This window comes from Neopelma chrysocephalum, unplaced genomic scaffold (assembly GCF_003984885.1).
Source record: "Neopelma chrysocephalum unplaced genomic scaffold, ASM398488v2 Primary Assembly neopelma1_138, whole genome shotgun sequence".
NCBI lineage: Eukaryota > Metazoa > Chordata > Aves > Passeriformes > Pipridae > Neopelma > Neopelma chrysocephalum.
Genome location: NW_020897800.1, coordinates 204,159 through 269,920, shown reverse-complemented (window position 1 = coordinate 269,920; position 65,762 = coordinate 204,159). Strand labels below are relative to the sequence as shown.

General features: G+C 52.0%; 6 protein-coding genes across 30 annotated transcripts in view; 5 read left to right on the top strand and 1 right to left on the bottom strand.

Moving 5' to 3' along the window:
• Window positions 1-5,926: 5,926 nt before the first annotated feature.
• Window positions 5,927-34,121, top strand: KMT2A (lysine methyltransferase 2A). Its single transcript, XM_027699618.1, has 34 exons — window positions 5,927-8,476; window positions 9,758-9,935; window positions 10,306-10,540; window positions 11,247-11,311; window positions 11,824-12,195; window positions 12,812-12,885; window positions 13,526-13,654; window positions 14,511-14,624; window positions 15,780-15,926; window positions 16,174-16,269; window positions 17,075-17,195; window positions 17,956-18,069; window positions 18,419-18,603; window positions 19,179-19,352; window positions 20,173-20,283; window positions 20,522-20,595; window positions 21,102-21,292; window positions 21,635-21,741; window positions 21,885-22,022; window positions 22,530-22,688; window positions 22,976-23,093; window positions 23,178-23,256; window positions 23,508-23,668; window positions 24,310-24,495; window positions 25,133-29,444; window positions 29,734-29,814; window positions 30,334-30,398; window positions 30,780-30,950; window positions 31,475-31,549; window positions 31,805-31,979; window positions 32,373-32,480; window positions 32,876-32,959; window positions 33,350-33,479; window positions 33,846-34,121. The coding sequence occupies exons 1-34, from the start codon at window positions 5,927-5,929 to the stop codon at window positions 34,119-34,121; spliced, it is 11,355 nt and encodes a 3,784-aa protein (XP_027555419.1).
• Window positions 34,122-38,278: 4,157 nt separating this feature from the next.
• On the top strand, window positions 38,279-39,422 carry TTC36 (tetratricopeptide repeat domain 36). Its single transcript, XM_027699646.1, has 3 exons — window positions 38,279-38,450; window positions 38,699-38,887; window positions 38,959-39,422. The coding sequence occupies exons 1-3, from the start codon at window positions 38,339-38,341 to the stop codon at window positions 39,225-39,227; spliced, it is 570 nt and encodes a 189-aa protein (XP_027555447.1). The 5' UTR covers window positions 38,279-38,338; the 3' UTR covers window positions 39,228-39,422.
• Window positions 39,423-39,511: 89 nt separating this feature from the next.
• Window positions 39,512-44,291, top strand: TMEM25 (transmembrane protein 25). Of its 22 annotated transcripts, none has more exons than XR_003536838.1 (7): window positions 39,512-39,788; window positions 40,079-40,363; window positions 40,599-40,889; window positions 40,964-41,248; window positions 41,350-41,436; window positions 41,513-41,643; window positions 44,202-44,291. XR_003536838.1 is itself a non-coding variant. In XM_027699629.1 (7 exons), the coding sequence occupies exons 1-7, from the start codon at window positions 39,539-39,541 to the stop codon at window positions 44,230-44,232; spliced, it is 1,326 nt and encodes a 441-aa protein (XP_027555430.1). In that variant the 5' UTR covers window positions 39,512-39,538; the 3' UTR covers window positions 44,233-44,291. The 22 variants fall into 22 exon arrangements, 20 of the variants coding, with proteins under 20 accessions (XP_027555430.1, XP_027555432.1, XP_027555428.1 ...); XR_003536839.1 differs by lacking the exon at window positions 44,202-44,291 and adding an exon at window positions 42,213-42,319; XM_027699629.1 differs by having other exon boundaries at window positions 41,547-41,643.
• On the bottom strand, window positions 42,165-46,030 carry IFT46 (intraflagellar transport 46). Of its 4 annotated transcripts, XR_003536842.1 has the most exons (12): window positions 45,951-46,007; window positions 45,669-45,842; window positions 45,453-45,592; window positions 44,860-44,934; window positions 44,668-44,761; window positions 44,238-44,366; window positions 43,717-43,838; window positions 43,569-43,635; window positions 43,265-43,325; window positions 42,943-43,028; window positions 42,453-42,602; window positions 42,165-42,331 (listed from the first exon to the last, which is right to left on the bottom strand). XR_003536842.1 is itself a non-coding variant. In XM_027699643.1 (11 exons), exons 1-11 carry the CDS (start codon window positions 45,990-45,992, stop codon window positions 42,507-42,509), a joined length of 1,086 nt encoding a protein of 361 aa, XP_027555444.1. In that variant the 5' UTR covers window positions 45,993-46,007; the 3' UTR covers window positions 42,268-42,506. The 4 variants fall into 4 exon arrangements, 3 of the variants coding, with proteins under 3 accessions (XP_027555444.1, XP_027555445.1, XP_027555446.1); XM_027699643.1 differs by having other exon boundaries at window positions 42,268-42,602; XM_027699644.1 differs by having other exon boundaries at window positions 42,268-42,602; window positions 43,717-43,835.
• Window positions 46,031-46,116: 86 nt separating this feature from the next.
• ARCN1 (archain 1) lies at window positions 46,117-54,402 on the top strand. Its single transcript, XM_027699622.1, has 10 exons — window positions 46,117-46,183; window positions 47,181-47,444; window positions 48,082-48,261; window positions 48,520-48,725; window positions 49,133-49,294; window positions 49,933-50,098; window positions 51,337-51,484; window positions 51,782-51,890; window positions 52,039-52,243; window positions 52,801-54,402. The coding sequence occupies exons 1-10, from the start codon at window positions 46,181-46,183 to the stop codon at window positions 52,888-52,890; spliced, it is 1,533 nt and encodes a 510-aa protein (XP_027555423.1). The 5' UTR covers window positions 46,117-46,180; the 3' UTR covers window positions 52,891-54,402.
• Window positions 54,403-57,292: 2,890 nt separating this feature from the next.
• The window catches only part of PHLDB1 (pleckstrin homology like domain family B member 1), an 18,731-nt gene continuing 10,261 nt past the window's right edge, over window positions 57,293-65,762 (top strand). Inside the window, exons 1-9 of the mRNA XM_027699619.1 lie at window positions 57,293-57,760; window positions 58,939-59,040; window positions 59,474-59,597; window positions 59,673-59,843; window positions 61,738-61,863; window positions 63,280-64,364; window positions 65,138-65,380; window positions 65,453-65,590; window positions 65,717-65,762. The exon at window positions 65,717-65,762 is cut by the window's right edge and continues 92 nt beyond it. Coding sequence (XP_027555420.1) covers window positions 57,674-57,760; window positions 58,939-59,040; window positions 59,474-59,597; window positions 59,673-59,843; window positions 61,738-61,863; window positions 63,280-64,364; window positions 65,138-65,380; window positions 65,453-65,590; window positions 65,717-65,762 — 2,122 coding nt within the window. The 5' untranslated portion in view covers window positions 57,293-57,673. The remainder of the gene's footprint in view (window positions 57,761-58,938; window positions 59,041-59,473; window positions 59,598-59,672; window positions 59,844-61,737; window positions 61,864-63,279; window positions 64,365-65,137; window positions 65,381-65,452; window positions 65,591-65,716) is intronic.

Genomic DNA, 65,762 nt, shown 5'->3' with positions numbered 1-65,762 from the left:
GTGCTGTAGGAATAAGGAAAACTGGGTTGTGTTTTCTTGATTCATTATGTCAATATTTGGTATAAAAGAAGCATAAACGTAGTTGTTAAATATCTAGTCTTCCTGTCAGTTCAGAGCTTCCTGCGCATCCCTGAAGTAAAATTTGCATTGGCTGAAAGTTGCAGGTGCCCAAGGTTTGCAGTGGGATGTGGTGGTGATGGTGGTGCCTCTCCTGGCACTACTGTAATTATACGTGGGCACCATCTTCTCCCAGCTGTGGATGTTTGCCCATGGCTGACTTGTTTGCAAAGGGCACTAGACCCATGTGCTGGGTGGAAGGAGCAGCTTCCATGCTGCCACCACAGTCACACCTGAGCTGGAAGTACGAATAATTTCTTTCCTCCATGGGCATTAAAATTCTGTTTGTCTCAGAATTTCCTCTCCTAGTGTTATGTTGATCAGTTGCTGTAAAACTGCCGGAGTGTTTAATGTGTGAGGTGGAGGTGTAGAGCCCTACCTGTCACTGGTACCATGGTCACTGTACGTGCACATGGTGAGGGAGATGCAGACCTGAGAGACAGAGGCTCCTTCATGCATTGTCCCCTTCCTGAAGACTCTAGTGCTCCTTTGTCAGATGTGTGTAAATAAAGCGTGTTTTAAGCATCCTGGTGATGTTCCCATTTGTGTGGGTTGGTCAGCGTTGTGCAGTGTTCCAAACCCTCAGAGGGCCAGTTTGGGGAAGTTTGTTAGGAATTTGGGAAGCTGTTTTGGAGTGGAAGGTGGTGTGGCTGGTCCCACTGGTGGGAGTGATGGGCAGGTAGGGCAGCTTCAGAGCAGCAGCAATGCACTGACCAGTTTGTTCCAGGGGCTTTTCCACATTGCATTTCCTTCTCCTGGAAAGCTCCCGGGACAGACTCGCAACAGTGTTTCACTGCCTGCTTTCTGTTGGCATAGGAGCCTGAACTGCAGGTTTTACCAGCATCTCGTTGGAGGAAACAAGGGAAGAGACTGGGTAACTCCTTGGGTCAGTGGTTCTTCACTTCTCAGGGATAGCACAGAATTCCCAGAGAGAGGTTTACTGTTCCCCCGGAGCTGAGCTGAAGCATAGTTTCACTTAAATAATATTTCTTTAGGAAATATATTTCTTTAGGAGCGAAAGATGAGTTTGCTACTACAAAAGACTTTTTTTAATGCATCAGTACAGCAGCTCTAGGCTTTTCTCTCGCCATCTTCAAGCTGAATCTTTCTAGGTAATGGTTTGACTGACCCTCTTCCTTGAAAGCTTGTTGTGACCAGTGTGAGAGTGTTTCAGGTGCTCTAATAAGCATTCCTCTGTGTTCAGAGGAGCATAATTCAGAATTTCTCATCCAGGATGGAACTGGGACTCTATGGAAAATAAGGACCAGTTGTGTTGTTAGTGGGCTGCTGGTGTAAGTTAGTGTGGTCTCCTGCTTGCAGCTTGACTAGAGAGTGAGACTGGCTGTACTGTTACTTCCTAACACTGAATATTCTCATTTTCCTTCTAGCAAGCTGGCAAGACAGATCTGTACACTCAGTAATACTGTCAGAACAGGTGCTCTCTGAGCCTCAGCCCTGTAAAGAGCAACATGCACTTTCAAATTCTAAAATTAGGTGTCGTCCAAGGGGCTCCAGAAGCTGCAGTCCTAATCACAGTTGTATTGCTGTGCGTGATTCCCGAGGGTATAGCTGCAGCATTGTAGTTTGGGGGTTGTCATGTGGGGGTGACCCAGCCAGGAGTTTTCCTGTGCTCTCAGGATGTGGTCTGTAGGTTGTTGCTGCTCTGAGGGGAAGCCCCAGCCAAGTCTGGGCATCACTCTTGGTCTGAGCTTTTGTTGAATTAAACAATGAAAGGATGAGTGGACCCTCATCTGAGTCCATGCATAATGGTCACCCCGGGTGCTCTGCTGCTTATTATTGAAGTTGCATCACAAGCTGTGGCTTGGGAAGCATCTCCCTGAACTCCCAGGTGACTCCACTCCTCTCCCAACACCAGCACAGAGTGCACTCAGTGTTTGTCTCTAATTGCCAACTTCCAAGGGTGTTTACTCTGCTGAAAGCAGAGGAGTCTGGTAGATACTGTGCTGTAGTTACTAAGCAGGCATCTGAATGAGCTTCTAAAAATAGCTTATCCCTTTACAAGAAGGTGAGGTGCTGCCTAATTGGGGCCAAACCCAGGGTGAGGAATGGGAAGAGAAGTGTAGGTCAGGTGAATCTATTGTACAATTAAATTAACCTTTTGAGGTGCTGATTGGAGCAGCTGCATTGCTGGCTTAATGCTGGTGACAGTCCTGTCCCACTTCACAGATCCGTAGTACTCTGTGTTATGCTGTTATTTCTCAGACAGAGGTCGGAACTTCAGTCAGTACCTGTAGAGTAGTTTCTCATTTGAAGGTGGATTTTCCTCCAAGATCTTTACTTGGAAATTCTTTGAAAAGTAATTTTGCTCAAAAGTGTTGTGATAGACATTTGCTTGCAACTTCTCTGTTCTTTAGTAGCTGGGGAAAAACCTTTCTTCATCTGCTCACAACTCTGAGGTTGAACCCAGGTGGGATAGTGTAATGTTTGAGTCAGAGATGTACATGTAAGCTTTGCTGCCCAGAGAGATTGTCCTGTCCATGCCTGGTTAGGCTTCATGTGTTGCACGAGGCACACCTTCCCATGTCCTTGTATATATAATCATTTGTTGTACTGGGTTATCCTTTTTCAGGTAAATGAGGTCATGTTCAAAATCATTATGTTTTTTAATCACTCTCCATCTGTCATGCTTTATAGTCACTTCTAAAAAAATAGAGGGAAGCTGTTCCTGCCTTGTTTGCCTCAAAGCTGCATTTTGACATGCGATGGCCAACTGGATGGGTTAGCTTGGCAAACACATAGTGGTACTTAGTGGCTTTCTTGATCTCTGACAGGTCACAAGGCTGCCTTCTCAGGTAGTGACAGTGACTGCTTAGAGGTCATCTATACACTCATGAATGTCACTGAACAAGATAACACAAGTGATGTTTTGGTCATGCTACTTGTGGTTGTAAAAGTGATTGTTGTAAAAGCCAAAGTGATTGTTTTGTGGAGGGAGCCTTTTTGCTGTAGACAATTCTGGTGGCTGCTTGATAGGCCATGGGGAGAAAATTATCATCCCCAGACTATCAGGCCAAAGCCAGAATTAATGTATCCCATTGGAAAAGTAAGGTAACAGGGCTCGGTTTGAAAATAATGCCAGTTCTATTCTATGGATTATGACAGAAAATTGTCAAAAATGTGGCAAGTACTGATTTAGAAGCCACAGATAAAATAAATAATGACTGTAGGACCCAGAATAACAAGATGAAGAAAAGATCCATGGCAGCCACAGGAACTTGGAGGCCGGTGCAAGTCAGGAAATTGCACGGGGTGAGCGGCTGCTCCCTTTGCGTTTCCAAACCCGACTGTTCTTAGAGTGCTTGTTATTTCTCTGCGTGCCTTCTCAGCGTTCAGAGCGTTCAGCCCGCACCTGTCTCCGCTGGCAGCCTCTCCCTTGGTCGGGGCTGGGACCCTTTCCCCGGCTGCCCACGCAGCAGCAGCAGCAGCGCAGCAGTGTTTACATCCTGCAGCGAGCCCACGTGCTCGGAGCGGCGGGCAGGGTGATCCGCAGTGTGGGGAGCGGGCAGCCCTGCTCCCGCAGCTGCTCTCGCTCCGCTTGCCTTGCTGCAGGATGGAAGCTGGGAAGCGGTAGCTTCTCCCTTTCGGGAAATGCCCTTCAGGGGTTCTGCGTGATGCCGGGTGCCTCAGGCAGAAGCGATGCCTTTTGGCATAATTTTATTTCTTCTATGTTGCTGTATCATTGCTTTTTCCGGTTTCCTTGGCATCACTGCTGCAAGTGCAGAGAGCAGATAGGCAGCAGGGATGTGAGGAGGGGCAGGGCCACCCCCTCCTTCAGCAGCGTGTGCGGGTGATGGCTTACAGTGATTAACTGCAGCCCGAGGGGGTACGTGTTGGATTTGACTGGCCAGAGCAGTTATCTGCATTGAGAACCTGGATGGTTGCCTGGTCAGAACACTTAGTGTATTTGAATTGTTTATACTGGACCTCATCAGACAGAAACCAGGCAGAACATTTTGAGAAATAGTTTGATCTGAAGCCTTGCTGCTCTTCATCACATCACAGCTCTCCTATAGACACAGGTGTGGGTCTCAGTGTGCGTGGTTCAATTTCTTTAAAACCAGACTGTGGTTTCAGTAGCTCAGATGCTCTTTATTGATCTATCCTGGAAGTAGATGAAGTAGAAATTCCATGTAAAAAACAGGAGGCAGAACATGAGGGAACAATGTTACTTCTTTGCACAGTTCACCTTCACCCTTCACAGTGTTGCCCCTTTTCACTTCCAGGATACTGTTCTCACAGCGCCTGCCCTTCTCAAAGCTCAGCATGTGGCCACATCACACAGTGCTCTGAAGGGAAGAGCCAACATAAATACTTGAGGTGAAAATAGGAAAGGTGTAACGACATAAAAAAAAAAAAGTGTCACTACACATTTGGGTGGCAGATGAAAGGGATTGACCTTTAAGAGACTCCCTGATGCACCTGCCCTGTGTAGGGAGGCTTTAACCTCATACCTCTGTCAGAGGGAAGAGCTTCACAGCATAAGTCGTGTTTTCATCTCTCCTAAAGAACAAATCTGAAGTGAAGTAAAAAGAGAGGATATACATGAGTTAGCAGGAAGTTGAGCTATGTTTGTACTAGAATAATAAACACGGAAACACTTCTTTTGCTGAAGTATGTCTTTAGGGTGGTTTGAATAATAGCTTACAAGAGCAGAGCTTTGTGGTTTGATAGGAGCAGCAGATTTTATGCATTAAGGTTTTTTTCTATGTATATTTGTCCTTTGTTTCACCATAACTCTTTTTGACTGTTCCATAGCTGTAAACTGTAGCTGCTGTGTATGTGTATATAAAAGTTGTTTTTCCTTTTTTAGCAATTGTTTGTTAGAAGAACAAATGCCAGTGTCTTCTTTGGGGAAGGAAAATCCTCTAGAATCCTTTTGTGCTTTGATCACAGGGAAGTTCTTTGTAATGTTATCATCCATGTCCTCAAACTTCCATCCGCTTTCTCTTTGCAGGATGAACAGTTTTTAGGTTTTGGTTCAGATGAAGAAGTCAAAGTACGAAGTCCCACCAGGTCCCCCACAGGTAAGTTCAAGTTGCAGGATTGGGTGTTGACTTTCTGTTTTCCTTTGTGATGGCTTTGCTGAGCTTCTTCTGTTTGTTCCATCAAATCTCATTCACCATAAAAGCCACCCCAGTCTTTGGATTCAGTTAGTGTTGGACTCTGTATGTCTGATCTGTAAAGGAACAGGGAAACTTTGAGAAAAAGAGTTACACTGATGAAACCAGTATTTGAAACCTCATGTCAGAGGTTTGACTGGTACTAGAAAAGAAGGATTTTTTTTTTTCAACCAACTGTGATCTGCTTAAAAAAAATCTTTTAATGTGTTTAAAAGGTGACCTGTGCCCTTGAGAATTATTGCCCCTGCCCAACACGAGGTTGGTACTGGGTTTGTGCCATTGCATATCTAGTTGTTGGGAAAAGGCAAGCTTGCATTTTTAAAAATGTTATCTCCATGATATCTTATGTGGGAGAAGAGGTTTGTTGGGAGGGTACTCTCTACATGTAGTGATAAAATGGTATTTCTGTTTGTTGATTATCTGAAATGTTTTGGCAACTTGTGCAGGCAGTGTGACTGATACTGAGTAAATACTTGTGTGACCTGGGTAATGCTGATCCCACACTCAGAGAAATTAATATGTACTCTGCATTCTCTACTTCCCTCTCAGTTAAATCTAGTCCACGGAAACCTCGTGGGAGGCCCCGGAGCAGTTCTGACCGAAGTTCAGCTGTACTGTCAGACTCTTCGTCAGTGTGTTCCCCTTCGAGCAAGTCTGAAACCACATCCATGGAGAAAGTAAAGAAGAAGGAGTCGAAGAGTGGGGAAAAAAGACGAGGAAGACCTCCAACACTTACAAGTGTGAAGTTCAAATTATCGCAAGAAAAGGACACATCAGACATTCAGAAGGGCAGCAAAGAAGAAAAAGAGAGTCTGAAAAAAATCAAAAGGTCACCATCCACTACATTTCAGCAAGCAGCTAAAATCAAGAAATTAAGAACTAGTAAGCTCTCCCCACTGAAATCTAAATTCAAGCCTGGGGCAAAACTTCAGATTGGGAGGAAGAGCGTTCAGATCGTGCGCAGGAGAGGCAGGCCGCCGTCCTCTGAACGGTTAAAGACTTCCTCAACTTTAGTCATAAACTCACAGCTGGAGAAGCCTCAGAGGATTCGCAAAGAAAAGGATGGCATGCCGCCTCTCACGAAGGAAGAGAAGACCGCTGTCAGACAGAGCCCGCGCAGGATTAAACCCGTTAGGATTATACCTTCCACCAAAAGGACAGATGCCACAATTGCTAAGCAACTCTTGCAGAGGGCTAAAAAAGGAGCACAAAAAAAGATTGAGAAAGAAGCAGCCAAACTGCAGGGCAGGAAGGGGAGAACCCAGCTCAAAAATATCCGACAGTTCATCATGCCAGTTGTGAGTGCGATCTCTTCACGGATTATCAAAACACCCAAACGGTTTATTGAGGATGAAGACTACGATCCTCCTATTAAAATATCCAGACTAGAATCCACACCAAACAGCAGGTTCAGCGCTACATCTTGTGGCTCCAGTGAAAAGTCCAGTGCTGCTTCTCAGCATTCGTCTCAGATGTCTTCGGACTCCTCACGGTCCAGCAGCCCCAGCGTGGATACATCTACGGACTCCCAGGCTTCCGAGGAGATGCAGACACTTTCTGAGGAGCGAAGCAATACTCCAGAAGTTCACACTCCACTGCCTGTTTCTCAGTCCCCTGAAAATGATAACAGTGATAGGCGAAACAGAAGATTTTCGATAACAGAAAGAAGTTTTGGCCAGAGGACTGCAAAAAAGCTGTCGGCCTTACCAAGTGTGCCGCAGCAGCAATCCTCCTCCTCTCCTCCTCCCCCTTTGCTCACTCCCCCGCCACCACTGCAGCCTGCTTCCAGCATCTCGGACCATACCCCTTGGCTAATGCCTCCAACCATACCACTGGCCTCGCCCTTTCTTCCCGCTTCTGCTGCGCCCATGCAAGAGAAACGAAAGTCGATTCTGCGAGAGCCGACGTTTAGGTGGACCTCCCTGAAACATTCCAGGTCAGAGCCACAGTACTTCTCATCAGCAAAATATGCCAAAGAGGGTCTTATTCGTAAACCAATATTTGATAACTTCAGACCCCCGCCGCTGACTCCGGAGGACGTTGGCTTTGCATCTGGCTTCTCAACACCGGGTGCCACAGCTCCCACACGTCTGTTTTCGCTTCACTCTGGAGCCAGGTTTGACATGCACAAGAGAAGTCCTCTGCTGCGAGCACCCCGGTTCACACCGAGCGAGGCCCACTCCCGGATCTTCGAGTCAGTAACTCTGCCCTCATCGGTCGGTCGCGCCGCTACAGGGACCTCTGCTGCGGGTGTGTCCTCTCGGAGGCGGAAGAGGAAAGCGTTCAGCCCCATCCGATCAGAACCCAGATCTCCTTCACACTCCATGAGGACAAGGAGCGGGAGGCTTAGTACCTCTGACCTGACAACTCTCACCCCACAGTCTTCTGTCTCTTCCTCATTAACTAGCATTTCAGTTAGTTCTCTCGCCACTAGTGCCTTAAATTCAACTTTTACTTTTCCCTCTCATTCCCTATCGCAGTCTGGGGAATCAGCAGAAAGAAGCCAGAGACCGAGGAAGCAGACGGGCGCTCCAGCAGAGCCTTTCTCATCCAGTAGCCCTACTCCTCTCTTCCCTTGGTTCGCATCGAGTCCCCAGACAGAGAGAGGCAGAAACAAGGACAGGGCAGCAGAGGAACTCTCCAAAGATAAAGATGCTGACAAAAGCCTGGAGAAGGACAAGAGCAGAGAGAAAGACAGAGAGAGGGAAAAGGAGAACAAACGGGAGTCAAGGAAAGAGAAAAGGAGAAAAGGGTCAGAAATTCAGAGTAGCTCTGCTTTGTTTCCTGTAGGTAAAATGCCCAAAGAAAAAGTTGTCAGCGAAGATGTTGCGGCGTCATCGTCTGCCAAAAAAACTGCTGGGCGGAAGAAGTCCACAGCAGTAGATCCCGCGGCAGACGTTTCCACTGCTGCTCTGGCAGATACGGCAGCTGTCAAAACCAAAACATCCAAGAAAGGTAGAGGGGGCTTAGACAAATCAGACCTGGACGTGAGCCCCACTGTGCCATCTTTGGAGAAGGAAAAAGCTCTGCGTCTTTCTGCTCCTTCGTCAAGCACTGTTAAACATTCCGCTTCCTCCATCAGCTCCATGTTGGCTCAAGCAGACAAACTGCCAATGACTGACAAGAGGGTGGCCAGTCTTCTGAAAAAGGCAAAAGCCCAGCTGTACAAGATTGAGAAGAGCAAGTCCCTCAAACAAGCGGATCAGCCAAAAGCACAGGTATTCCTTTTTCCAAGTTGAATTTTTTGCTAGAGTGCCTCTTACTTTGAACTTGCTCTGAAAGTCACAAGTAGCTTTTGTATCCTGAGTGAGAAGAATTAATGTGCCAAGCAAAGCAGCTGTTAGTGCAACAGATGGCAAATGATCAGAAAACAAGGAGCCCTGGGCAGAAGCTGAGGGGAAGAGGGAGCTGCTGTGTAGTGAGCTCAGGGGGGAGCTGCATGTGTTTTAGAGACCAGTATGGCATAGCTGCTTATTGGGTTTCTCTGAATAAATCTAAGCAAAGTGATCGTCTAGAGTAGTACTGTCTCTGAAAAGTGCAGTTCCAGCAAAATGCAATGTCTCTCTCGGCCTTGACGTTTCTTGTGGACCCTCCTTGAGTGTAAGGCTGGCTTCTGAAGAGCAAGTTGTTCCTTAGTCTCTCTTGTTTTTTACCTTTGCACAGTGATCTGTCACTTATGAGAGGGAAGAAAATCCATTGGGATTTCACCTCTGATTTGGGGGACTGCTTCCTACCATTTTCCTCTTTTCCCTCTCCCCCACACCAAACCCACCCTTTTCTGCAGTCCTCTTTACCTACCAGAAAGGGAGGTGAGATACACTTTCAGGGAATACTTTTTATTTAAACTTTTACTTTTCCTAACATCATTAGTGTTGAAAATCACTAGCACTTATTTCAAATAGAAAATTCTCTAACTGGTGTCTCCAAAATGAAGATGCTTCTGTATGTCTGGCCTGGTGTAGCAGAAGCCCAGGCCCTCACAGTTGCTTGTTTGGGGTAGTTCTTTTGGTGGGAGATATTCCAGAATCTTTTGATCGAAACATGGAAAATGGCACTAAAATGCTGCATTTGTTTAGCACCTGGTAAACACAAGCCCCTCATCTGAAACGCCAGCATCTGCAAAGCTCTCAAACAGCCTTATTTACTTCTGCCTTCTGCTGGATCAGTCAGCACTGAGTGCTGGTCCAAATCCAGTGGGCTCTGATATTTGTGATGTCAGTGCCTTGATAACATGGCTTCATGAGCAAGTTGGTTTTCCAGTAGTGGACAGAAACTTACCTTGTAACTCCAACTGAGTAAAACCTCTTGTTCTCTTGCATTTATCCTCCCTTGGATAGCTGAAGGCTTAGAAGGCCGAATCTTTGTTTTTATCACGATTCTTACAAAGTGCAAGCTAAGATATAGTTTATCTCTGCTTAGAAGTTTCCATTACATGTTTCTCAGCCTCGTTTTGGTACCTTTCTTAGGAATACTGTCTGTTCTCATGTTCTGAAATCTAGGGGCAAGAGAGTGATTCATCAGAAACATCAGTCCGAGGACCACGAATAAAACATGTTTGCAGGAGAGCAGCTGTTGCGCTGGGCCGCAAGCGAGCAGTGTTTCCTGATGACATGCCCACTCTGAGTGCCTTACCGTGGGAAGAGAGGGAGAAGATACTGTCTTCCATGGGGAACGATGGTGAGTTGGGATTTCTAGTTTTTGTCTGGGTTTGTACAAAGTCAGCTTCTGTTGACTGCTTACAATGAGGACTTCAAGTGATTAACAAGGGAAAATGTATTAGAGGTCCGGACTCTCTGTTACGGTGCCCCTCAAACAGGGTTAATCCTTTCAGCCACTGGGAATTGTGTCAAATACATGTGTTCTGCACCAAACTTGTGTTCTGCAGAGGGGTGTGTGTGCGTGCACACATGTACACATCTGTGTATGCACACACTGACATGCACTCACGTGGTTCTGCACATGAACTTAGACTTCTTGGACTAAATTAGACACTCCTGAAACATTCTTTAACATTGGCAAATTCACATTATAAATGTTCTCTTGATAGATAAGTCATCGATAGCTGGCTCAGAAGAGGCTGAACCTCTTGCTCCACCTATAAAGCCCATTAAGCCGGTTACCAGAAACAAGGCACAGCAAGAACCTCCGGTGAAGAAGGGCCGGCGCTCCAGGCGCTGTGGGCAGTGTTCGGGCTGTCAAGTTCCAGAGGACTGTGGTGTCTGCACTAACTGTCTGGACAAACCCAAGTTTGGTGGGCGCAATATAAAGAAGCAGTGCTGCAAGTAAGTGAGAAACTGTGCCTGCACTGACTGGGATAAGTGTACTCTCACTCTGGGCCAGGAACAGCACATAAATATTTTTCCCTTATTTTCCAAATTGCATTCATGAAGAGGTTGTGTTTTGTAGATGATTCTTATCTGGCTTATATACAAAGATGTCTCTAGGTGTCATTAAGCAATACCACTCTCTTTGATTTCTCCTGTCATTTTTTGTGCATATCCCTTAGATTGAACCTTTTTTAAATTGCTCCATTAAATTGATTTTACCAGGCTAGATAATCTGTCTGAAAGAGCAGCTGCTAAAGCAACACCAGTAGGTTGTTGTGGTATGAGAGCTGTTTATAAAGCCTTGCTGTGAGAATTGCTGTGTGAGAGTACTCTGCAGGCTGGAAGAAGTCTTGCTCTCAGCAGCTGGGTTTCAGAGCCACAGGCCTTGCTACAAGAACAGACGCAGAAACAAAGCCTGGCCCAACATACATAAGGCATTACATGCTAAGTATAAGACAAATAGGGAATAAAGTTGAATAAAGTTAACAAAAGTCTTGGTCTCCTAAACCGGTCACACTCCAAGAGTACCTGATTTTGTCTGAACAAAAGTAGTGCTTCTATTGATAATTTTATTTTCAGTTCTTCATGTTGAGTATTTATAGACTGCCCTCTTAATGTCTGCATCTTTCTTCTGATTTCATGACATGTTCTTTATTTTTAGAATGAGGAAATGTCAAAATCTACAGTGGATGCCTTCAAAAGCTTATCTCCAGAAGCAAGCTAAAGGTAGGCTAAAGCACAAGAGAGAAGTTTTCATTTCATAGGTTTTGCTCTCTGTGCTGTTGTTGTGGCTACACTGAGCTTATAAAGGTTATTTTACAGGGAGCCACCCTGCCTGCACTGATGGCAGGTGAAAGGGGCAGGAGAGATGTGGGTGCTGACAGCATTTGTACTCCCCTGTGTCTCTCAGCACTGGACTGGTAGTTTTGCTTCCTTCCTTTTGATTCGTTTTTCTTCCTTTTCCTTCCTCACAAAGTCTGCTTGCAGCTCTGAATCTGTGCTACTGCGGGAGGGTGTTGCTTACTGCTGTCTCAGAATAGGGGTCCAAGGTATAAGAACACAGATTGAAGCACAAGCCAAGTGCATTAGTTTATTTTTTGAGTACAGTTTTTTCTTTCATATGACAGAATGATGAAGTTCTGAATCAAAGTGTCTGTATTGTTGTTTCAAAAAAGCAGCAAATGATTTGAAGTCACACCGTTTTGTCTCTTTGCTTTATCTGTGCTTCTTCTTCCTAGCTGCAAAAAAGAAAGAGAAGAAATCTAAGACAAATGAGAAGAAAGAAAGCCATTCTGGAAAAAATCAGTTGGACTCTGGACAGAAACAAGCTCCTCAAGCTGTCGCACCAAGAGAAGACAGTGCTGGGAAGAAGAGTGGTGAGCCTGCCCGTAAACCTGTTGAGGAAAAGCATGAGGATGGGAATTCCTCCGTTCCCATGTCAGAGCCCAAACCGGTTCCTACATCTGGTACCAGAAAGACTGGCAAGCAGACATCCCAGCAAGTCCAGCCCCCTCCTTCTCAGCCACCGAGCTCAGGACCTTTGAAAAAAGAAGCACCTAAACTTAGCACTTCTGAGCCCAAGAAAAAGCAGACTCCCCAACCAGAAATAGGTAAATGGGACTGTTTATCCTCAATATGTTTGAGTCATGTTAAGTAACAATATTAATACCAGTAAAAACTGTTGGATTTTAAATATGATAAATGCTTTGTGGTGTGGTGAAAGTACAGCAGATTATTTTGAAAATTTTGCCTAGAACTGGCTTCTATTTTGTTGAACCACAGAGTATGTTGGGGCAGGGAGAAAGATGGCCATCCTGGTTGGGTCTGAGTCATGTAGCTGGGGCAGTCTGGAAGTATGTTTTCAATATTGTTAAGCCTGTCAACTTCCCAGTCTGACTGTGAAACCAGGAGGATGTAATCTTTTAACACAGAAGCATAGTCCACTATTGGCTGTAGTTCAGAGCAGCATGAACAGTGACCAGGCAGGCAGCTCTGGGACTTCTGTGGCTTTGCACCCACAGTGCTCCAGATTGTTAGCAGAGCAAGCTCTGCTAGTCATGCCTCCAGGAGACAGCTCATAGTTGGTGAGGTGCAGCCACAGAAGAGGGTGGAAAAGTTCTAGTCTAAAACTCATTGCATGTTACCCAGCTGATTTTTTTCCCTTTTCTTCTCTACAGGTGGCTGTTAGTTACTTGAAATACTCATAATTTTTCCCCCCCTTCCTAGGCACAGAACAAAGCAAACAGAAAAAAATTGCTCCCCGTCCAACTTTCCCTGTGAAACAGAAACCAAAAGAAAAGGTGAATACTGTTTTTTGTACAGTCAGTAAAATTTCCAGCACCTGGAACTTCTCTCTGTCTAGAAAGTAGAACCATCTTGCGTAACCCTTTGCAGATATTTTTTTATATTTGGTTCTTAAAGATGTTAGGTTTTTCCTTGTTGGCTGTATGTGGATACCAGAAAAACCTGGTCTATGCCTAAGAGTCGGCTTAGGTGTTATTTTGATCTCAAAGACTTGTGCGTTGGGGGGTGGAGGCTAGTTTTTCCATAAAAAATGGAACTACCTTTGTCTCAGAAACAGCTCCATCGTGGAAAAAATATAATTGTCTTATTTCAATATGAGGGAGAAGTGCATAGGGCCTGATTACACCCAGAGTTGCCCCACTGCAGCAAAAGACCAACCCACGCTCTGGTGGGAGAGAACAACATGATGGTAGAGGAAAGTGCATGTAATTACATGGAATTACAACTGTAATTGCATGTGGAATGCTCTTAGGGAATGGTTTGCGGAGTGGTCACTTCCCTGCAGCTTCGACACAGTCATTAATTCTGTGCTGGTTTGGGGGTTTGTCTGTGAATTATCTGCAGCATCGGATATAACTGCTGGGTAAGTTCTCATGTCCGGGGTTGAGATTAATGCAGGCTCCTTTGCTTGACCAGGAAAAGCCCCCTCCTCTAAGCAAGCCAGAGAGCAGCACGCTGAACTTGCTCAGCACTCTGACTAACGGCAGCAGTTCCAAGCAAAAGCCGCCTACAGATGGAGTCCACAGAATCCGAGTGGATTTCAAGGTAGAGGACAAAATGTTTTAAGTATTTGAACATTCCATGGCTCTAGACACTGCAACTAGAGTCCCCTGAGAGTGCTGGCAGTAACTGCTGAGTTTGTGTGTCTGGTACCTTTCCGAGGGAACTGCAAATAGGAGCCTCATGAAAAGTCACTTGGTTGATTTTGAGAAGCTTGTTATGCCTTTTTTTTCCTTATAATTAGAGTTCTGGATGAAGAGACACTTAAAGCTTTAAAACCTTAACTGTCAATGTGTGAGGATGAGCAAGAATTTGAGGTTTATGAAGAATTATTCCATTAAGATGGAACTTTAAATCCTTACCACAACTTGAGCCAACAAGATTTGGGGAAAATGTTAGTAACTTGTAATTCACAATATTTGGGGTCTATTTGGGGTTTTAAAATGATAAATCATGTACTTTTTTGAACAACACTGTTGAAATAATAATAAAAATTAATATTTTCCTAATAATTTTTTAGTCCATCTCTAAGTGTTGATACTGGAGACTATAGTGAGATCTCATAAATGTTTTATACAAATATGGAGCTTAAATAAAGTACAATTCTTCTGAAATTTCACTTTTAGTAATAATTGTGCAATTGTGAAAAGCGTTGTCTTGTTCCTCAGGTTTGCTTTCCCTAGGAGGAAGGCTCTAGCAGGCACTGAGCGCTCTCGGCAGGAGCAGCGCCGAGGTGTGACTCCCAAAATACGCTGTAAAGTAGAGGTAGACGTTGAAATTATTTCAGTTTGAGACTTCTTAATCACAGGCCCAGAACGTAAAAAACAGCAATCGTATGAGCACTTTGTACTGATGTTATATGCCTTGTTCTGCATGGTGATGTGTCCTTTTGTACTTTCAGGAGGACTGTGAAGTGGAGAATGTTTGGGAGATGGGTGGGTTAGGCATCGTCACCTCGGTACCTATTACTCCCAGGGTGGTGTGTTTTCTCTGTGCCAGCAGTGGACATGTGGAGGTAAAGCATTGCGTTCTGCTGTTGATGACTTAGTTACAGCACCGTGTTGTTACAAAAATAAATAAAAATTATAATGACTGTAATTCAGAAGAAATTAAAATAATACATGTAAATCTGTCCTTGCTAGAATTTGTCCCAAGATACTCAAGTGCAAGATATTTAAAATCAGTTTAGAAACTTCTTCAGTGCTTCCTTTGGAGGTGCATTAAGTGTGAAGAATAGCATATTTGAGAGCATCCATGTCTCTGAATTTTGGAACTCACATCTAATGTAGTGCAGAAGCTTTGCTCTCTTTTAACTGGAAATAAGAAAGGCTGCCCTATGGTGCGAAAGGGCTTTAGGCAGCAATGACTTTCCCAGGTGTGTCTGTACCTGCAAAGAGCTGCAAACTGTTACAGAAACGTGACTGGAAAGCTTCTGGTGCTGCTTGAGGAGCTGGATTGAGATGTGTTAAAATGCATTTCCAGGTGTAGATAGGTGCCTTCTGAGCATCTTCAGACCAGCTGACCTGGGAAAGTGATAACTAGGAAAGTCTGGGTTCTGGTGAGTGGACAGTACTAGGGAAAAGGGGGTTAAGTTCTGGATGTGGACATCAGTGTGCTTGAGGTCATGAAGGCCCAGTGGGGCATGGAGCCATCCCCTTTTCAGTCAGGGTGCTCCAGGCAACAAACAATTTCTGTGTCCCCTGTGAGCCTACGGTGTTCATGCCCTGAGAGTGATTGTTTTTCCAGTATGACCAGCCTTGTAGGGGATACAAAGAATTTAGAAGAGCTTTCTAACCTGGGCTGAACGGAGGAAGATACTTTTTGTTCTGCATGTCCCTACTTGCTGCACTAAGTGTGTCTTGTGGTGCAGTTGGCTTGTGTTACAGGGAGGGAACAAGGGAGGGAGGTCCTGAAGAACCCTGCAAGGCTTTGTCGATGCTCAGAGCACTTAGTTAGCAGGTACCAGACTCCCGGTGGCTGCGAGGTGTCCAGTCTGTATTTGGGTTTATCTGAAATACGCGCTCAGTTTCCCTCCTAAAATATGACAGTAGAAATGCTTGTTCTGTCAGTTATAAAGCAGAAGTCAAAGTAGTTTGGAGCACAAGGGGGTTTGTTTGGGAGCTTCAAGCAGCTTCTGCATTGCTAAAACCTGCTTCTCCCTCCCTTGCAGTTTGTGTATTGCCAGGTCTGCTGTGAGCCCTTCCACAAGTTCTGCCTGGAGGAGAGCGAGCGGCCCCAGGAGGACCAGCTGGAGAACTGGTGCTGCCGTCGCTGCAAGTTCTGCCACGTGTGTGGGAGACAGCACCAGGCCACCAAGGTACCCCAGAACTGCTGGGAGACCCAGCAACACCCCCACTGGTCCCAGAGCTCCTCTTGCTCCAGAACTTGGCGAGGAGAGCTGAGGGGCAGCGTCTGCACACTGGGGAGGAGACCTCTTGAGTTGCTCCAATGCAGTTTCTTTCTCGTGCCCAAAATGGGGGATTCAATAAAGAATTAAAATGTCCAGGATTTTGCATACCTTTGCAGGGTCTCTGTTCCAATGCTTTTTCCCCTTATTCTTGTAGCAATTGCTGGAGTGTAACAAGTGCCGAAACAGCTATCACCCTGAGTGCCTGGGCCCAAACTACCCAACCAAACCCACCAAGAAAAAGAAAGTTTGGGTGAGGCGTTTTAATTTCTTTTTTGGAAAATTCATTTATTGGCTGACCATAACGCACCAGAGCTCTGCAGAGCTCTGATGCAGTTGCTCAACTTTTCAAGCCAAGGTGCCTGTTGCATCGGAAGGTACATTTGGAAACAGATAATGAGGTGACTGGTTGATAAGATGTTCTGAATAAGTGGGGTTTTTAAAGACGTTACACCGTTACACCTTTTTTTAGTTGTAGTAAGTCTTCTGATCCTAGTAAGTCTTTTGATCATAGTCCCATAAAGTGGAAGAAGCTCTTTAGAATGGAAGCATTTACCTTGTTAACAAACCTGTTGATATTGGTGTCGAGAGACAATTTGGATTAATGTCCTAATTTGCATCTTTCAAGCTTTTGTTCTAAACAAGTGCCGATAGTGTATTTCCTACTAGGAGTTTGTAGGTGTTTTCTACTACGATATATAAAGTTTGTAAACTTTTAAAAGAAGACTTTGTATTTTAGGTCAGAAGAAATGCCACAACTACATATGCTGTTTTATGTGAGGGAAAGGTGATATTTTCTTCAATGCAAATATGAAGGACAGAAAAACTATACTGCAATTTGGTTTAATGTTTTTTCTTGTTGCATTATTACCATCTTACCATAAAAGGAGTGAGCTCTGTTCTTTTTGGTGAAAGTTTCAGCATTTGAAACTCCTTGTTCTGTTGGATGAGTTCTCAGTGCTCGTTAAATAAAATCATGAAATGTGTTGTTTGCACAGAAAGCACAGGAACTGCTGGATAAAAGCACATAACTCTTGCCAAATGCATTCTTTTTGCAGATATGTACCAAATGTGTTCGCTGCAAGAGCTGTGGATCAACAACACCAGGCAAAGGGTGGGATGCACAGTGGTCTCATGACTTCTCCCTGTGTCACGATTGTGCCAAACTCTTTGCTAAAGGTACATAAAGTTGTGACTCTTTACAGCAGGAGCTTCCTCAGCTGCTTAGTTTTGAATCAGTCAGTGTCAGTGTGAGTGAGCAGAGGGCCAACAGGACAGCTGAGCTTGGCACAGTCCAGGCAGCAGTGCAGGCTGGTTAAGGTCAAGCCTGAAAGAGCATGTAACAGTTCCTGTCAAAGCCAGGATCTTAGAGCATGCAGTGGCTCACCAAAGTCACCACTGCTTTATTGTCAGAGTTTGGGGCTTTCAGCATGTAAACTCTGTGCCATATAAAGGAATTATTACACACCTGTTAGCCAAGGATTTCAAGTAGCAGTTGAGGAAAAGACATTTTAAAGTATTCTGGACTTAAAAGCAACAAAATTTCTATTGTGAAGTGGATGTTTCCTGTGTTAGCTGCTGTACATGATACCTTTGAACCTCAAAGGGGCATTCTTGGGAAAAATCCCAGGATAGAAAATCTTAACTGTCCCACATAATTTCTTGCCTATGTGTCATCTTTTTCCTTTCATTTTGCTCTTGCATATAATATTTTGTTAGTCTTACCACGCCCAAAAAATGAGCGCCCAGCCATGGGATTCTAGAGTAGGCAGTGGTCTTTCAAAGTTATTTTTTGTAGCCTCCTGACAGTAGATGGGACTGAGCTGGCAGCTTACTGGGAAGGGTGTTCAGAGCTGCTTGGTGCACCAGGAAGTAACCACCCAGCCTTTAAGATGTGTGTGGAGTCCAAACTCCTGATGAAATCTGATTATGTTTGCAGGAAATTTTTGTCCTCTCTGTGACAAATGCTACGATGACGATGACTATGAGAGTAAGATGATGCAGTGTGGGAAATGCGACCGCTGGGTCCACTCCAAATGTGAAAACCTTTCTGGTAAGGAAATCCTCATCCCATCAGCACTAAAGAACACAGGGCAGTGATTAGACCAAAGCAATCCAATCCTGGACCTTTCTACTAGAGTGTTACTTTAACACCCTCACTTGTTGTGACCTACCTGAAAAATACCTGTCAAGTGGTGACAGGTAAACCAGTGCTAATACCAATGACATCCTGAAAGCACAGGACTTGTTTCAAAGGCAGTGTCACTCAGTTAGCTGCACAAGGGGCTTTTGTTACCTGAAAAGTGTTTCAGTTAGAAAGTAAGTGCAGGGCAGGGGCTTTTCCCTGTATCCATGTTCAGTGAAGTACTTCAGATGGTTATCTCATCTTGTTTTGTCTGCAGATGAAATGTATGAGATACTGTCCAACTTGCCTGAGAGTGTGGCTTACACCTGCATTAACTGCACAGACCAGCATCCTGCAGAGTGGCGTCTGGCACTGGAAAAGGAGCTGCAGGTTTCCCTGAAGCAGGTTTTAACAGCCCTGTTGAATTCCAGAACTACCAGCCACCTGCTGCGGTATCGACAGGTAAGCTGGAGCTTCTGTCCTCTTAGTGTTAGTCCAGCTTGTAACGTGCCTGGCATTCACTTGAGCTGTGGTATTGCTGTGCTTCTTCTTGCAGAAGTGTCTGCATCATATTTGGAACAACACGTGCTGTGATTTATTTATATTTTTTCTTTTGTTCATTCCTATGGAAGCAAAGAAGTGGGTATCTATGATGCAACTCAGGAAGCTGAAAAAATGTAGGGTAAAGTTCTTCAAGGAATGGAAGTATTTTGCTCTGTGATGGTGAAGGTGCTTTTCTGACAGAAGAACAGGATCTTAGTCTCAAAATATGCATTCAGAAATAAGACTTCTGAACAATGGGTTTGATTCTTATAGCTGATGGCTCTGCCCTGCTGTGCACCTTACAGGTCATAGCAGGAAGCTGCTTAAGAGCTTTTCATTTTTCCTACATTTTGGACAGAAATTCAGAACTCGGGTCCCCTTTCATTCACATTAGCGAGAATCTCTGGGCTAATAAATGTGCTTGGGAGTGTATCATGAGGAGCAGCTACATTTCAATAGTCAACATCCCCCTGTCTCATTGCTGGTGTTCACAGGCAGCAAAACCACCTGATTTAAATCCTGAAACAGAAGAGAGCATCCCATCCAGAAGCTCTCCTGAGGGTCCCGATCCTCCTGTCCTAACAGAAGTCAGTAAACAGGAGGAGCAGCAACCTCTGGATCTGGAAGGAGTGAAAAGAAAAATGGATCAAGGAAGTTACATATCTGTGGTATGTCAGAGTTTTCATGTTCCACTCTATTATGCTATAGACTCTGTGAATTGCTTTATGACCTGTGATGTTTATAACTCAGCAGGCTTAAGCCTTTTGTTCAGGAACACGGAAGCAGGTTATCGTGCTGCTAAAAATAATTCTGGCTGGCACTGGTGTTGGTGTTGGCCCAGAGACAAGTAATTGATGCTGTTGTAGGGCTCTCCATAACCAGCAGTGATACTTGGTTAGACCCCATTTGCTCTTAGTCAGACGTTTAAGTAGATGGAAACAGGACAGATCATCCTTCATGTGGAAATTTTGACTAAAGGCCTGGCCCAAGAGCTCTGCTGCTGTGGGTTAGCTGAAAAGGAAGGAATTCATGGGTGAGGGGGTGACCTATTCAAGGGTCAGTTACAGAAAATGCTAATGTTGAACAAATCAGTTCTCTTTGCAGAGACCAGCCTTTTACTTTTTTTCCCCTACAGAATCTGTAATCTTTGAGGAACACTGTATATTGCAAAGTGCTTGACAAATGCTGATTGTGCCAGATTTTGACCAAATCCTTCTGAGGTAGCTAGTTCAGTGGATGTAATACCGGTCAGAAGTCAGCTCCTTGTAGAAGGAAGAAGTGAACAGTTGTGGGTGTAGCAGCTCTGCCAGCCAGTTTGCAAATGTAGAAGGCTGCTTGATTCTTCACAGCCAAATTCTCTTTCTGCTTTTAAGTCATGCTCTTGTCCAATCTGATAGTCGTCTTGATGCTCACTTGATACCCTAAAAGATTACTGGATGGTGTAGCTGTGCAGAAGACAACCCTGTTAATGTGTTGGGTTTCTTACAGTTGGATTTTAGTGATGACATTGTGAAGATAATTCAAGCAGCCATTAATTCCGATGGCGGGCAGCCGGAGGTGAAGAAAGCCAACAGCATGGTCAAGTCCTTCTTTATTCGGGTGAGATGGGCTACAGTTATTTTGAAATCTGCTTGGTATCCTTGTTGCTGTTGGAGTCCAAAGGGCCATCACATTTGCCCTTGCTTGGGTCTTTCCAGGAATAAAATAATACATTGTCAGAGTTGTTGATGTTAATGAAATGTTACTAGTTGTGCATTTACAGTAGATCTTGGCTGAATGTCTTTGAATTTTTGGGTATGTTGTCTAACTTTTCTAATGGGTTGTTGTTTTCCTTTAGCAAATGGAGCGTGTTTTTCCATGGTTCAGTGTAAAAAAGTCCAGATTTTGGGAGCCAAATAAAGTAACAAGCAAGTAAGTAACTGTTCTATATCCGACTGTGACACCCTGCTGTTTGCCAGCTGTCCAAGCAAAACGTATTGAGAGAGCCTGTTTGTGGGGTTGGGATTTCTGTTTTTCTTTTTTTTTTTCCCTGGGAAGTTACACATTAATCCCATTCCCAAGTTTTGTACACGCTTCCTTGTTCTAAAGCAGAACACTTTTTAGAACTATTTACAACTATTTAGAACTAGGTATTACTGTGTGTTGACTTGTCAGTCCTGTCCTTCCTTCTCTCTCTTCCTTCTCACACCCCCATTTGGGGTGGCTCTCCTGCACCTGTTACCCTCCAAAGAAACAGACACTCACATCACAAACCTTAAAATGTGAGCAGTCACAGCCTTTGTGGGGACCATGTGTAGACTGTAGGTAATTAAATGAGTTGTTAGAGGGGGGGGATGTCAGGTAGGCCCTGGTAGCCAGGGCACAAGGTCCTGTTGTGCAGCCGGGTGTGGCACTGACTCCTTGCTCCCTCTCAGCAGTGGTATGTTGCCAAACGCGGTGCTGCCCCCGTCGCTCGACCATAATTATGCTCAGTGGCAGGAGCGTGAGGAGAACAACCGCACTGAACAGCCCCCTCTGATGAAGAAAATCATTCCAGCTCCAAAACCCAAAGGGCCTGGAGAGCCGGATTCACCAACTCCTCTGCATCCTCCTACACCTCCCATCTCTGGTAAGAAAACCGATGGCAGCACTGCCAATCCCAAACCTGAAGCACTTTGGTCCAAAGCTCCTCATAGGAGGGTGGTATTAGTTCTGAATGCAACTGTCTTGAGACCTCTGTGACCTGAAATCATTCAGAGGCTGTTACATACAAGGTGTTTCTGAGCTAAGCTTGGACACAGGAATACTTTTGCCCCTGAATGAGGGCTATGTGGAGGCTGATGTGTGCTTTGCTTTCCAAGCTGGCTATTGAAAACTCTTTTGCCCTGTTCACTTACTGACAATCTCTCCAGATGAATTTTTGCCTTCCTGAATTTCAAGAATGAACAGTGTTCTCTCTTTTAACTCTAAGGTTCTGACAGAAGCAGAGAGGATAGTCCTGAACTGAACCCACCTCCAGATGTAGAAGACAACAGGCAGTGCGCGTTGTGCCTGAAATACGGTGACGACAGTGCCAATGTGAGTATGTGCCATGTGCCCATTTCCACAGGAGCCCATTTAAGCAGTGCTGTAGGTTTAGTACTGTGGATAGGCGGGATGGGTTTTGTGCATGGTTGTGTCTCATAGAAATTTGAAAAAAAACATTTCCTTCCATTCTTTAGGATGCCGGACGTCTGCTCTATATCGGCCAAAACGAATGGACACATGTGAACTGTGCTTTGTGGTCAGCAGAAGTGTTTGAAGACGATGATGGTTCTCTGAAAAACGTGCACATGGCTGTGATCCGGGGAAAGCAGCTGGTGAGTACAAGCAAAGAACGTTTTGTTAAACTTCACACTGATTTAGAATCACAGAACCAAGACAGGAGCCCAGCTAAAAGATGCCTTGTGTGTGTGTTTGTTCTGCTCTGTCCTTTCTTGCAGTATTTTTTTAACACTATAACAGAACTGAATGAAGGTATTTGAAAAGTTATTTTATCATTGCTCAGTTCAGAAATATTGTGGAGATAAAGTGAAGCTTGCAAATGTGAGAGTTGGATATGGAGCTGAAGCAGGAAAGTCTGAGGCCTGGAGGAACCGGTCCACAAATGCAAAAGTTCTTCTGTGTGAGGGATCCTTCTTCCTCTTACCTCCTCCTCCATGTCTCACTTTTGCATGTGAGTCACTGTAGTGAAATGGAACGACAATGAAGTGGGAGATCAGGCATCAGTCTAAACTTCTGTCTGTGCCAAAAAACAACTGACAACAGTAATGGTGGTCTTGTTTTAGAAGAGATTAAATTTTAACTTTTTTTTTTTGCTTTTGCAGAGATGTGAGTTCTGCCAGAAGTCAGGCGCCACAGTAGGCTGCTGCCTCACTTCCTGTACCAGTAACTATCATTTCATGTGCTCACGAGCCAAGAACTGTGTCTTTCTGGATGATAAGAAAGTTTACTGCCAGAGGCATCGTGACTTGATCAAAGGAGAGGTGAGATTCTTCTGTCCCGGTCTGCCTCACACTCTGAAGGTGGGGTTAGCCTGTAACTATGAGCACTTTTTAGAAGTTCATGTTGAGTGTGTTCCCCACTAGCGAGGGCTGGACTGCAGTGCTCTTTGAAAGATGTCATTGGTACAACTGGCCTGGGGCAGTTTGGCAAGTGGTGCTGTGGGGCAGTTCAAAAGCCAAAAGACCAAACTGAGGATTGAGTAGGACAGGCTGCATAGTGTACATGTGGTGGTTCCTTTAACAAGTAGTTTTGTGGTTTCTTGTTCCAGGTGGTTCCGGAGAATGGGTTTGAAGTTCTTAGGAGAGTTTTTGTGGACTTTGAAGGGATCAGTTTGAGAAGAAAATTTCTTAGTGGCTTGGAACCAGAGAACATCCACATGATGATTGGTATGATCTAGTCTCTGGATACTTGATCTGCCTTTGGTGCTGGAATGTGGTTCACAGAACTGTTCTGTTCCTCTCTTTGCTCAGGTTCAATGACAATAGACTGTTTAGGAATTCTGAATGACCTCTCAGACTGTGAAGATAAGTTGTTTCCCATCGGCTATCAGTGAGTATAAACTGTTTCATGATTTGATGTCTTTCAGTATATTTCATGCCAAACCAGAACTGAAATAACATATGGGAAAATTGACTGTAGCTTTTCTACACTGTTGAGGAATCTCTGATTAAGCTGGGTGTGCAGCATGTTGTGCCAGGAGGCCTTTGGCCCATGTAGTTTTGAGAAACTGAAAATTTGAAACAGGAATGAGGCTTACTCAACTGTTGATTAAATTACTTTATGTTTGAATTATCTTCCAGGTGCTCCAGGGTGTACTGGAGCACAACAGATGCCAGGAAGCGCTGTGTGTATACCTGCAAGATCATGGAGTGCCGGCCTCCAGTCATAGAACCTGACATTAACAGCACTGTAGAGCACGATGATAACAGAACAATTGCCCATAGCCCAGTTTCCCTTACAGGTAATCTTTTAAGGACTTTATAGAAGTATGTTCTCTGTGTGGTTTTGCCACAGTGCATCTCAAACAGATTTGGACTAGAATCCACTTCAGGCTTCCAAATTGTGTTACAGCATCTTAAGACTTTAAGGTCCTGAGTGTACTGCTAACTTTGAAAACTTCAGCTGAAGGAACAGTGCTGCAGGGATGGTTTCTAGTCTACAACTTATAGAATTTTCTAGTGATCTAAAACTTCAAACTGTACTTGAAGTGTCAGTGTTGGTCTGTAATATGGGGGTTCAATACAATGTTGAATAGTCATATTGTGCTGCTTAAGTATTTCCAAATTGTTTTCATGTATCCCAGGGTAAAGCAGTGAAAGATTTTTAACATTTATAGTTGTCATTGTCAACATAGAATCCTAAACTCTATAAATACATAGTGGAATTTGATGTGTAAGCTGAGCATTAATGTATTGCTACAAGTATTTGAAAATGTTCTTATGAGAAGAAACCAGGTATTATCTGATGGCAGATCTTTGTGTTCATCTCACAAACACCCTGATTCTCAAAGTGGAACCCGATAGCAGTATATACTTTATCAGGTCATAGGTTTTAGAGTTCACTGATGGCTTATACTGTTGTTTCTCTTTTGTACGACAACAGAAACTCTACCGAAAGACAGCCAAAATACACCTGAAATTGTAAACCCACCATCACCAGATCGTCCCTTGCATTCTCAGACCTCTAGTTCCTGTTACTATCCAGTGGTCTCAAAGGGCCCCAGGATCAGAGCGCCAAGTTATCCATCCACACAGAGGTCTCCTGGCTCTAGGCCATTGCCCTCTGCAGGTATTTCTAGTGCTGTTGACTTTGATTGAGATTTGTTTTGAAAATATTTTTGTTTAGTTCATGCCTTTTTTTTGGCTTCCTTCAGAATGGGGTGTTACGTTCTGTTTCTAGCGAAAGGAGTGAAATGGCAATAGGCTTGAGGAGAGGAAAGTTCTGACAATATGCAGTAGAAATGGCTTGTTGAGAAATGTACAACTGACACAAACATTCCCCTGGGATAAAGAAGGCAGCATTTGGGCAATATAGTAGTAGTGATCCAGAAGAGCTGTGATAAAAATTAGGGACTTAACATCTCAGTCGGTACTTTTCTAGAGAGAGTCAGAAATTTGGTATTGTAATTCAGTTGCTGTTTCTATATGAATGACTCATGTTTTGTTTCAAACTGATGTTGAAAATTCCCATCTAAAGTTGAGGTACCAAACCCTGAGATGCAAACTTTTCAGCTCCACGTGGGGAATCCTGGTTGACAATATCAGATTTTTAACACTTATCTCAAGTATCATCATTATGTTGGTGTTATTTGGCTGAAAGGTTTTGTTAGGTTTTAATTTCTTGTGTTTTATAGGAAGGAATAGGGTGTGCATTGATTATGAAGGTTTCAGGTTATCTGACAGTCTTTCTTGCCTTCTTTTCTCAGGAAGTCCTACCCCAGTGACCCATGAAATAGTGACAGTAGGAGATCCTTTGCTGTCCTCAGGACTTAAGAGCATTGGTTCTCGGAGGCACAGCACCTCTTCTTTGTCACAGCAGCAATCAAAACTCCGAATGGTTTCCCCTGCACGAGCTGGGAACACTTACTCCAGGCATGGTGTGTCTTCAGTGTCCAGCATGGGGCCCTCTTCAGAACATGAACTGCCTGTCAAAAGTACCGACCGCTTTGTGGGGTCGGTGAACGCGGGTCCTCCCAGCGCTCCAGTTCAAAGTTGCTCTACCAGTTCAGGCTCCCAGAAAACAGCGCCTACAACTGGAAGTAAAACTTACCAGCTGGATGCATCTCCATCTACAGAAGGGAAACATTCCAGCAGTTCAGATTTGATAGCCAAAGGTGCGCCTTCTAAGGGAGAGAAAATGAAAGCGGTGACCTCAAAGGACCCAGATTATTCAGCTCATACTTTTGTCCCTGGAGGAAGCTCCAAAATGTCCACTCAACCAACCAGTTCATCAGGCACAGAAGTGAATGTTAAAATAGGAACCTTTCAAGAGTGTTCAGGATCATTTTCTTCCAAAGAAGCAATAGCCTTTCCACCTTTGCATCAGAGAGGCCCAAGGAAAGACAGAGATCAGCATGTGGAACCTGTACAGCCAGAGAAAACAACTGTGGCTGATGAGACGGATGCAAAGACCTTGAAGTCTGCTGGAGTAAACAGCAGATCTCCTGCAGCAAGTGAGCAAGTAGTTTCTGCCCCCAGAGAGAGGCGTCAGAAGGGCAAAAAGTTAATGAAAGACAATTTTAAAGAGAAACATTCTCTGAAATCTCTTACAGAGTCAAGTCAAGCAGTAGGCAGTGATGAAGGAAACCTGAAATCAGAATTTGGCCATCAGGGCTTGGCAACTGAACAAATTAGCCAGAGGTTATGTAATAATATTCCTGCTGAAAAAGCTGGTGAGAAGTCTCCACCTTCACAAGGGCCATCTAAAGGGTCATCAGTGCAGGTTGAAGCAGCCCCTAAGGAATCGCAGGCACCCAGAAAACGCACCGTTAAAGTCACTCTGACTCCTCTCAAGATGGAAAGTGAAAACCAGTCTAAAAATGCACAGCAGGAAAGTGATGCCGAAACTCAGTCTGCTGGGGCAGACCTGGCTGCTCTGGCTGAGCCCTCCTTGGCTTCAGAAAGCCCAGAAGAGAACCCTGTAGTTCAGGGAAGTCCAAATGAAGCGCCAGCACAGGAATCTCAAAATAACACATATGAAAATTTGCCCATTCAAGATAACAACTTGATGCTCCAGGATGGTGCTAAAGCTCAAGAAGAAGGCTCATACAAGCGGAGGTATCCACGGAGAAGTGCTCGGGCCAGATCCAATATGTTCTTTGGACTGACTCCTCTGTACGGTGTGAGGTCCTATGGAGAGGAAGACATTCCCTTCTACAGTAACTCAACTGGCAAGAAACGAGGGAAGCGTTCTGCAGAAGGACAAGTGGATGGTGCAGATGACTTGAGCACATCAGATGAAGATGACTTATACTACTATAATTTCACAAGGACGGTGGTTTCCTCGAACACGGAGGAGAGGATTGCATCCCATAGTTTATTCAGGGAGGAGGAGCAGTGTGATCTTCCAAAAATCTCACAGCTAGACGGTGTGGATGATGGAACTGAAAGTGATACAAGTGTCACAGCGACAACCAGAAAAGTCAGCCAGGTAACTAAAAGGAGTGGCAAAGAAAATGGGACAGAGAACCTAAAGATGGATAGAACTGAAGAAGCTGGAGAGAAAGTACAAGTCACCAAGAGCTCCACTGTCCACAAAACTGACCCCAAGATTGATAACTGCCACCCTGTGAGCAGGGTTAAAGCGCAGGGTCAGGACTCACTGGAAGTGCAGCTGAGTTCATTGGAAACAGGCCGCAGGACTCACGCAAGCACACCTTCTGACAAGAACTTACTGGACACTTTCAACACAGAACTTCTGAAATCCGACTCTGACAATAACAACAGCGATGACTGTGGGAACATCCTCCCTTCCGACATCATGGACTTTGTACTGAAGAACACACCATCTATGCAGGCGTTGGGAGAAAGTCCAGAGTCCTCATCATCTGAACTCCTGACGCTTGGAGAAGGTTTAGGTCTCGACAGCAACCGTGGCAAGGATATGGGTTTGTTTGAGGTGTTCTCCCAGCAGCTGCCCACTGCTGAGCCTGTGGACAGCAGCGTCTCTTCCTCCATATCAGCAGAGGAGCAGTTTGAATTGCCACTGGAGCTTCCTTCTGATCTCTCTGTTCTGACCACTCGCAGCCCTACGGTGCCCAGCCAAAATCACAACAGGCTCGCTGTCATCTCGGAGTCTTCTCTTTCCTCTTCGGGAGAGAGGTCGATGCTTGCCTTGCCTTCCACAGAGTCTGGGGAAAAGAGAGTGACAGTTACAGAAAAATCTACCTCAGGGGAAGGCGATACAGCTCTCCTGAGTCCAGGGGTAGACCCAAGCCCTGAAGGACACATGACTCCCGATCACTTCATCCAGGGTCACATAGATGCAGAGCATATAGCCAGCCCACCCTGTGGCCCTGTCGAGCAAGGGCACAGCAGCAACCAGGATTTAACAAGAAACAGCGGGACTCCAGGTATCCAGGTGCCAGTATCACCCACTGTTCCCCTCCAGAGCCAGAAGTACGTGCCAAACTCCACAGACAGTCCTGGCCCCTCACAGATCTCCAACGCTGCAGTGCAGACAACACCACCCCACCTCAAGCCTCCCGCAGAAAAACTTCTGGTAGTCAATCAAAACATGCAGCCCCTGTATGTCCTCCAGACTCTACCCAACGGTGTCACCCAAAAGATACAGTTGACACCTTCTGTTAGTTCTGCACAGAGCGTGATGGAGAGCAATGCTTCGGTGCTGGGGCCCATGGGGAGCGGGCTCACACTGACCACAGGATTAAATCCAAGCTTGCCTTCATCTCAGTCGTTATTCCCTCCCACAAGCAAGGGTCTGCTGCCCATGTCCCATCACCAGCATATACATCCCTTCTCCACAGCTGCTCAGACTGGCTTCCCACCCAACATCAGCAATCCTTCGCCAGGTCTTCTGATTGGGGTGCAGCCACCTCCCGATCCTCAGCTCTTAGTGTCTGAAGCTAGTCAGAGGACAGACCTTGGTACCACTGCTTCTACACCAGCTGCTGCCCTGGGCAAGAAACGGCCCATATCTCGTCTGCAGTCACGGAAGAACAAGAAGCTGGCTCCCTCCGGAACCGCTTCTGCTATAGCTCCTCCTGACATGGTCTCCAACATGACCTTAATTAATTTTGCTCCTTCCCAAATTTCCAACCACCCATTGGATTTGGGAACCATTGCAAATTCAACATCCCAAAGAACTGTCCCCAATATTATCAAAAGGTCCAAGTCTGGGGGCATGTATTTTGAGCAAACATCTTTGCTCCTACAAGGTGGGACCACTACTGCAGTCAGCACGGCTCCCAGCGTTATTGGTCCAGATGCTAGTCACCTCCCAGCAGGGCCTGTGTCAGGCCTAACATCGAGTTCCTCAGTGCTGAACGTTGTATCCATGCAGGCCACAGCAGCCCCAACTACTGGTGGGTCAGTTCCTGGTCATGTTCTGGGACAAAGTTCTGTAACATTAACAAGCCCTGGATTATTAGGGGACCTCGGTTCGATAAGCAACCTCCTGATCAAAGCTAGTCAGCAAAGCCTCAGTCTTCAGGAGCAGCACATGACTTTACCGCCAAGTTCTGGGATGTTTTCACAACTGGGAGCATCTCAGACTCCATCTACAGCAGCCATGACAGCTGCATCAAGCATTTGTGTTCTGCCTTCAGCACAGACAATGGGCATGACAGTCGCTCCGTCATCTGCTGACCCAGAAGGCTCATACCAGCTTCAGCCCATGACACAGCTCTTAGCCAGCAAAACTGGGGTTGCTTCCTCCCAGCTGGACCTTAGCACGGCTTCGGCAACAACGCAGTTGTCGAGCTTTCCACAGCTGGTTGATGCTCCAAACAACACCGGACTCGAACAAAGCAAGGCTTCCTCATCAGTGATGCATGCCAGCTCAGCATCTCCGGGAGGCTCCCCATCACCTGGTCAGCAGTCTGCAAGTGGCTCCGTGCTGGGTCCCACAAAAATGAAGCCAAAAATCAAACGCATCCAGCCACTGTTAGACAAAGGGAATGGAAAGAAGCACAAAACTTCTCATGCATGGGCCGGTTCTTCTGAAGTTCATGCTCCTGACAGAGGGGCCATTGCTGTACCCCAGGTCTTGGCTACAGGGTAAGAGGAGAGTTTGGTTTTGCTCATCCCTGAGGTTTTTTAACAATACGAGAAAGAATCTCACACTAGTTTCTCCAGCAAATTCTTCAAGTCAAGGCAAATTGTGAAGTGCAAGCTTTGATTCTGATGTGGTGCTGGAAGTGTGATCTGGTTCCTCATATCACTGGAGCAGCTGTTACTACTTGTGTAGTTCTGCAGAACTGGTGGATCTGTTCCTGCTTTCCAGTCTTGTTTAGAGCACACATGGCTTGGCAGGTATTTTGAATGTTCCCAAACCTTTTTCTTCCAGGACTCCTGCTATGAAGGCAGATGCGCAGGATGCAGCAAGCATAGATCAGCCATCGCAGAAGCCATGTGGGCAGTCTGCAGGGTAAGGGATGAACAGACCTTTCCATGGGATTCTGCTCACTTGAGCTGAAGGACATTTGTACAGAGAATGTGGGAAGTCTGGCTTTCCTAGTTGGAATGTCTGAGGAGCTTTCAGTGGGGAGCACACTGTCATGTTTAGTTGCAATATGGAACCATTTTGCATTAAGCTGTGGGTAACTCTGGGAAACTCAGTGCTTGCTGAGGAGACGCTCGTGCAGCGGTGCCTGATGGTGTGTTAGCACACACCCTATTCCTGAGTGGGGCTGACACAGAGCAGATCACAGGCTCTGTGAAATTAGGCTGCTGCCCACAAACCAATGGAGGCTGCAAACAGAAATGCTACTGAGTAGAATCTTTTTGTTTGTTCATTTCCAATTGAACTGGTGTCAGAATATTCGATCTGGAAGAAGGTTCTTCCTGTCTAGTTCTCAAGATTTCATAGAGTACTGCTCAGGATTGGTGAGGAAATGAGGCTGGTTGTTGACTATTTTTCTCCATGTTCTCTTCCTTCCCTCCCAAGGCAAATGGCAGTGCTCCCAGAGTCTCAATCAACACAGAACTCAGTAAATGAGCAAGAAAATGCAGGTACATCACTTCTTCAAAAACACTGAGTCTTGGGGTTCTCCAGGACCAGGAAAGAGGTGTTTGAAGTTTTGATTTTTGTGTGTCTCGTTCTCTCAAGGAAAGGCTCAGAGATATAACTCGTGTTATTCTTGCTGTGAAGGGGAGGAAAGGTTTGTTTGCTATTAATAGGTCTTGGACAAATAGTTTTGTCTCTATTTTTAGTTTGTGAGAATTTCAGCATTTGAGATTTCACACTCTTATTTCAACACTAGAATTTTTTCTTGACTGGATGTACTGGTAAAAAGGCAAGTCAGTAAAGGCATTTTCAGTTGTGGAACAACAGGTGGAAAAAGCATCATTATTCCCAGTTCCCATCTTCATGCTGGCTCCTGTCTTTTCTAGGCTCAAAAGCTCTCGAGGAAGAAGAGAGCACTTTCAGCTCCCCTCTTATGTTTTGGCTTCAGCAAGAACAAAAGAGGAAAGAGTGTCTTGGTGAGAAGAAACCAAAAAAAGGTTTGGTTTTTGAGATCTCTAGTGATGATGGTTTTCAGATCTGCGCAGAAAGCATTGAAGGTGAGAACCATGCAGTGTTGGTTGTACTGATTTTAGCTGTCCTTACTAGAAGTAAAACTGTGACTTTTGGGGGCCTCCTATTTGCTTTTTTATAGATTAAAAAAAGAGAAATCTCTTGGTTTACAGCCCTAGAACAAGCTTTGTTCCTGACCATGTCTGGATTCTATTTGTTTTTCTTTTTTTTTGATAGAATATATTCAGTGAAATATATGTTGCTATCTCATTTTGTTTTATCAATTGACCAATGGTGTTCAACCTTAGTTTGTCAAGAAATAGGCAGTGTGGATCACACAATGGAGTATTGGGTATCCAGACTTTTCCTCCAGACCAGTTGTAGCATACCCTGCCTTCCCTTTATGCCAAAGGGAATTTTGGAGAGGATGGAAGCAATTAAGATCCGAGGGTCTTAATTCATGCCCTGTGGAAGGTTGAAAACTTCATATTCTCCAATTAGTTTATTTAAATATGAGCACCCCAGTGCTCGAATACTCGGTCACTGTTTGTCATCTGTTTGTGTGCTGCAGATGCCTGGAAGTCACTGACTGACAAGGTCCAGGAGGCCCGTTCCAATGCCCGCCTGAAGCAGCTGTCCTTTGCAGGTAACACCCTGCCCAGACAAACAGCATCTTGAGGTCTTGAGAGTGAGCATCTTGAGGTCTTAAGAGTTTCAATTCAGCTGCCACCTGATTTATGGAGGATAATTTCTTCCCAGGAAACTCTAACGTGGAATGCAGTAGCTAATGCAGTGCTGCTGTGACAGCTGTGTAGTGCCCCTGCTGCCTGTGACAAGCTGCTGTATCTTCCTGCTCCAAGTCTGCACTGACAGTGTTTGTTGTCTCTATTTCTTATTCCAGGTGTGAATGGTTTGAGGATGCTGGGGATTATCCATGATACTGTTGTGTTCCTGATTGAGCAACTGTACGGAGCAAAGCACTGCCACAACTACAAGTTCAGATTTCACAAGCCAGAGGAGGCCAATGAACCTCCTCTGAACCCACATGGCTCTGCTCGGGCCGAAGTCCACCTGAGGCAAGTGTGAGTTTTGTTGACGTTGGGGTTAATGGCCCATTGGCTCAATAACTAATGCCATGGCAGGGCAGGAGCAACAAAGCTCCACAGCTCTAAAGCTCTTGGTTAAATGTTACCAGCTGGCACATGGAAATCAATTATTTGGCATCTTTGCAGTCTGCACATTTTCCTGTGCCACTTTGTGGCCTGTTGCTTGGTTTAGCAATGCTTTCCTGGCTGGGGCTGTTCGTGGGGGTTCTCAGAACCTGCTATGCCTTACCCTGATGCACAGGGGCTTTGAAAGAGGACAGAGTGGGGAAGGTGTGAGACAGCAAACATGTCAGATTGTTGTGGCAGCCACGTGTTTATTTTCAGTCAGTATAACAAACTCCCTTTGGTCTCTTTAAATTGCAGGAAATCTGCATTTGATATGTTTAATTTCTTGGCTTCTAAACACCGACAGCCACCAGAATACAACCCAAATGATGAGGAAGAGGAAGAAGTGCAGCTGAAATCGGCCCGGTATGCAGCAGGGTTTAAAGGTTCAAAGGGGAAAATAATGCTGTGGTGTTAAAGTGAGCAGATGGGGCTTAGTTATGTGTTGTGTGCTTTGATGGGTGTTTAAACCTTGAAAGCTGCCAAGAACTACCAGACATAGAGGTGACTCCTTCAATAGCAAGAGAGGTGACAGCTGAAGGTGACCATCAGACCCTCTGCCTTTGAAAGTTTCTTTTCCTTGTAAAACAACGTGATGAGAATTTGGGGAGGAAATTATCTTTTACATATATATGAAAACATAGCATTTATTTTGATTGTATTCTCTGTGGGCTGCAGTGTCACAGAGTCTGAATTAATCCATCTCGGAAAGTGCCTCAGATAATATGTGGTTGTCACTTAGCAACGCCTCTTTGTTCTAGGAGGGCAACCAGTATGGATCTGCCAATGCCCATGCGCTTCCGGCACTTGAAGAAGACCTCCAAGGAGGCAGTTGGTGTCTACAGGTACGGTTTTGCTTTGGTACTGCTGCCTCTGGGTTAGGAGACAGTGGAAACTGAAAACTTCCTGCAAAGCCAGACTGCAAAATGCAGGGAAAAAAGCAGACTTGGGCTTTTTACCTCCTCCTTCTCCCTGCCCAAGTTATGTATTTAAGAAGTAATCCTCAGGACAAACCACTTGCTCCATGCTGGCTTACTTTGGCAATAGCTGAGGTGTGTGCTCAGATGTGGGCAGAGAGACCTGGTGTTGTTCTTGTTAGTGTTCTGTTAGAGAAGGGTAACAGTGCCACAGTGATCCTTGTCACGAATAACTCGTTTTCTGCAGCCTTTGCAATCTGATGTTCCTGAACTTTGCTTGTCTCATTTGAAATACTCGCTTTTCTTGTTGCATTTTAGGTCTCCCATCCATGGCCGGGGTCTGTTCTGCAAAAGGAACATCGATGCAGGTGAGATGGTGATCGAATATTCAGGCAATGTCATTCGCTCCATCCTCACTGACAAACGAGAGAAATACTACGACAGTAAGGTGAGTTTTGGGCTTTTGTAGACGTTCTTAAAGAATTTGGGAGAACTAGAAAGTGGCTGTGAAGGTAGGACAGGCCTATATGAAAATTGTGTTTGGAACATCACAGATTGGGTTTACAGACTGCCTGGGATATTTCCATTCTTGCTGGAGCTTTAGAGGCACTTCTGATTCTCTCCTGTGGGCTGGGTGGGGTCTCGGGCCAGTCTCAGTGAGTGTGGGAATGAAATGATTCAGGTGGGAGCCCACGAGGCCCAGTGGAGAGAGGCTGCAGACACACACACAGGCTCAGCTTCGGAGCCGGGCTGTCTGCTGGGGTGGCTGTGCCTGCCCTGCCCGCGCTGACCCTTCTCTGTCCTCCCTGTGCAGGGCATCGGGTGCTACATGTTCCGCATTGACGACTCCGAAGTGGTGGATGCCACCATGCACGGCAACGCGGCCCGCTTCATCAACCACTCCTGTGAGCCCAACTGCTACTCCCGGGTCATCAACATCGATGGCCAGAAACACATTGTCATCTTCGCCATGCGCAAAATCTACCGAGGGGAAGAGCTCACCTACGACTACAAGTTCCCCATTGAAGACGCCAGCAACAAACTGCCCTGTAACTGCGGCGCCAAGAAGTGCAGGAAGTTTTTAAACTAGAACTTCCGTCAGCTGCAAGTGAGCCCTGGAGGGCCTGGGGCGAACCAAAGCTTTGAGTGAGCCCCTCCCCGGCTGCTTGGACGGGATGGAGAGGCTTGGAAGCAGGAGTGAAGATGGGCTGGGCTCAGGGACCTGACTGGCGGCTGTGTTTGTCCGAGTCCACATCTTCATGTCTCGCATGTGCACACTCACCCTTGTGAGAGACACGGGGCGGCTGGAGAAGATCCTCAGCGTGGTTATGTTTTTGCTATTCTCATTTCCCCCTGCCCCCATATTTGTTTCTCAGCATGGGGCTGATGAGTGGGAGAGGGGAGGGGAGGTCAGCCCAGGCGCAGGGCAGCGGCCGTGGGTCCTGTCCCTTTTTATGTCCTGGCTCAGAGCTCTCCTCTGAGGGCTGAGTCAGCAGTTGGGTAGCACAGAGTTTGAGTGAGCTTTTCTCCTGGGAAGAGGGGCTATGTCTTGCCAACAGTTCTCCCCCCGGGGACTGCATGTCTGCAAAACACTATCTGTGAGCAGGAGGCTGCCCTGCCTGCGCAGGGCTCTGCGGCGTGGCGGGCTGGCTCAGCTGCCTTCACAAGGAGAGCAGAACAGAGCAGCCCCCAACTAGACAGAAGGGAGTTTGGCTGGCACCTTGCTCTGAAATCCCTGCCTAAGAGCAGGGGAACTCCTGGCATTCTTTGGCAGAGAGGGCTCGTGCCAACAGTTGGGGTGCTGTAAATCTTTGCCAGCAAAGGCTCCCACTTCAGCACTGCCCTCCCTGGTTGTGTGAGAGGGAAGTGCTTCTCTCCGGATCTTGTCTCCAGCAGCTGGCATCCTCTGCTCAGCAAGCTCCTGGCATTGCCAGCCAGCAGTGTCTTGGCCACTGTGGAGCTGGTCCAAGGGATTGGACAGAAGTCTTTAAGGAGAGAGGGGCGGTGCAAGGTGGCCCTGGACTCGGCCGCACACCGCTGTAGGGCAGGAGCTAGGAAGGAATGGTGCGGGGGCACCCGCTCTGCTCTGCCATGCCACGCTGTCCCAGGGCCAGGGGGGCAGGCAGAGGAGTGACCCTGGGCACGTGCCTGTCATGGTTCGTTGTCTGGGTATAGTCACGTGTTCCACGAAAGGCACGGGAAGGGCACCAAAATGGAGCCAAAGTTCTCTGCAAAGACAAGGCCAAGCACCAGCCAGCCTTGTCTGCACAGCATCCCAAAACCCATAGGAAACGTGAGGTGGTGGCTCAGGAACCAAGCGGGGTCTGGGTGAGTTTAGGGACACCACCATCCTGGTTGGAGCGGCGCGAGTCCTCCTGCCCACAGGGTCTGCCCTGCGCCTCAGAGCAAAACCTGAGAGAGAAGTGAGAGCCCCTGACAGCGACGACATTGGATTCTGCTCTGTTCTGTTTACAGTTTAGTATTTAAGGTTTTATAAATGTAAATATATTTTGTATATTTTTCTATGAGAAGCACTTCATAGGGGAAAGCACTTATGACGAGGCTTTTTAAACAGTGGTATTATCCTAATTTAAGAGAATCTCTTTTTAATGATTTTTTTATTTTCATAGGACGGTTCTAGGAAATACCTGGCTGGACACAGTCTGAGCCTTTCTCCAGAGGGGGGGTTGCTTTAGTTTTGTTTTCTACTCTTGTTCTGCCTTTTTGACTTCAGTAACTGTCTCCAGGAGGGTTGGCTGGACCTTAAACTGTACTTGCCTGTAAGGATGGGGGCAGGAGGGAGAGCTGCCCAGCATGGGAGGAGTTTGGCTCTGTGGGAGGACAGTCTGTGCCCCGGGCAGGAGGTGTGACTCCGCCTTGCTGTGCACTAGCCGAGGGTTTAAAAAAAAAAAGCGAGACCGAATGAGAGACCTGACCCTCGATGCCTCTTTTCTGGGACGAAAGAGGCCGGTCTGGGGCACGCGCCTCCTCCTTCAGTCTCTCCCTCAAAGGCAGATGGGTTTTTCCGCGGAGAGGGGAAAGCAGGGAGTGCTCTCGCTTTCCTGAGCTGTCCCTGTGGGGTTGGTCGGCGGCCGTTCCAGGAGCCGGTGGGTCCGAGGGCTGCTCTGAACCGGCACCAGCAGCTGGCGGGGAAGGGACCAGGAACAGCTGCTGACTCCCCAGGTCTCTCAGAGGGGCACCCCGAATCTGCACCTCTCGGGTCTTGAGAATTCTTCCTCTGCCCTGAGAAGGATAAAACAGCGCTTGGAGGGTCGTGACCTGCCGGTTTCCTTTCGTTATTGCACTGTGTGAGGATAATTTGGTGGTAACTGTTGAAAGCAAAGTCACATTGACGCTGCATTTGTTACTGAGATGATTTGATGCACTGACAGTTTGGGAACGCACATACCTTGAGGAGCCCGGAGAGTGCCCGCCCTGGGGATCTGGGCCCCGTGGCCCCGGGCACGGCTGCTCTCGGCCCTTTTCCTTCCCTGTTTCTGACGCAGGGTGAGGGCTCAGCCCTCCTTGTGGCGAAGCCCATGAATTTATCCCAGAGCTCAGCTCCGCCGCGCTGCTGCCGCCTCCCGATGTCCTGGCTGCGGGAGGAGGCTCCGCTGGGAAGCGCTGCCCAGAGCCACCCCACATGGGGAGAGGTGGGAAGGAGGGTCGGGGGGAGCCCCCCGAGATCCAAGTGCCAGGCATCCTCCTCCCGCCGGGACCAGCCGAGCCGGCGGGCTGCCCGCTTTGCTGCTATTCCCGTCGCGGCTGCCTTGGCGGGAGCTGCTGTGGCCAGTGAAACTGTCTGTACCCCCGGGGAGCTGTGCCCGGGCCCGTGGGCGAGCGGCAGCAGGGCCGGGGCAGCCGTGGCCGTGGGGGCTCAGCCTGCCCGCCCTCGCCCCAGCCGGTCGGGAGCACCCAGCTCCCCATGTATGAATGTATATTTTATAAGGACTGACACAGATCATGGTATCTGAAAATACTAAAAAAGGAACCTTAGGGCGTTTATTTTTCTTTGTACAAAGCGACATGGTTTTTTTTTTAAAGGAGAAGCGGGTCATTGCAAAGGGCTGGGTATCTTTTCTTTCTGGTTTTCTTTCATTTCAAAGCAATACCAGGTTCTTCAGCAGGACGGTCTGTGCAGAATCATGCCATTCACCCATACACTGGTCCACTCTCAACACTCGCAAGTTTTTTTTATAACTATAAATACAGTATATATAGGAACTAATATAGTAATGCACCGTGTAATGAAGCCTAGTTCAGTATCGGTCCATGGCTTTTAATTCTCTTAACACTATAGATAAGGATTGTGTTACAGTTGCTCACGGCGCTGGGAAAGCCTTGCTGCGCGTTCCCGCTGGCAGCCAGGGCAGGGAGCCGGGAGCGGGTGGCTCGGCCTTTCCTGGCCCTTCTTGTTACAGTCAGTACTTGTACAACTTGGTTTCTTCCTTTCCTTCCTCTCGTTTTGGTTATGAATGTTGGGGTACCACCTGCATATAGGGAAAAATGTGCTCTGTGCTTTCCTGGTATCTTTTTAACGAGGTACAGTAGCTTTGTCTATCAGCCGAGAACTATACTTGTGGTGTTTCTTTTATTGAACTTACAGTCTCTTTAGTAACTACAGGTAGGTGAATAATTGTTTAAAAAAAAAAAAAAAGCTCTGCAAAGGCAAGGTTATGTTCTAGAAATACATTTCTTGACAACTTATCATGTATAACAAAACGTTTTTTTTTCTTGTGTTCTTCCAAGCTTCTGGTTGTTTTTGTTTTTTTTTAAAAAAAAAAAAAGAGGAAACGTGTCTAAAGTACATCAGTGTTAACTCCCTGCCACAGGGAAGAAGGAAATACTTTAATAGTTTAAAAAATGCTGAAAGCTCTGCAAAAGACTGAATGTAAAAATAAAAAGTGTACATAGTTGTAAAAATACAAAAAAACAAAGGAGTTTTTAAACATGTTTATTTTCTATGCACTTTTTTTTATTTAAGTGATAGTTTAATTAATAAACATGTCAAGTTTATTGCTGCAGAGGGCTGCTCTCCATTTCTTCTTGAGGATTGAGAAGCTGCTTCTCCTCCAGGAAATTTGCTGGGGACAGGAGCCCCTGGCCAGCACCGAGGGCTGCACGGGGTGTTTGGTGAGGAGCCCTCAGCTCCAGTGCATGTGGGGGGCACTGGCCGGGTGGTGGGGCCTCACGCCCGGGCTGCGATAGGATGGGGCAGGGTGAGGTGGGGCTGCCAGTGTGAACATTAACCAACCCACAGCCTGCCCCTGGAGCCCCGTCACAGGCCTCAGTGGCACAGAGGGCACCATGGCCACGGCGAACGACAGGGCTGTCCTGCAGACCATCTTTAACCCCAGCACCCCTTTTGGGGACATCCCAGGGTTGGATGAGGAGGAGGAGGAGGACGTCGATTTGGAAGGTGAGGTGACACTGCGCTGGGTTCTCACTGGAATGGGTGGTGGGGTCCCCATGGGGTGAGCCAGCAGTCAGGGAAGGGAGGCTCTGCAGGCTGGGAGCAGCTCCTGCCTGAGGCTGGACCTCACCACCCTCTCCTGTGCCTGTTCCCTCCCTGGACTGGAGGTGTAGGGTGGCACTAAGGTTTGCAGCCCACGGGGTGTCCTGGTGCCACCACTTCCTAGCCAAGGGCTCCTGTTTGCACTGCCACAGTGGAAGCTTTTCCATTGGAGTTGCTGGAGCAGGTCCGGGACCTGGAGCTGCAGGGCGTTTCTGCGGCTGAGTCGGGAGATGTGAGCACGGCCCTGGAGCGGTTCAGCGAAGCCATTCGCCTGCTGCCTGAGCGTGCCTCGGGCTACAACAACCGGGCCCAGGCCCTGCGCCTGCGGGGGGACGTGGCAGGTGAGCAGCACAGGAGCGGGTGGTCCCCTGGTATCCCAATACCCCACCGACGCCTCTCTCCCCCTCACCAGGTGCCCTCCAGGACCTGGACACCGCCATCCGCCTGAGCCGTGGGCGCGGCCGAGCCGCCTGCCAGAGCTTCGTGCAGCGTGGCCTCATCCACCGGCTGCAGGCGCGGGACGAAGACGCTCGGCGGGATTTCGAGTGCGCGGCGCGCCTGGGCAGCGCCTTTGCCCGGCGGCAGCTGGTGCTGCTGAACCCCTACTCGGCGCTCTGCAACCAAATGCTCTGCGAGATGCTGGGGCGGCTGCGCAACCCCAATGGCACAGGGAGCGAGTGAGTGGGCTGGGTAGAGTCACGTTCCCGAGGTGGCCTATAGGCAGGCACGTCCTGGCTGCTGGAGAAGGTCTATCTCTGGTGTCAGAGATCCTGTTCCTCCTTCTGGCTGGTAGCCGGGGACGGGAAGTACCGAAGCGCCTTGCTGTTTGTGTCTTGCTCTGCTCCACTCCCAATAAACCTCCTCCTGTCCCTGGCACTTGGGCTCCGCTTGCAGCGTTGCGGGCGTTGTGCCGCGATTCCCGAGCGCGCACAGCCCGGTTAGATGGGGGCCCTGGTGGCCGTGAGGCTGGGCCCCTCCGTTGAAGAAGGGAGATGGGGTGCACGGGAAGGTGCATCCCCCATCCCTCCCGGGTGCCGCTCTCGCGTGCAGCGGGCCCGTCCCGGCGGCTGCGCGCAGCGGTCCCGCTCGGGGGCGGCAGTGGCGGCGCCCAGCGGGAGGGATGGACGGATCTCGCAGCTGCGCCGGGCCCGCCCCTGCGCTCATGCACGGCCCTGCGTGCCGGGGCCCAGGCGCAGAGCCGCACTGCAGACCGGGCTGGGCACAGCAGCAGCGATGCCGCAGGTAAGGTGCAGCCGGGCCACAACCTCCGGCCCTGCTGTGTGCTGGAACACCGCGGGCCCCGCGCGGGGACGGCCGCATATCCCTGCTCCAGCTGCCTCTCTCCTAGCGCTGAGCACGGCTGATATGCCATGGGGTGTCCAAGGGGCTCGCCGGGGTCTGCCCTTGCCCCCCTCCTGCTGCTCGGCCTCCCGGCGCTCTCCTCGGCAGGTGAGGCTGTGGTGGGGTCCGTTGCACAGCTCCGGCAGCAGGACCCCCGCTGCAGCTCTGACGTGCCGCGGGCTCTCCGGCAGGGCTGGGGGAACTGGGCCCCACCATCGACGGGCAGCCGTGGACAGTGTGCACGCTGCAGGAGGGGGAGAGCCGTGCCTTCACCTGCCGGGTCCCCCAGCCAGTGCCCGGTGCCACACTGGCCTGGTACCTCAACGGCCAGAGGCAGGAAGCCAACCTCTCAGCTGCAGGCACTGCCAGCACCCTCACCCTCACTGCCCGGCGCTCCGACCATCAACTCAACTGCTCCCTGACCGACCCAGCCTCAGAGGAGACCTACAATGCCTCTGTCCTCCTCAACGTGCAGTGTAAGGTCCACAGCACTGGCCTGCTTCAGACTGGGATGTGGGGAGGGTGGGTGGGGCTCCAGCCTGGGAGAGGCTGGACAACATAACCCGTGTCCATCACAGCCATAGCAGAGCAGCAGCTTGTCAGTCCCATGCAGATGAGGCAGGAAGTGCTCCTGGACCCTGGCGAGACAAATCCTACTCTGTGTTGCCCCCATCCCTCCTGCCCATCTCACTGTTTCTGGTTTTTACGCAGATAAGCCGGAGATCCTGAGGGCAGGTGCCCACTACCAGGAGGTCGAGGGTTCTGGCCTCCTCCTGGTGCTCTTTGTGCTGGTGCAAGCCAACCCACCTGCCAGCATCACCTGGGTGGACCAGGATGGCCATGTGATGGCCAATGCCTCTGAGTTCCTCCTCCTGGGTGCCACACACTACCCAGGGCTGGCCAACCACTCGCTCCACATCCATCTCAGCAGCGTGGCTGGGAACTTCTCTGTCAGCGCTGCCAACAGCGTGGGCATCACCACCACCTCGCTCCTACCCACAGGTAGCTGTTGGGGGGGTGGGCACAGCACAGCAGCTGTGTGGAGGGGTGCTGAGGGGGCTGCACTGCCTGTGCAGGTCTGCTGGATGCCCATGTGGAGCTGCCCCTCCTGGGTGTTGCCGTCGGAGCAGCACTGGCCCTGGCCACTCTGCTCAGCCTGGGCTCCTGTGCTGCCTGCCTGGCGTGCCGCTCACCCAAGCCGGTGCCAGGCCCAGGGCGAGCAGAAGGGAGCAGCCCGCCCAGCCGGTGCTCCCGTTGCAGTGGCTCCGAGCACCCACAGCCCCAGGGCACACGCCTGCCCCGCCAGACCCGGTCCCTGCCGCCTGACCTGCACCTCAGTGACCTCGCACAGGAGGATGGAGGTAAAACCCCAATGTACCAGTGCAGCAAGACACATAGGGCCACGGGTGCTGCCTTGGTGAGGGATAGATGTCCTGGCTTTTGCTCCTTTTCTGCCCTGCAGCTTCCCCCAAGGATGTGGGAGCTGGTGCCAGGGGAGAAGATAGTGCCCTGCCAGGGCTGGAGAATTACCTTGTCCTCAACAAGCTTGGTGAGGAGGTGCAGGTGGGCGAATGGCCCCCAAAAGTTGTGCTGTGGGATACTGAGCTCCGTGGTTGCCCCAGAAGGCAATGAGCTGTTTGTCCTACAGGTTTTGTCCAGCTCCCAATGTCTGGGCGCATCTACAAAGTGCCCAGCGTAAGCAGCGACGAGATCTGGCTGTGAGTCGCGGTGCCCATGGCCAGGTGCCCGGCCCCAGGTACGTACCAGCCCCTGGAGCAGGGCAGCCAAGGGTGCCAGGGAGGCTGTTCTGGGAGGTGGGCGCTGAGCAGCCCTGGCTCTGTGCTACACTGCCTACTGCAGGGCTCAAGAGCTGCGCTGGCAGCCAAAGCATGTTTTTATGTAGCCCATTCACTTTCCCAATAGACTGTTATAATCAAAACGCATCAAAGCTCTTTATAGCCAGGCTCTAGTGCTGTGATTCCTCCCAGGGTAAGGCCAAGCACCAGCCTTGCTTTAGCAGGTTTGTGACTCGCTTGCTGCATGATCCTCTCTGCCCCTGCTGCTGTGGCAGATGGGTGGGCAGGCAGTAAGGCAGGGGCTGGGGAGAGTCGTTCCAACAGCAATAAACTAAACTCGAGCGTCTGTGTGGTGCTGCGCAGGTTATTTTCCTTGGCAAGAGATAAAGGGCTTGAGAACAGGAAAAGGGGGCTCAGTAATAAGGGGCAGAGAGATTCAAGATCCCCAGGTCAGACTAGGAACACCCTGGGCAGATCTGAGTGTTGTGTCTGAGCGTGGAATTTATTCCTGTTTGCTCCACCCTTGTAGCATGTGCTCAAGGAACCTCTGCTCTGCAGCAGCTACAGCACAGGGAGCCTGACACTAGGAAAGGCTGGTTTAATGCTGAACTCCTTGGGAACAAGTCAAAAACAGCCATTAGGCAGCTTCTGCAACAAAAATGATGAGTCAAGTCCTACTCTCCAAACACAGAAAAGCCTAGCAATGTCTCCAAGACCAAGGAGGCTTTTGATGTGCTGTGTGACATTTCACAGCCTGCTCTGGGCACACCTTGGTGTCCAGCAGCAGACAGTGATCCAGGAGATGAGGGTTTAATGTGAAGCTTCAGGTAAAGCTCACCACCTCTGCCTCTGCTGCTTGTGAGGGTGGGTTGGATGGTGGGCTCCTGCCTTTCTGCCCATCAGCCAGGGGCTTGAAGTGCTGCAGGGAAAAGAATGTGCTCATGCAAATATCTGACTCCTGTTGCTCAGAGTACATGCATCTGAACACACTGGCCACATCAGCTGTGTGTGAGCTGTGTGCTCAGCAGTGCCCCAAGGAAACATGCTCTGGCTCATGCTGGCCTGTTGAACAACGTGGCACCCCAGCTGGGCAGCACAGCCGAGCTCCCTGCGTCAGGCAGAGGCACCAGGGACAGGAGCAGCAAGAATACATTCCCAGGGCCCACAGCCCTTTGCACACACCCACTGCTCCAGAAAGCCAAACAGGACCTGGGCAATGCTGCCAGCAGGGTGAGCAGCACCTGGCTGGAGCTGCCTACCTGCGAGTTCTTGAACTCCGAGAAGAGGGAAAAGAGGACATGCAGAGGCTGGATCCGGCTCTTGTACACGGGGATGTCCAGAATGGCTATGGGCAAGAGCAGCAGCGTGTGAGGGCACCTGGGCTTGCACCCTTGTCAAGAAGAGCTGAGTTCCCCGCTGCCCACCATCACTTGGGCTTCTGTGCACCAAGGACTGCAGTCCCCTGCAGTACAAGAGCCATTTCCCACTGAGGCAGCAGCCTCTAGCTAAAGCCCTCTGGCTTTCAGTGAGAGCACCAGGCCAGCAGCAAGTTGTGTCCCCAGCACAGCCTCCCCAGCTCACCGCAGATCATGTCGATGTATTCAGCGAGGTCACAGCTCATCTCCGCGGTCGGGAGGCCCACCTGGAACAGACGGGGCCATCAGCTCTGCTCCTGGACTGCAGGAGCCTGGGAGCACACACAAGGCCACTGGGGCAGCAGCTGGGAATTCCAGCATTGGGCTGCTCTCCAACTTCTGGCAAGGGGGAAGTGGTGAGGAGGAACGAGCGGACTGAGCTGCGGGATGGAGCAGGCACCTGGCTTTCGTGGCAGATGGTTTCTAAGTCCATGCGTTGAGCTAATTACCAATCACTCAGACAAACATACCTTTCCCAAGAGCTCCTCAAATTCTGGTGACCATTCCTGCATCAGGGTCTCAATGTCAGGCATTGGCCTGCCAGGGAAGAGAAAAACAAACTTTAGGATCACACACAACCTTCCACTGCCAGACTGGCGAGCTGACGTCAGGGATCACCTGGAGTAATGGACTGTGGCGGGAGGTTTGCAGCGGTGCAGTTCACTGATACTTTCAATCCAGCTGTCAATGGCTTTGGGGTTCTTCTCTGCATTCTCCAAACTCTTCACTTTTATCTGCTGCTAAAAACACGAATATAAACCTGGAAGTGTTTTGTGGTGTTCTGGGGCTTTTTGAGAACCCTGTGTTCGCTCCTGATGAACCAGGGCTTCTCTCTTTCCCAGCTGCACTTTATCAATGGATTTCTGCAGGCAAAACGCCAACTAAAACCAGGTATGGACAACCAAAAGGAAATAAAGCATCACCCAAAGGGAACAGACTCAGAGTCTGTACCAAAATTTGCATTTTTGTTGCAGTTTAAAGCTATGGATTAAAGCAAAAGGTTCATTTTTGTTGCTTTTACAGTCAAGTTCTCAGTTGTACCACAACACTGGAGTCACAGAGACTAAAGTAAGAGTAAAATGCCATGGTTTCACTCCAGGCAGTGTGCAGCAAGTGCAACCTCCCTCTCCCTGACTCACTGTGATGTTGTGCTGCTTGGAGTTCTCTGTCAGCCAAAGGGAGAGCACAGTGGGATCTGACTGCTTGGTCGAGGGCTCATCCAGGACCAGCAGGCCAAGGTTGTCAGGCTTCCAGTCAGGACGGGGAACCTGCAGGAGAACAGAGCCCTCTCTGCAGAGCCCAGGGCAGGTTTGTACAGAGCCTCTCCGTGAGCTCCCTCGGATGCGCGTACTCAGGACAGTGCTGCCTGAACAGCGCGTGGTGTTGGAGAAGGGAAAACCCAGCCCTCACCCCAAGTTACCTAAGTGCTGTGTGAGAGGTGACCGAGCCACCGGCTGTACCTTTCCAGGTCTCTGCCCATTATGTCCGAGAGCGCAGCAAAAGACTCGCCCCTGCCACGCCCACTGCCCCGCGGGGCAGGGCCGGGACAGGAACCTGAAGAAACTGTACCTTTAGGAACGCATCAATGTCCCCAACGGCGGGAATAAAGTCTGGAATAAAAGGCTGCAGCTTGTGCTCGATCTCTATTGTTTTGGGAGTGTACCTGCAAAAAACCACCACCACAGCATCTGTGACCGGGAACTGTGCTGCAGTAATTGACACAAAAGAGAGCCAAGAGCAGGCCAAAACCCCTCCACTCACCTCTTGATGTATTCAAAGAGGTCTTTGATTTCAGAAGACACTTGCAGGTAGTCAAAATCTGCTGGATTGAAGTCACTAAAGAAAGGAAGAGAGTCATGGGCAAAGATTAATGTGTGGCAGGTTCTACTGGGCCCTGTTTTGCCTTGGACCTGCTGGCCAAGAAAAGCACTTGAGTGAGGGATAGTTGTGATCATATAGCTCCACAGAGTTGTCAGAAAGGGGCTAAGTGCTCTGCACAAAGGCAGACATTGGGACAGCAGTGACGTGGTCAGCAATGGCTTTGGAGCTGAAAATGTTGGAAAAGGAGGAGGATTATCAGGAGCTGAGTGACGTGTTTGAGATGGTCCTTCCCAAGGCTGGCTGACACCTTGGGTTGTTCCAGCCCTGCCTCTCCTGGGCACAGCAAACAGCACCTGGGGCTGGTTCATCACCTGGAGGAACCACCACCCTGGAGCACTGGGGACGAGCTGCCTGTCCCGATGCCCACGATCTCGCTCACCCTCGCAGGATTAGGGATCAGGGGATCAGCAGAGGGTCCTGTACAGTCCCCACCAGCCCCGGCCCCAGCTCGTCCAGCCGGTAATGCCACTCACCCCTCCAGCGCGGCCCCCTGCTCCTCCGAGTCATCCTCAGAGTCATCCTCCGAGTCGCTCTCCGACGAATCCTCCTCCGAGTCCTCATCGTCCTCGTCGTCGTCCTCGCTGAGGGCGGCGGGGTGGGCCACTGCCTCCTCCTGGGCGAGAGAACTACGTTCTCACCGGGTGTCCCCGGCTGTCGCCGGGCCGTCCCCCCGCCCGCCCCGCTCGTACCTTTCCGCTGTCGCCCCGCTCGCCGCTCCCGCGCTCGGCGGCGCCGCCGGACACCGTGGGCCGGCGGGAGCCCCGCGGGCGGCCCGCGCCCCCCGCCCGTGGCGAGCGGGCCCCGGGCTCGGCCTCGGGCAGCTCCAGGCTCTCGTCGAAAGGCTGGTTCTCCACCGGGCGGGGCTAGGCCGAGAGGCAAAGTCAGGGGCAGGGTGGCCCAGGGCCCACACCCACCGCCCGCCGGGTCCCCCCGGGTCCCGCCGGGTCCCCCCGTGTCCCACCGCGTCCCACCTCCGCCTTCCCTGTGTCCCTCCGCGCCGCTGCCGTCGCCATGGCAACCCCACCCCTCCGGCCGGCCAGAGTGGCCCTGGGGCGCGCGCGCCCCCTGGCGGCGGGGAGGAGCCACCGCCCCGCCCCCCCGTGACGACATTTCCGGGTGCGGACGTGGCGCGGCGCCGCCATCTTGCGGGGCCGCCCGGGGACCGGACGGACCGAGCGCCGCTCCCGCCGTCTCCGCCGCCATGGTAAGGGAAGGGCCCGCCCGTCGCGGGCGGCGCGGGGCTCGCGGCAGTCTCTGGGGCAGCCCCCGGGCCTGCCGGGCCTGCGCGCAGGCCGGCGCTGGAGTCCGCGGCCTGGCGGGACGGAGCGCGGCGCTGCCGCCCAGGGCCGGCGGGGCCGCGGCAGCTCGCCCCGGCTGTCTCGGAGCCGCGGTGCTTCCTGAGCCCGCTGCTTCACGTTCGGGGTCTCAGGTGTAGCCGGGCGGGCGGTGCCCACCTGCCCCGCGCTGTGGCCCTGAGAGCTCTGTCTCTCGCGGGGCTGCTCCGGCTCCTTTTCCCCGTGGCAGCGGTGTGGGGATCAGCACAGACCCCCCGCGCACGGCTCCGCCTGCGGCAGGGACCAGTGATGCCGTGTTGGAGGGTTTTGGGTACCTTCTGTCCGTTTGGGGATTTAAAAGCTCTGAAGTGCAGAACAGCGTTATTCTGACAAAGGTAATTAAGAAACTGATCTGTGAGAGGGAAATGTCGGGAGGAAGTCTGGGCAGACAGAGAGAAGAAGGAAGACAAAGTGCAGCTGGCGAGTGATAACGCTTGCGAGCTGCCCGGGAGGCACCCGAGGCCTGTGGGTGATAACCGGGGCTGCATCAACCTGGCTGTGCTGTGCGTGTGGCACTGGGAGAGATGTCACATTTCACAGCGTTCCTGTATGTAGTAAGCCGGGGCAGCCTGATGGAAAAGTCCATCTCCTGGAGCCTCCCCTGACGCTCCAGTGGGTTGTTACACCTGGGTGTGTGTGGAATCGGGAACGGGTTCATTTGCTTGACAGGAGCAGGGAGAGCTCTGAGGTTAACGTAGGGACAGAACATGGAATGGAGAGAGAAAAACAGAGATGTCTCTGCTCTTGGCGTAATTCGGTTCCTGGTCACAGAAAAAGACATAAAATCACATTCTGAGTGCATGCAGGTGAGGTGTGGTGGGAAGTGATCCTTTCCGTGCGCCAGGCTCACCCGCTCCGCTCGCCCAGGTGCTGTTGGCAGCCGCCGTGTGCACGAAGGCGGGGAAGGCCATCGTGTCCCGGCAGTTCGTGGAGATGACCCGCACCCGCATCGAGGGGCTGCTGGCGGCGTTCCCAAAGCTGATGAACACGGGGAAGCAGCACACGTTCGTGGAGACGGAGAGCGTGCGGTACGTCTACCAGCCCATGGAGAAGCTCTACATGGTGCTGATCACCACCAAGAACAGCAACATCCTGGAAGACCTGGAAACACTCCGGCTTTTCTCTAGAGTGGTAAGGATCTGTCACTCGGTGATGTGGCTGTAGCCCAGAACGGCGCCATTGTGGGGCACTTGTTTCTAAGCTGGTGCTGGAGCACTGCCCGTCTCTACCTGGCAGCTTGGTGTTCCAGAGCTTCCCTTCCTGACTGGGAAGAAAGCTCTGAAGTTTTGATGGTAGTTTTGAACTTACCATAAGAAATCCTCAGTTGTAGTTCAGTTGACGAGACCAAAGGGCTGATGGTAATTTAGCATTAAATGTTCTCTGTATTATTAACCTAAGGCTCATATTACTTCAAAAAGTAACATGATGTTACAAGTGCGGGTTGCTTTGTAGGGATCCTGAAGAAGCAAGTTTGTCTCTTCATACAATCAAAGTATCTTCAGGAAATCTGCTGGCCCTAGCATGCAGTTGGGCTCCTCTGAGTTAGTGTTACAAGGAAGCTGAGAGGTTCTGTAAGGATTTTAGTGTAGAAAAACTAATAATGGCAAAACTTCATCTTGTTTATCAACAGCTTAATGGTACCTGGAGCAGTGGAAGGGTGCACTGGGGTTGGGAGGGTCAGCACAGCTGTGACCTCTGGGATGGTAGAAGGAGAGTGTTTACACAGTACTCTCTGTGGGTACTCCTTTAAAGTGTGTTCTCCTACTAGATCCCTGAATATTGTCGAGCTCTGGAGGAGAATGAGATCTCTGAACACTGCTTTGACCTGATCTTTGCATTTGATGAAATCGTCGCCCTGGGCTACCGCGAGAACGTAAATCTGGCACAAATTCGGACCTTCACTGAGATGGACTCGCATGAGGAAAAGGTGTTCCGGGCAGTCCGAGAGGTGAGCACGGACACCTGCGAGCTTGGCACGAGGTGCCATGTCTGGGAAATGCCACCTTTGCTATACAGAGGTGTTCTTCCACTTTGGTAGGGCCATACAGTTATTTAGCTTTTCTGTAAACTTGTATTCTGTATCTGTCTAAACCTGTATCTTGTTTCATTTTTGTTGGCAAGGGGTTTGTGGGCAACTGCACTTAGTTCCTGTGCAGGCTGAAGTTGAGGTTGCAAAGCTCCGTCAGCCTCCTGTCTCTTCTTTCAGACGCAGGAACGCGAAGCAAAAGCTGAGATGCGCCGTAAAGCCAAGGAGCTGCAGCAGGCCAGGAGGGACGCAGAGAGACACGGCAAGAAGGCACCCGGGTTTGGGGGCTTCGGCAGCTCGGCCGTGTCTGGGGGCACGACGGCAGCAATGATCACAGAGACCATCATTGAGACTGAGAAGCCCAAAGTGGCACCAGCACCAGCCAGGTAGGGGGACAGCAGGTGGCAAATGTTCTCTGGAGCCAGCGGTGGCTCAAACTATGTGCCCAAAGAGAAGTTCTAACATAGGTTCCTCATCTGTGTAACTGTTGAGGAGCATTTGTGCCATGTACCACAGTAACACCCCTTGTAGTCTCCCTGGAATCTTGGATGAGCAATGAGTTTCCCATTATGCATGAGAAAAAGAGGCCCCAACTCCTGGTAATACACAGAACAGAATCCAGATCTAAATTATAGCTTAGCACCTGACATGTAAGACAATAGTACTGTGCATGTTCTCCCCAAAAAAGGGTGCCAAAGTGAATGGTGTGGTGTTGGGATGGTCAAGTTATAGTACTTGAAGATAACCAGGAAGGAGGAACCTGTTGCAGTGAGCTGACTTGACCTCTGTTTAGACCTTCAGGTCCCAGTAAAGCCTTGAAGCTCGGCGCTAAGGGGAAGGAGGTGGACAACTTTGTGGACAAGCTGAAATCAGAAGGAGAAAATATCATGACTTCCGTAGGCAAGCGCTCTGCAGAAGCAGCCAAAGTTCTTGCTCCTCCTATTAACATGGAGAGGTGAGTGCTGCCCTTGCTTTGGAAGTGGTCTCCTCACAGCTCTCCCTGTGTGTGGCCCTGGGAGAGAGCCTTCCTGTTCCTTTTAGGCTTTTTCCTGTGCTCCCTTACCTTGTCACTATAACCGTTGGTGGGCAAAATCTGGGAAAGCATGGCAGCAAGAAAGTAAATAGCTAGTTTGGTTAGGCGTCTTCCTAACTAAAATGGGATGTCCATCCATTGTTGAGCTGAGGTTGGGAATCTTCTGTGCCTTTTGCCTTCAAATAGCTGCTTTTTTCCCTGTTTCCCTGCCTCATTGCCACTCAGGATGGAGGCATTCATGCTTCGTTTTACATGCAGCAGTTCAGAACCTTTCAGTGCCTGAAGTGCTGTGGCCTGGCAGAGGGGATTTGAGTGACCACCATGTCGAGATGCTGCATCAGTGCTGTTTAACTGGGGTCCCATCCCTGGCAGACCCATATCCATGGATTCTCCTGCCCCCGAGTTCACCTGTCAGAGCAGCATTAGCCCCCGTGGTGCTGCCCATGCTGTTCTGTTCAGGAGCTCTTGCTCAGTACACACAGCCTGTCCTTTCTGAGCACTGATCTCTCTGCTGCCTGGGAGATGAGCGCAGGACTCGAGCTTTTTCTCTATCTGTCTAGTGTGCACATGAAAATAGAGGAGAAAATCTCCTTGACTTGTGGCCGTGATGGAGGGTTGCAGAACATGGAGCTGCATGGCATGATCATGCTGCACATCTCCGATGAAAAGTTTGCACGGATTCGCCTGCATGTAGAAAATGAAGACAAGAGGGGAGTGCAGCTGCAGGTAAAGCCTATCTGGAGTCCTATGCTATTGAATGTGCTTTTGTTGTTTTCCAGGGAAAAAAAAATTGGAAATACTTGAGCATGTTACTGTCCTGTATTCTCATCCAAGCTTTCTCAGCAAATGCATTGGAAATGGGAGTACTCAGTGCAGGGCCAGTCATGCTCAAAGGATTGAAGTTCACTAGAGAAATGCGGTCTCGGTGCTCGCCATCCTGCCTTTGGAGCCTTATCTGCCCAGCAGTGCACATTGGCATGCTGGGTGACCTCACTTGGACTTTGCAGCAGCCTAGTGTGTTGCTTGGTGCCTGTTTGGGTGATGTCAGTTGCAGCTGTGGACTGGGAGTAGGTGAACAAACTTCTGTGCCAATGGGGAATGAATTTATTCTCTCTGGAGCTGTTTCTTCCTAGGGTCGCTTGTCCTGTCACTGCTATACCTGGGATGATTGCTGGAGCACTTGATCACAGTCAGTAGTAGCAGCTCAGGAGGTTCTTGGGAGATTTGTCCTTCCCTTTTTCTGTGTGACCATATTGATCCCTGGAGGTAGTGTTGCTTTGACACACTGGCTCACCCCTTGCCAGGGGCTTGTTCGTACATCACTGACTGCAAATCCACTTCCAGCACATCCCATGAGCGAGTCTCTAACAGCGCTCCCCTGGGCGCTGCTTTGAGTGGCAGATGAGGCCAAACCCTGTGCTGACTCCTGTTTTTCTAGTGAAACTTAACAGTGATTTGCAGAAAGCCTCTGCTTCCAAAAAGCTGCTTGTGCTCACAGTTGTGAAGCATGTGTTTAAATGGAGTTTGGCTGCTGACACATACATGCGTTAAGGTTGCTGAGGGAGGCCGTAGTAGTGTGGTTTCATACTGTTTTTCCCAGCAGCACTAGGTTGATTTTTCTTCAAGAGAAATGTGTACTGTGGACCTTCAGCATGGTCTTTAGGATTTGAGGAGTTAAGTTGTTTTGTAAATACCAGCCCAGGGCATGTATTGCTAGAGTCTCTGGTGCAGTGACACATAAGAATGGCAGTGGTATGGATCCTTCTTGTCAGATCAGCATTTCCTGGAAGGAATCCCAAATTGATAAGCAGGTGTGCTCCAGATGGACTTCTGAGCCATGAGCAAGCCTGATGTGTGTTTTGTCAAGAAAAACACTCTGTGTAGGCCTGTCCTGGTAGAACCTGCATTACCTACAGTTCTGTCCTTGGGCTTACCTACAGCCTGGACATGTGTTCTTCTTTCAGACTCACCCAAATGTGGACAAGAAACTCTTCACTACAGAGTCACAGATTGGTTTGAAGAACCCAGAGAAGTCATTCCCTATTAACAGTGACGTGGGCGTGCTGAAGTGGAGGTTGCAGACCACGGAAGAGTCTTTCATTCCATTGACAAGTGAGTGCGAGTCTGGGAGCTCGGGCGGAAGAGGCTGATGTTTGCCTGTGGGCTGCTTGTTTATATCCACCTGGGCTGCCTGGAGCATGGCACAGTGTGAGACGTTGGAGATCCTGTGTGTATCCAGTGGATAGTGCCTGCCCTCAGCAGTGTGCATTTTTTGTAATGCTCTCAAAGAAAACAGAGCTTTTCTTAAAGTCAGAATTTCTAGGGGATGACTTGGCTGGGCATTTCAAAGTGAAAGCCTGCTTCATGTGGAAGGCCTGCGTGGTTCACACACTGTCTCTGTGCCTTCAGTTAACTGCTGGCCCTCAGAGAGTGGGAACAGTTGTGATGTCAACATTGAATATGAGTTGCAAGAGGACAGTCTAGAGCTGAACGATGTGATCATCACCATCCCCTTGCCGTGAGTAACATTCCTTGTCCGAGCAGCACTAACAAGTCCACCTCCTTCTCCTCCCTGGTTTGTGGGTCTGGTCAAGTTGACAGGTGTTACAGGCACTTTCTTAGCTCTGTGCAGGGAAGTTATTTTCACTTCTCGTTGCCTGCTCTAGGTCTGGTGTCGGTGCCCCAGTGATTGGGGAGATTGATGGCGAGTATCGCCACGACAGCCGGAGAAACCTCCTCGAGTGGTGCCTGCCAGTGATAGATGCCAAAAACAAGAGTGGCAGCCTGGAGTTCAGCATAGCAGGGCAGCCAAACGACTTCTTCCCGGTGCAAGTCGCCTTCGTTTCCAAAAAGAACTATTGCAACATACAGGTATGGTCACTGCTGGTGCTCCACAGGTGTGATGTCACTCTTGCCTCAGTCCCTGTCTGACTGACACTGGCCGTGCTGCAGTGGGGCATTGCTGTCCCACTGGCCATGGCTGAGGGGTTGACATTTACTTGCTACTGAGATAACTGGATTTGGGAGTGCCAGCAGACAGCACTGGCAGCTGACACCTCGCAGAGCTTGCCTGCAGTTTCAGTTGTGCCTTCATGCCTCTGAGGAATCATTAATTCCCCTCAGACTTCATTAGAGAATCCATCGGCCTTGGAGCCAAAACACTGCTTGGCATATGACTGTCTGCCCCCACTGAAGTGTAGCCAGCAGCTGCCGTTTCACTCCTCAGTGGAGACACAGTTACCACAGAAGATCACTCCACTCTTTCAGGTTTCCTGGGAACAAAGATCTTTGTTTCAGGGCTGAGTTGTGGTTCGAAGGCGCCGGGTCAGTTCTTCCCTCATGACCATTCCAGCGTTGGGGAAACACAGAATCGCTGTGGTGGGGAGCGGGGTTTGATGCTGAACTAACACTGCCTGTTGTCTCCACAGGTTACCAAAGTGACCCAGGTAGACGGGAACAGCCCTGTAAGGTTTTCCACTGAAACCACCTTCCTGGTGGACAAGTACGAAATCCTGTAATGCTAGACGTGGGGAAGTGCAAAGGAAGAAATTTTTTAAATTAAAACAAAAAAAAAAGAGACCGACATTTATTCTGAATGTTGGGAACGCCGCAGCCCCCTCTGCTAGGACATGTGGCTCTGTCTGCCATCTGCAGCGTTCCTGGGTCACAGACATTTTTGGAAGAGAATTGACGTGCTCGTGGGGGGAAAGGCCACAAATTTCTTTGGCAGATTTTTACCGGCCGGCAGAAAAGCAAGATCTCCGCAGAGAGCCTGACTTTGATGTGTTCCCTCCTCCCCTGGCGACGCCCGGAGCTCAGCCCCAGAGCCGACCAGACATCGTTCCCTACCCTCCCAAAGCGTCACATGCTGTTCCATTGTTGGTGCTTACATTTTGATTTCTCCTCGTCCTCCAGCTCTCGTTTCCATTGAGGAAAGCAGGCACTGAGAGAACGTGTGTGGGGCCGCCTGCTGCTCCGGACCCTTCCATCTGGTGGAAGCTGAGCAAGTTGCCCTTGGCCTCAGAGGTGGGGGGATCGTAGCAGGGGCACAGGGTGGGTAAGAGGGACCAGGGGCTTTGGTCCTTTTGCCCCACGTGGTTACTGCCGTTCCTTGAGCCCTGCTGTGCTCCGATGGCTCAGCTCCAGGTGCTCTGGCTCCTGCTGCAGGGGAAGAGCTTCCGTAGGGGACTGTGTCCTCGCTGTCTGCCACAGCTGCTCCTGGGCCAGGCTTTGGAGGAGGTTTAGTTAGGTTAGAACCAGCTATGTGTCCTTTGCAAGGCCCTTTTGGTGTCTGGGGAGGCAGAAGGCTTTTCCTGCCTGGGTGAAAGGAGCTGAACCTGGGTAACTCTGCCTGCTGGTCAGAACACGTCCCAAACCAGTGTTCAGCGCTGGCAGGTGGGGGAGAAGGAAACGCTGTTTTCCAGGAAATATGGGGGCTGATCTGAGCTGTTCCTCCCCCCACTGCCTCACCAGCATTATTTGCCTCATCTCACAGACCTGTGCTCCCTTCACAACTCATCTCACCTGTGTGGCTGGGGCCTGTCACAAGTGTCACCTACCCCCAGGCACCCCTCATGTCTGGCCAGAGGGCCTGAGTGTGTGTGGGGAAGGCAAAGGCCCTAGAAGTGCATGTACTGTGCTCTGTGAGAGACAGCCAGCCTGTCATGGGCCCCTGGGGTCCTCTGCCAAAGAAGTCCGTGGTCTCTCCTCTGCTGGCAGCACCTGAGAGAGAAATCAACCCTGGTCCTGTCCTGGGAGGGCAAACCCTCCTCCCTAGCAAAGTAGGCAACGAATCCCAGTAACCTGGTCCTGTTCCAGAGCTGCTTGTCTGTATGATTTTTAAAATGGAGTCGAGGTTAGTTCAAGCATCCAAGGAGCTTTTTTTTCTTACATTCGTTGGAGGGTGATATTTAAACCAAGCTGAGATCTCCCCTTTTTGTAACCCCATATGATCCTGGCCTAGGGAATAGAGCACATTCCAGTGTACACAGAGAATACTGAGTCTAATCAAATAAAGTACTGTCAAAGGAGCTGGCTGGGGGTCGTGAGGTCCTTCCGGAGCCGGGGCTGCTCAGCCCAGGCCCCGCGGGGGCGGGACGGGGCCGGCACCGGGCGGGGCGGGGACACGGCCGTGGCAGGCGGTGGCGGACAGCGGAGCGGCGGCGGCGGCAGAGCCCAGGAGGGGCTGCCGGTCCAGGGGAGTGAAGGTGAGCGGCTGCCGGGATGGGGTGGGACCCTCCCCTACTCGTGGCCCAGGCGGCCCCTGCCTTGGGGAGCCTGTGAGGGTGGTTTCAGCGTGTCCTGCCCTGCAGGGACCTTCTCAGTGCTTTGGGGGCAGCTTTGTGATGTGGTGGGGGCGAGGGGAGGGGGCTTAGCTGCCTTGGCTCCTATCAGGGCCAGGTGTGGAACGTGTTTGGGATCCCTGCCCCCCGGGGCACTCTGGGAGGGGAGCAAGGAAGGAGCTGCAGGCAGTAAAGTAGGAAAAACCCCATCAGCCATACAACTGGTCAGTGCACAATGCTTTAGGGGTGTGTGGGTGCACTGGGAGCTGGGTCTGGGTCTGGTGGTCCACATCAGTGGTGAGTTTGGGGTGTGGGAGCCCCCAGAGCAGTATGGTTTCTGCGGGAGGCTGGACAAGGCTCTCCCATCCAAATCCTGCTGCAGCTGGAGAGCAGTTGGAGGGGGAGATGGTGCTTGGCCTGAGGCCACCTCTGCTGTCCCTGAATCCTCTTGGGGAGCCTGGGAACGGTGCTGGCCTGGCTGGACCCTGCTCCATGGCTGGACTTTGTTTACTCCAGCTTCCTGCCACGTTCCTGCCACAGCCCCTTCAGCCGCTGTCAGAAAGCCAGAGGAATTTGGCAGCCCCAGAAGGTCCAGCTGCTGTGCCGAAGGGTGGCCCTCTCCCCCATTCCTCCAGCTGCCCTGCAAGCTGCCAGCCTTCTCTGGGCACCAGGCACGGGCTGCAGGGGGGCAGGTCCCCTGGCCAGGCACCACAGGCAGCTCAGATGTAAGGCAGCACTGTCGGGTGCTTTTTTAGTAACTCCTTGCATGTTTGGGTTTTGCTCTGTGATGCTGTGTGTTGGTATATGGGGGGCAGCAGGGCAGGGTGCCAATGCAGGGGGATGGAGCCACGGGATTGCACAGCAAGGGGTCCTTGCTGTCAGCCAGACACCAGAGAGTGCTCAATGCCTGTTTTGGAGAGGGGAGGTTCACCCTGCCCCTCTCCCAGCAAACACAGGGCTGGGTGATGAGTTCATGCCAAGGGCTGGATTCAAGACCCACCAAACCTATCCTGTGCTATCATCTGTGAGATGTCATTAGTGGGAGTCACAGAGGCTCCTCGCTGAGCTGAGTCTCTGGCCTGCAGTTGAGAAGTCATCATTGCACAGAAGAGTGTTCTGAGGAGCAGCTTTTCACTGTGCAGCCTTGAGGGGTCTGGAGCTCATGGTGGAGGTTTCCCTGTCTGTGTTGCGGTGTCTGGAGGCACATGCTGATGCTGGGGTCGGTGCTTGAGCTGCAGCAGTGGTTGGGACTGCGTATGGTGTCAGCAGCCTTTGGAGCTGGCTCACCTGGGGGAGTGTTGGGCGCAGGAAAGCAGGGCTGTACGCCCTCCCCGACCTGAGTACATGGTGGGCAACCCCCAGTCTGTGGAGAGCCCGAGGTGTGATGCTGGCAGGGCCTCGGCAGGAGCACAGCTGTGCTGCAGTGGTGCGGGAGCACTTCCCGGGAGCGATGAAATCAGCGGGTGTGGCCGGGATTCCTCGGCTCCCGCTGGAGCTGTCTGGCGGCTGATTTACCGTGGTGTTATTGCCAGGATCGTGGCGTTGTCCTAGCAACCGCAATGGAGCCCCCACCGCCCCTTGCCTGGGTGGGATGGGGCCGGCTGGGTCTCCCCTGCTCGCTGTGGGTCAGCCCCAGATCCGGAGGTAGCGCCAGGAGCAGGCTCCTCGCTGCCCTCTGGCTTTGTGCTGGAGACGGGCTCCCCCTTCCCAGCTGCCGCCGGAAGGGCTGGTTGTTTACCGGGGCAGAGGGTGTGGGAAGGGGTGAGCGCGCCCTAAGTGCGTTAGCAGATGGGGAGCGAGCAGGCGGCCAAGTTGGCCGGAGGCTGCGATGCTCTGCCATGTACACCCGTTAGCTCGGCCACTCCAGCGCCTCCCGTGACTCACCCGGCCACGAGTGGGGAGGAGAGGCCACGGCAAGGGGTGCCATGTGCCTGCCTCTTCCATGCTGCATCCCAGGCATGGCTGACACCGCACGGCAGGGTCTGCCAGGCTGTGCTCCCTCAAGAGTGCCCTGGCCAGCAGCACACGGTGCAGCTCTGGGGTCTGCCTGCCTGCTGCTGGCACCTGGCCATGCTGACGGGGGGCGAGGCAGAGCGTCCTGTGCCCAGGTTGGGTCTGGGGAGTCAGCAGCAGGTCGGGAGGACTGGACCCCTGAGCACCCCCTGCCCTGTGGGCTCGGGGCAGGCGGGCAGGTCACAGCCCGCGGGCAGAGGGGTGCAGGGGCTCCCCGGGAGCGCGGTGGGGCAGCGTGTCTGTGCAGCCCGCCCGGCGTTGGCAGGACCCCCGCATCGGCGGGGATAGGCGTCCTCCCAGGTGAGGCTTTTGGCTGCGCCGGGAGGAAGAAAGGGGCTTTTGTCCTCCAGGAGGCCGAGGCTGAGTGGGCAGCCCTGCGCGCGGGGTGCACGGGGACCGTGGGCTGTTTGGCGGTAACCGAGCCCGACCCCTTGGCATTTGCTGCCTTCACCGCTTCCCACGGCGGGAACAAGCAGCGCGTTCTGCAGGCGGCGGTGGGAGAAGAAAGGCTGCCTTGTCCATCCCAGCAGTGGGGCGCCGGCTGGGGCGGCTGCGCTCCCGCCCCGCATTCCTACGGCAGAGCCGGCTGGAGAGGGGCTGCATCCCCAGCGGGACGGGCTGGGAGGAACGACAGGCGTCCCCTGCGTGGTGAGGAGCCAGGTGAGGGGCTCTGATGGAGGGCAGTGCTGGGGGACAGGGTGCATCGGGCAGCGGTGGGATGCCAGGGTCACCCTCCGGCTCATGGGCAGACAAGCCTGCCTGTGGAGTGGGGGGTGTTAGGTGGAGAGTGTGGGCAGACAATTGCCCAGGGGATGGGGGTCCCCCATGGTTCTCACCTGGTCTCACCAGTACAGCTGTGCTGGGAAGGAGTTAACACCGGCGCAGGATCCCACCCTGGCCCCGCTCCCTTCCTGTGCAGCAGCCTGGCCCCTCCTGGATTTTCCTCCTTTCCAGACATTGTGTGCAAGCAAGGGGTAGGGGCTCAGCTGGGCTGCAGGGTCTCCAGATGCTGGGAAGTGCAGCATCCCAGTGCCTGGGGGACATGGGCACCCTGCCGTGGAGGGTCCCACTCGGCTCCAGGACCAGGTGGCAGGTAAGGGAAGGCAGCTGGTGGGCACTGGTGAACTGCTCTTGGGGTACTGCGTCTCTGCTTCCTCCTGCCCCAGCTGAGCTGTCCCCATTCTGCGTGGGGTGGCTGTGGTCCCCAAGGAGACCTTGCTGTGGGGCAGCCAACTCTGGTGTCGTAGGAGACATGGGCTTCATCCCAGCCCTGGATCCCATGCCTGGTGTTTTCCAGCGTTTCATTTTTTCCACAGTGTGTAACAGCCGCTCACTCGCCCCCGCAGCTGAGCCCGGTGCTGGCCGAGCTCGGGGGTCCCTCCGGGGGTTGGCGGGACAGCGGGCAGTGCTGCCAGGGGCTGAGCCTGGGTCCTCTCCTGGTGGCCTGGGACTGGGATCCCCAACGGAGATAGAGTACTCCCTGGTTGGGCTGCATGGGAAGGGTTAAGCTGCACTTGGCCAGTCCTGGGCGGAAGGGAGGGACATGGGGAACAGCAGACGGTAAATTTAGTAACCCTGGAGCATCCCGACATGGCGTGAGCGCCGGGTGACGGAAGTTCCTTCCCAAACTGCCTCCCACCCACGCAGAGAATGAGTGGCAGCATAGCTACTCCATGGGCAGCCAGCCCTGCCAGCTGCTGGCCTGTGTGCCACCTCAGCAGGGACATGACACAGACAGCCGAGCTTGTGTACCCCGAGCTGCTGCTGCTGCCGGGCTGCGTGGGAGCAGAGGTGTGTGCCTGGGTGCTGGGGACGGGCACTGGTGACAGGTTCAGGAGTACCTGGGTTGTGCCACGCATGGCAGGCAGGTGTTACTGGGGACAACCAGATCCTGTGCTTGTGTGTCTTTGTCCACTGGTGGCCACTGGGGGTCTGCTTGTCCACCACTCTTGACGTTTAGGGTGTGTGTTTCCTACACCGCCTCCGCAAAACTGAGCAGGGACCATGTCTGTCCTGACACCTGGCATGCATGTGGGTTTCCCTGGGCAGATGGGGATGTGTGCCTCGGCAGGCAGGGATGCTCGCTGACTTCAGGCAGCTGCTGACACGCTGGAAATGGGAGCTCAGGATGGGCATCCTGTTGGTGGCAAATGCTGGTTTGGAATGAGTAGGGTTTATGCTCAGGCTGCTGTCTGTGATGTGCAGGAGGAATACATAAAGGCCATGTCCATTGTGGTCACTTGTGCTGCCATTCTCTGTTTCTTTTGGCAGCAGCCCGTGCCCAGAAGCATCCAGTATCTCCAGGCGGGCATCATGGAGGCATCTGGCAGGACCCCCACCAGCCCAACCCAGAGAGTCCAGAATGTCATCCAGGTGAGCACACAGGACCACAGGACCTTTGCCCTGTGGGAACAGGGGGATCTGGCTGGGAGCCCCTCTCCTCCACAGCCAGCCCTACCATGGGTGCTGTCCTCCAGGCTCTCCTCGCCCCAATCCTATTATGGGATCGTCAGCAAAGCCCATTGAGCTAAGCAGCTGGTAGCTCAGATCCTCTTAGATGCAGCCCAAGCCCCAGAGATCTGCTCCCAGGGCAGCTCACCTCTGCTCCCCGGGGTGGATAGCACAGGCAGGAGAGAGCCCTCATCTCCCGTGTCTTGCTGCTGGATGGTCCTGCTGGTGTGTGGCTGTGCCTGGGCAATGACCCCACCTGTGCATGTGGCTGTTCTGGAGCAGAGCAGCCTGCTGGGCAGTGCAGGGGAGTGAGCTGCATCCTTGGGAGCTGCGAGCATCCCTCCCTCTCCTGCAGAACAGCCCTCTGGACCTGATTGACACGGGCAAGGGGCTGAAAGTGCAGACGGAGAAGCCGCATTTGGTGAGCCTGGGCAGCGGCCGACTCAGCACTGCCATCACGCTCTTGCCCCTGGAGGAAGGTGAGTGCTGGCTGCCAGGCAGTCCCTGCGGGTATGCTGGCAGCAAGGACACTGAGCTGCCCTCTCTGCTGGCAGGAAAGACCACCATCGGCACGGCCATGACAGACATTGTCCTGCAAGGCCCTGGGCTGGCACCTCAGCACTGCTACATCGAGAACGTGCAGGGGACGCTCACCCTGCACCCCTGTGGCAACACCTGCGCCATCGATGGTGTGACTGTCCGGCGGCCCACGCGCCTCACCCAAGGTAGGAACGGGCTTGGGTTCACCAGAGCCTTCACCCAGGGAGTTGTGCCATCAGGTATCAGAGTGTTGGCAGAACCATCCTGTAATTGCATATCTCAGCTGGGATGCTCCTGCCTCTGTACCCTGGGCTGGCATGTTTGAGAACAGTTTGAGAACCCGCTTTGCTAAGTGCAGCAAGTGAGGTGGTGAGGGAGAGAGCCGGGCGGGCTTTGGAGAACAAGGGGAGATGCTAAGCCGGGTTTCGGAAGGGAGATGACAGAGGAAAACACCTCACATATCTTCCCGAGGAATGGCTGCCGGGACACGCCGGTCTGCCTGCGCGGCTGGAGGGCTTGGACCCTGCGGGTCCCCCCTGGCCGCTCCTGGGGAGCACGGGCAGAGCCAAGGGCCCCTTCCCACGCCATCCCGTCCCCGAACGTCCCATATCCCGCTTCCCGGGAATGACTCTCCGCCGGGCCGGGCGGGCGGGGCGGGCGAGGCCCGGCCCCCCGCCCCTCCCCGAGGGCGGTGCGGCGCTGCCCGGGCGGCGGCGGCGGCGGTGGCGGTACCGGTACGGTGAGTGCGGCGCTGCGGGGCCACGCGTGTCCGCGCCTGGCGGGGGGACTCGCTCCCGTCCCTCCGCGGGTGACAAAGCCCCGGTGCTCCCCGCGGGCGGTGGCGTCGCGGCCCCCCCGCGCCAGTGTCCGTCCCTCCCCGGGGAGGGGGAGCCGCCCGCGTGGGCGCTGCCGCGGGGCGTCCCCGCGGGGGACAATGGGAGCCACGTGGCCGCCGGAGAAGGGGCGCGACGGCTCCGGCGCGACGGTCCTGCCGGGTCCCGCCGGTCCCATGGTGGGTAACGAGGGCCGGGTGGGCTGTGGGGTGCGGGCAGGGGTCAGCCGAGTACCCCGTTCTACTGCCCGCGGGGGCCAGTGGGGGCAGGCAGGGATACGGCGGGGAAGGGAGGGCACCTGTGCCCAGCCACAGTGGGACGAGCCGTGGGGCTGCCAGGGCGGCGCTCGGGGTGCGGGTTGGGGTACCCTGCTTTGCCGACGCGACGCGTGGCTCCACTGGTACCGGCACGAGGGGAAGGGGCAGGACAGTGATGCCTCTCGACAGAGGAGCCGTTCCCGGGCCGGGCACCGGCATTGCCACCTGGCAGGCAGGATGCCCTCGCTGAGCCAGGGTGAACAGGAGTCGTCCCGCGCTGGCACTTGGACAGGGGAGCCAGGCCCCCGCGGGGGCGATGGCGGTTCATCTGTACGGCCTCTCACTCGCCTTGCTGCGAGCCTGGGCTGACGGGTGCTCCAAAAAACACATCCCCTCCGGCAAGGGATTTTCGGCTCCGGCTGTTGGTGAGGAGCGAGCCTCTCCCCGGGGCCCTGGCAGGCGCTTCAAAGCGGGGTGTGTCGGCAGCACCGAGCCTCTCAGCCGCCCGCTGCTCCCCGCTGCCAGCACACGGCTTCCTGGCACCGCGGGCAGTGGGGGAACGGGCAGTGGGCGGCCCACGGCACTGCACCCTGAGCTACCTTCCTCTGAAGGGCCACTCGGCAGCCTTGCCCCGAAAGCGCTGCCACTTTGGGCCAAGAAGAAGTGTTTTGCGGGCAGGGACAGGAGCTGTCTTGTCTGCAGCTGGCAGACGCGCAGGCCCTGGAGTGCCGCCAACTCCCCCGCAGCCCCCGGCGGGGACCCCAGCTGTGCCTGTGCCTGCGACGCGCTGCCGGCAGCTGCTGGGGAGTGACCTGGATTTCAGCTTTCCCCTAAGCCTCTGCTGACAGCAGGAGCCCGCTCCCCTCCCGGGGATGCATCTTAGGGCCAGCAGCGCCCTGCTGCCTCCCTGTGCTGGCTCCTATCTCCTCTCTCTCCAGCATCGCTCTGATTCTGCCAGCCAGCAGCTGACCCCTCTCCTCTCTCCCAAGGGTGCACCATCTGCCTGGGCCAGGCCACCTTCCTCCGCTTCAACCACCCTGCTGAGGCCAAGTGGATGAAGAGCATGATACCGGCGGGGGGCAGGAACCCAGCAGCTTTCTATGGGCTGCCAGCAAGTAGGTGACCCCCCTTGTCCCAGGCAGGGCAAGGCAGATGCTGAGGTGCTCCCTGACCTGCACCATAAGCCTTCCTGGCATGTGATGCTCTCCCAGCCCTGTCCTGCTGGACTCCCAGCCCTCCCACTTGGGAGTGGGGCTCATACCCGGCTGCAGATGTGCCGTCCATCGTCTCAGCATGGTACGGCAGCTGCGCTGATGTTTGTTAATGATTAATATAATTTCAAAGAGCGCGGCTGTGGGGGCAGTGAGGCAAAGCTCTTACCTCTGCTGAGCCTGGCCATGGCAGAGCCATCACCCATCGGAGCCCCCCCCCGGCTGTGTGTTTACATGCCAGGGCGGGTGTGCCAGGGCTGCGAAGGCCATTTCCCTGACTGCTGTCCTTCATCTCGAGAGCTGCTTATCTTGCTGTGTCTGCCTATCTGTGGGGTGATGGGTTGAGTGCCAGAGCTGTGGCTGGTTCCTGGGGATGTCCAAATCCCAGGCAGTGATCCCTGGGCTGGTAGCCCTTCTCCCTGCCCCGACCAGCACACCCTGGCACAGGGAGAGGAGCTTGGCAGCCTCTCCATGCCACGTGTGTGTCAGGAAGGCAGCACGCCCACAGCTGGAGGATGGGAGGAGGGACACGGGGAAGTGCTGAGGCCGAGGAGCATCATACAAGTGCAAAGCATCCTGCGACTGCACAGAATCTGGTGCGGGCCCTGCGTGGTCCCTCTGCCACACAGGACTGGGCGGGATCACACAGATAGGGCTGTGGCACATCTCTCCAGGCATGGAGGCAGTGCCAGCTGCTGCGGGGGAGCTGCTGGGTGCCAGGGGGTGACGCAGCCTGGGTGGCACGCTGTCCTGGCTGGGCTCCGCGCCTGCCGTGATTCGCTCGTCCCCTGAGTGACAGGCACATCGGGGCTGCCCAGGGAGGACAGGCGGGGGCACCCTGGCCAGGGGCACAGGGAGGCTACAGGCGACGTGGCAGTGGGTCCGGACACGCTGCAGGTCAGCAACTTTTGGCTGTTGCATCTCTGGCCCCTTGCTGGGGAGCTGGAATGTGCCAGGGGCAAGTGGTGGGTCCCAGTGGCTGGCGCAGGCAGCTGCTCTCCAGGGACTGGGGCCGGGAGCTGCGACACAAGGATGTCAGAGTGGGCGGCTGGGCTGTGCTCTCAGGTTTCTGTCTCCTGGGTGACGGGGCCAGCGGGCTTCCAGCCTCCTCCCTAGCCCTGGCTCCCCAGCCAGAGTGAGAAAGGGTGGCAGTGGGGGTGCAGGCAGCTTGAGGTGCAGAGAAGAGGGGCTGTGACCCAGCGCTGGCTCTGTAAAGCTGCATGGAGGAACAATGCCACGTTGCCTTGGGGGACCCCTGCCCAGGCAGGGGCCATGGGGGGTCACACCACACTGACTGCCTACTCCTGTGTCTCCCTGCAGAACCCGAGGCCCTAGTGAACGGTGGCCACCAGCCATCAGAGCGTGGGTGTCCCAGCCATAGCTCCCTTGTCAGCTCAATTGAGAAGGACCTGCAGGACATCATGGACTCACTGGTGCTGGAGGAGCCGGCATCCCCTGGCATCCAGAAGCCGCCGGCCTGTGGCCGGTCCCCCCTCTCCCCTGTGGTGAATGGGGGTGGACGCTGCCTCCTGTCCCCCCCACCCAGCCCCGGGGCTGCCTCGGGAGGCTCCAGCTACGAGAACTTCTCTCCGCTCTCCTCCCCGGCCAGCAGCAGCAGCTACACCAGCCCCTCGCTCAGCAGCCAGGAGCAGGGGCCACCTGTGCCCCCCCTTGTCCCACTCCGCTCCTCCAGCTACAACCACACTGTGCAGCCACCCACCCTGCCCAGTGGGAGCCCTGGTGAGCCTTGGCCGGTTGAGAGGCTCGGTGACCATAGGGCAGGCAGCCCCCGGCTGACACCCAGGGTGGCACCGCGGCCACGGGCGGCCCTACAGGAGCGGCCCCCGAGCCCCTTCCGTGAGCTGCGGGACTCCCTGGTGCCCAGCCGACAGGCTGCCAGCAGGGCAGTCCCAGAGGCCCGGCTGCAGCCCCCTGAGAGCCCGCGGGTGGCCCGGAGGAACATGGAGAGCATGCGGGAGTTGCCCCCCCTGAGCCCCTCCTTGTCACGCCGGGCTGCCAGTCCCCGGGCAGCTCCTGACGCCCCCTCCCCACAGCCCCGGCTGGGCAGGGAGGTGCCTGGCAGTCCCCGTGCAAGGCGCAAGGGCTCGGAAGAGTCGAGAGGTGCTGGGAGCCCCTCGCCCCCACTGCTGGCAGAGACCCCCACACGCCGCCCCAGCTTTGGCACTTGCCTGAGCCCAACATATGGGCTGAGCTCACCGGCCATGCCCTCGCCCCATCAGAGCCCCCGTGCCCCCAGGAAGCCTTTGGGGGACCCACGGCTGCCAGTGGGGCCACGAGAGCGCAAGAACAGCATCACCGAGATCAGCGACAATGAGGATGAGCTGCTGGAGTACCACCGACGGCAGCGGCAGGAGCGGGTTCGGGAGCAGGAGATGGAGCGCCTGGTGAGCCTTGGGGTGGGTGGGGGGGACATATTTGAGCATGGGACACCCTCTTTGCAAACACCTTCTGTTATTTGCTACTTTAAAACCCGGCCCTTGCCTCTCAGGGATTTGCTGCAGCTGCCAGGCTGCCGGCTTATCTGGGGGGATTATGGCCAGGAGCGGCCATGGGTGCTCAGCAGCTCTCTGGGAGTACAAAACCCCCAACTTGCAGCAGCCCAGGGAAGTCGGTGGGGTCGGCGTGGCTCTGGGGCTGCCATCAAAAGCCAGTGGTGCCCCTGACTGTGCAAAACTATCCACGTCTCATCCATCCCTGCCAGGGCCATTCTGCTGGCGGCACTGCCATGGCTCTTGTGGGCATTGCATCTATATTTAGGGCCGATGGAGTTTTTATGGAGCTGGCAGCTGCCTGGGTGGGGTTTGCCTGTGTCTCTGCTGGTCCTGGAGGCTGAGCCGCCAGGGCCCTGTTTGCTCAGCCCTGACTCACGCCCAGCGTGGGTAGCCTGAGTCACCGCCTGGAAATAGCGGAGGCGTTCAGCGGCCAGTGCTGCTGCCTGTAATTAGTCTGTCTCCAGCTCCTGGCACGTCGCGTGCCTGGCTCTTGCGGGGGGTTTGGTGCAGCTGCATCGTGCTTGCGACGTCCCCAGCCCATCCCAGCGTGCAGCAGGGCAAGCAGTGAGCCCATATCCTGGTGTCCACCATCAGCACGGGGTCCCACGGGCTCTGGCCATGACACCTGCTGGGACGGGTGCCATGCTAATGGCTCTTCCCCACAGGAGAGGCAGCGCCTGGAGACCATCCTGAACCTCTGTGCTGAGTACACCAAGACGGACAGCACTGAGCCGGGTGACGTGCCCCGGCTCCTGGCTGGCGATGCGGGTGCTGGCCGGCAGGTGCCCAGGGGTGCTGTGGCTCTGGGCCGTGCGGCCGAGGAGCTACGGCAGAGGGAGAGCCTGGAGAAATCAGATGAGGAGAACTTGAAGGAGGAGTGCAGTAGCACCGAGAGCACCCACCACGAGGTAAGGGGACAGCTGTGCCATGCTATGCTGTGCCATGCTGCACCGTGCCATGCAAACCAGCCCTCTCCACAGCACGAGGAGTTGACAGGCCCCCGGGCCAAAGAGGCGCAGCGGCTGGAGGAGGAGCGTGCCAGCGTCCTCGGCCACCTGGACCAGCTGAAGGGCCGTGTCAAGGAGCTGGAGCAGCAGCTGCAGGAGACATCACGAGAGGTGAGGAGTCAGTGGACGCTGCCGGGTCCCCTGCTGCTTGCTGCCCTCACCAGTCAGTGCTGAATTCCATGGGCATGAACCAGATCCAGCTGGGGCAGCCATCCTGATGTGGCTGTGCCTGTCCAGGCAGAGATGGAGCGGGCGCTGCTGCAGGGTGAGCGGGAGTCAGAGG

What these genes read in the sequence shown, in the direction of transcription:
- KMT2A (XM_027699618.1), top strand. Translation starts at nt 5,927, where the DNA reads ATGGAGAAAGTAAAGAAGAAGGAGTCGAAGAGTGGGGAAAAAAGACGA. An exon ending in GACTCCCCAACCAGAAATAG is followed by an intron (nt 12,196 to 12,811) that starts GTAAATGGGACT and finishes CCCCCTTCCTAG; the next exon opens with GCACAGAACAAAGCAAACAG. An exon ending in TGATCCGGGGAAAGCAGCTG is followed by an intron (nt 22,023 to 22,529) that starts GTGAGTACAAGC and finishes TTGCTTTTGCAG; the next exon opens with AGATGTGAGTTCTGCCAGAA.
- TTC36 (XM_027699646.1), top strand. Translation starts at nt 38,339, where the DNA reads ATGGCCACGGCGAACGACAGGGCTGTCCTGCAGACCATCTTTAACCCC. An exon ending in GGAGGACGTCGATTTGGAAG is followed by an intron (nt 38,451 to 38,698) that starts GTGAGGTGACAC and finishes GCACTGCCACAG; the next exon opens with TGGAAGCTTTTCCATTGGAG. An exon ending in CCTGCGGGGGGACGTGGCAG is followed by an intron (nt 38,888 to 38,958) that starts GTGAGCAGCACA and finishes CCCCCTCACCAG; the next exon opens with GTGCCCTCCAGGACCTGGAC.
- TMEM25 (XM_027699623.1), top strand. Translation starts at nt 39,539, where the DNA reads ATGGGGTGCACGGGAAGGTGCATCCCCCATCCCTCCCGGGTGCCGCTC. An exon ending in TGTCCTCCTCAACGTGCAGT is followed by an intron (nt 40,364 to 40,598) that starts GTAAGGTCCACA and finishes GTTTTTACGCAG; the next exon opens with ATAAGCCGGAGATCCTGAGG. An exon ending in CCTCGCACAGGAGGATGGAG is followed by an intron (nt 41,249 to 41,349) that starts GTAAAACCCCAA and finishes TCTGCCCTGCAG; the next exon opens with CTTCCCCCAAGGATGTGGGA.
- IFT46 (XM_027699643.1), bottom strand. Translation starts at nt 45,992, where the DNA reads ATGGCGACGGCAGCGGCGCGGAGGGACACAGGGAAGGCGGAG. An exon ending in ACATTGATGCGTTCCTAAAG is followed by an intron (nt 44,367 to 44,667) that starts GTACAGTTTCTT and finishes GTTCTCCTGCAG; the next exon opens with GTTCCCCGTCCTGACTGGAA. An exon ending in GCCACAGTCCATTACTCCAG is followed by an intron (nt 43,636 to 43,716) that starts GTGATCCCTGAC and finishes CTTCCCTGGCAG; the next exon opens with GCCAATGCCTGACATTGAGA.
- ARCN1 (XM_027699622.1), top strand. An exon ending in TGTTCCGGGCAGTCCGAGAG is followed by an intron (nt 48,262 to 48,519) that starts GTGAGCACGGAC and finishes CTCTTCTTTCAG; the next exon opens with ACGCAGGAACGCGAAGCAAA. An exon ending in AGAGGGGAGTGCAGCTGCAG is followed by an intron (nt 50,099 to 51,336) that starts GTAAAGCCTATC and finishes TTCTTCTTTCAG; the next exon opens with ACTCACCCAAATGTGGACAA.